Raw genomic sequence first — 72,089 nt, 5'->3', positions numbered from 1 at the left:
ATATATTTTCAGTTATTCTACCAGAAGGTTACAACGCTTATTCTTTTGTAAACAATGTATAAGCATCCTCACCAATTACAGATATTCACATTTTTTTCTGTTCTTTCACACTCTGACAACGGAAAAACATTTGTACCCATTTTAATTTGGCTAAATGGATTCTTAGAATAGAAAAGCCTCAATTTCAAGTCAATAGCTCTTCTTTGTATTACAACTGTTCTTTGAACCTTTCAGTACCATAAGCCAGGTTGCAAAATGCAGGGCTTTCTGAGGGACAAACCTGGATGTAAGGAAGAAGATACCCACTCAAACTCACTGAAACTAAAGGTAGGCTTTATTCTAAGCTTATGCTGTGTGTGTGTGTGTGTGTGTGTGTGTGTGAGGTGGGGAGTGGGCTATGGTTTGGGGGGATCTGATGGGGAGATATCCAGAATCTAGGACTGAAGTTATGACCAAACTTCCTGGAAAACAGTCAGAAACTAAGGCTTCTGCACATCTCTCTCTCTCTCTCCTGCTCTCTCTCTGTCTCTTCAGCATGCTTTCTTTGATTATCTCATGGCATCTTCTTCATTATTTCCACTCCTAAGATCAGCAGCCTTTGCTACTCCATATTCACATAGCTGACCCACAGCTCTCACGTTTCCATCTCATGCATATTGGGGGAGGAAACCCAATATAGAGGTTAATGACACTGGAACACCTGAATTTGGACACTTGATTATTCTATGGCAGTAAGGGAAATGCCTCATTTTTCTAGGCCTTAGTCTACTCAGATGGACAAGAGAGAAACATGCTCTACTCTTCTCCCCTTTTCCCACTGATGTATTAAGATAGGGTGGGGATGTCCTGGTAATGAAGGGCTGGCTGACCACTGTGATGGGTGTAGGTGCTCATAGGTGGAAGTAGATCTAGAACAGGGATGAAGTGCAATAGGTAATAAAGGGGGAGACATTTGAGATTCCATCAAAGGAAACAGGAGGAAGGAACCAGAAGCTAAGTACCAAGTATGTGAAGGATGGAAACTTTTCATTGATGTTAGGGTAGGAAGGAGCCAACTTTAGAGGGAGGACTTACCTGACAGGGAATTTTACATAGTTTGTTGTTAAGTATGATGTAAACACCTTCCTGTTTTTGGTCCATGGAATCCTCAGTAAAATCTACGTGACTCGCTAATTTTTTAGTTTGAAATGACTGCATTCTACATTAACGTTGACTTGTTTGGAAGACAGAAACCATGTGGGGCAACTTTATTTCTGCATTACATCTGTAAAATGAGAATACGACACAGTTTTCACTGAGAGACTGCAGTGAATAGTGTAATGCAGGCAACACCTAATATATGGTAGGTACTAAATAAATGCTTCTTGATTATGTTTCTGCTGGAATGTGAATGCTGTCTCTTTCTGGAACAGTTGAATTTTTCTCTCTGAGCAGCATATAGGTTTTCCTGAGCCTTGGATTTCACCTTTACTTTGACCTGGAGAATGAGCTGGGAATGACCTGTGCATCCTGGAGAGTTCTCAATTACTTCTTGACCTTTTCCCATCCCTACTGCACTATGTAAGGCCTTAAGCTGGTTTTGGCAACCTGGACTTTCACTGCCTGAAAATGCAATTCTCTGGAGCATTTTCTCAAAAGAGAGATGATCAATAAAGCTATTGAATAGAAAGGTCCAGCTTTGAGAGGCTTTTTTTTTTTTTTTTTTTTTTTTTGGAAGGCAGGGAAAAGCTATAACATCCTAATACTGGGATGACTTTTCCCCACTTCTCTCCAGAACTCCTGTGACATCTCTGAATATCTCTTCCCTTCTCTGTGTTGCTCTGAGGCAAAAATTTAAAAAAAGGCAAATAGACTAATTGGTGACCAAAACATTCTTCCCTGTCCTAAGGTACTCTGTGAATGACTTTAATAGAATCATTGGAAGCCCCAACTTCAGTGTCATGAACACAAGACTTCTCTTCAGTAGGCTTTTCTAGTGGGGAGGGTCCAGTGGATAAATCATTCCCAAACTCCACCTCAGCTACTAACTTTCATTTCCTCCACCTGTGATTAAGAGATACTGACTCCTTGGGTCAGGAGAAAGCATAAGTTACCCACAGCTAGGCTGAAGAGCTATCACCTTCTTTCTCCTTCTGGCACTGGTGGAAATGCAGAAAACATTGGCCTCGGATTAATTTGAGAAATCAGATCATGTCTCTTGCTGGGATAATGATAGGCAAGAGTGGGGAAAAGGATGGCTAAGGGTATATTACACATGAGTTAATGTTGATTCACTTCTCTTTTCCAAGAGAGCAGAACTTACTGCTTGGACACCTCCAGTGTTTGCTCTTAACCATGGGCTAATTCTTGGCTGAACATCCTGGATAGCTAAGCTAAGTACATGAAAACCACTTCACATAGCACTCTGAAGTCTAGTTTTTTGGGACAGGGAAACTGATTAGAGAGGGAGAAGCAACCCCAGAAAACTTTTGTCCATACTGGGTACCACCATGAGTTGGGAATGTTGTCTACAAGACACTAGAGAAATCAACTCAGCTGGAAAATCAGTGAAGTAAAGAAAAAATCAGTTAGAAATAATAATTAAAATATTAAGTAACATAATAATAGATAATAGTAATAATAATAACCATTGTCATCAATTGAATTATTAGCATATATCTGGCCTATAAAATTAATAGAAAGAATATACTTAAGATGTTCCAGGAACTCGTCTAAGACCTTTGAGTATGTTAATTCATTTAATCCTCATGTTGACCCCATTTGGGAGGTACAAATAAGGCCTCCAATTTATAGATGGAGAAACTGAGGCACGGAGAAGCTAAAAGGAGATACCTGCAGTATCTGATTGAATCTTCATCATGACCCTTTGAGACAGGTAACGTAATTCCCATTGCATAGCTGGAGAAACTGAGGGTGTACAATTTGCCCAAAATCATACAGCTAAAATGTGGCAGAGCTAGGGTTTGAACTGGAGCCTGGTAGGGCATTCCCAACAGGGCACCAGCTTCCCTCCCTGACTGACCTGGCATCTGTACACACACACAGGTTCATTCTTTTCATTTCTTCCTATTATACTCAACTGATCCTGAGAAGGAGCAGCTGGTGTGTATGGAGGGATTTTGGCATCTTGAGCTTCTGCTTCCTCAAATGACCTCGAATGAGGACTCGTGAAGGAAAAGGGGTTAAGATTTCACCCTCATAGTATTTCACTCTCCCTCCTCCTTCCTCTCCTTCTCTTCTTTCTTTCCTTTCCCCTGAAAATCCCAAAAGAATAGAGTTCAGTGGTGGAGAGATGAGGAAAAGGATGTGATGGAAGCAGTGAAGACATGATGAGAATCTTCTGGGCACCCAGTTGTCCCAACATCCATTTGTGAACATCCCCCTTTCCCTTATGATCTGTGTTACCACTTTTATCACATACTAAATCACTGCATTATAAATTAGGCTATTTCTGAGTTCACTCTTCTGTTCCTTCAAGCACAAGCTGTCAACTTTTCTGCCAATGCATAGTTTGATTATTGTAGCTAGATGGCATTATTACCTGAAAGGCAAATACTTGCCCCTTTAGAAAGAAATTGTTGGCTAATCTCATGCATTTAGTTATCCAAATGAACTTGGAAACTACTCTGGTGCCTTCCGTCCCCCAACTTGCACCTCACAAAAATAATCCCTGGAATTTGTTTTCAGAATTGTATTAAATCTGTAACAATTGCAGGAAATGCCATCTTTATAGTGTTGAACCTCTTTAGTTAATCATATCTCTTTATATGCCCTTAAGGAATGTTTAGTAATTCTCTACATGTCAGTATTCTACATTTTGTATTAAATTTATTTCTAGGGATTCTGTGAAAATTGATGCTGTTGTGATCAGGTCCTTTTTATCTGCTAACAGCTATTTGTTGCTATTTCAGAACACTATTGATTTATGAATGTTTTATTTGGTGTCTGGCAAAATAACTGAACTCTTTATTGGGTTTTGATGTTTTCCAGTGACTTCCTTTGTGTTTTCTAGGTGGAATACCATATCATCTGCAAATGACATTTTTTTCTTCTTTTTTATGTCTATTTATCTATTTATTTATTTCTGTTTTATGAATTCTTACATTGACTAGGCCTTCTGGGAAAAATGTTAAATGCAAATGGTGATAGCGAGCATCATTGTCTTAGTTTGATTAAAATAAAGTTACTTGTAGTGAGATACCATTAGACAGCACTTCATATGTGGTTTGAGAGAGATATTCTTTAGAATGTTTAAAAAAAAAAAAGCAACTTTCTTTCTATTCCAAATTTTCTGAAAGATTTTTCAGTGCACGGATGTTGAGTTTTTTTTTTCAAATGCGTTTTATGAATCTGTTGAATTATTACACATTCTCACTTTGACTATTGATAAGCTATTTTATATCATATTCCTAGCATAAGCCCTCCTTGGACATGACAGATAATTCTTTTAATATACTATTTAAATTGATTTGTGAAGGTTTTTGAATTTACTATTCTAGATGAGATTGGTCTGCAGCTTTCTTTTCTGTGTTGCCTCTGTCATACATCGTGTTAAAGAAAGAGGTAAGAAGAAATCCACTTCGTTTATGTTCTGGAACAAATTACATAGCCTGGAAATTACCTGTGTCTTCTATGTTAAAAAAAAAAAAAAAACCATAAAAAAACTTGACTATTAAAATTGGCCCCTGAATCTTTTTTGGACATAATGTTTTGAATATTGTCTCCTGTGACACTTACTCAATTCTAGACTTCTGTTTCTTAAGTCAATCTGCTATTTCATGCTTCCCAGAAAATTGGTCATTTTATTGAGATTTAAATTATACACACACATGCACACACACACACACACACACACCTGTATATGTACTCTAGCCTTCTAATTTTTTAAAAAAACAGGCCCTATGTCTCCATTTTTACCTTTTTGTCTAATATTATTTATATTTTCTCTATTCTGTTGACTGGATTTATTTTTTAAGATATCAATGTTATTCATTATTGGTGAATATCAATAACAGCTTCCAAGGTGCCAGACATAGTTCTTGACACTTGGCATATATGAATACATTTGAACCTCACAACAACCCTACAAGATGGGTACGATTATTTTCCCATTTTACAAACGAGGAAATGAAGACCTGGAAAGGTTAAACGACTTGCCCAGGGTCATACAACTAGCAAGTGATGAAGCTAGAGTCCAAGCCAAGATTATCTGGCTGCAGAGCCTATATATGTGGTTCTAGACATGTGATGGATTAATGAATATTTAAAAGGCAGAAGAATTGATCTTACTGAACGGGATGGGGGATGAAATAATAAGCAGGACTGCAAAATAGTTCAGTGGTCAGCCTTCTGTGTTCTATAAGAAGGTTGATCCAAGGGACTTGTACGTCATTCACTCATTCATTCAATCCACTATTTGATAGCTATTTATCAAATACTTATTGTCCTCCTAACAGTGATCCAGATACTATTCTAGAAGCTTGGAATGTATCAGGCATACAAATAGGCAGTGGTCCCTGCCCTTGTGGAGCTTACATTTTAGCTAGTGGAATGTTGGGGGTGGGAGGGATGGAAGGGATTACAAAGCTTGCCGCCACAAGACAGAGTGTGTAGCATGGCATTTGGATAAATGATCAGTCCACTCACTTCTATTGTGCATGTGCAGTTATTTTCATCCTGTAGTTGCTTCTATTCCATCAATGTGTACTGAGTAACTATTATGTGCTGGACTATGCATTGGGGATCAGATAAGCATCAGATGAAGAAACTGAGGCTCAAGAGTTTAAAGAAACTGTCTGGGGTGCCATAGTAGAAGCAGTGGAGCCACATGTACACCCTATCTATGTGACTCCCACAGAAGACAAAGAATTGATCTCTGATTTGTGCCTCGAGCCCCCATCCAAGGGCTCTGCATAGGGAAGGAAACAGTGCAAGTTTGTTAAATGAATGAATGATACCATTCCTAGACTTACAATGAAGTGAACACAGGCATATTTTAGAGAACTCCAATCATCAAAAGATAGCTCTGAGAAAAGATGAAATCGACCTCATTGCCCACAGGAAGCAGGGACATTTAGCTGGTACCAGGAGACCTTTAAATAATGACGTGCACACTCCCCACTCAGAGATTGAAAGAGACAGGCCTCCCAATGGCTTTCTCTGGACCTCACCTCCCCCTTCGGCCATCAAGGCAAACACAAACTGCAGACGGGAACCGCTGCCTTCAACACGGGCCTTGCATTAGATGTGTGTCAACAGAGATTAGCTCAGCCCCACGAGCCGCCATTTGCCATTTGTTAGGCCACCTTCACCAACCCCTTAATCTAATCTCAACTGGAGTAATGCCTCTTCCAGGTTAAATGTATTAAAGGAGCCTCAGGAAGTGGGCTGCTCAAGGCGGCTGTGGCCACTCCCTCTCTGACAAGCCTGACCCTGCTCCAAACCCTTTTTCCCCTAGAGACATCAGGGGTTAAAACCTCCTTGGTGTAGAAGGGAGCAAAACACTAACAGAGACAGACGAGAGGATATTGGAAACATATTCTCCAGGCTCCACGCTTTAGAAATCCGAGAAGAACATGAGGCGACAAGTTAAAGCTTTCACTGCTGGAAATCTTTTTCCTTTCCGTGTTTCAACAAGAATTTGATAAAGATATTGGTGAAGCTGGAGAGTAGAGGAGGAAACAGGGAGCCTTTCTCAGCATATGGGACCTAAAGTAAGGGAGGGTCCTTTAGACACCTTTCAAGGGAATTTATTGCAGATGACTTTCCTTAGCACGGGGACATTCTTATTACATGTATATTTTAATCATGTGATCTTTTTTAAGGAAAATAAATGTTTCATCAGCAAGTCTTGCCTTTCCTTTTCCTTTTCCTTTTAGCTCCTTTGAAACCCTAACTCAATGCAGAGATCTCTATCCTTGTGGGTTGCTGCTATGTCCACTTATTTTCTGATGGCGTTGAGGTGAAAGCCTTCTTCCTCTGAACATGCCTAGAACCTTCTTGCCTCTGTGGTTGTCCTCATATCATTTCTTCCAGCCCCAAAGCTCTCCCCTTTTCCTCTCTGCAGATTCAAGTCTTACAGGTTTTATCTCTTATTTAGCATCTCTTGACTCCATTCATTTTCAGCTTGAAAACCAGTGCCCTGGGCCAGCCATAGTCATGTCTAAAATGGTTCCAGAAATTTTAAAAACTTTTCAATACAGTAGAGTATACATCCAGAAAATGGCACAGATGCTAAGTGTCCAGCTCGATGAATTGACGTAAACTAAACACATCCATGTAACCAGCACCCAGAGTAGGGAATGGAGTGCCATCACCCCGTCGTTCCTCTTTCTAGACTCTTTTCCTCCAAAGGCAATTGCTGTCTCGACTTCTTTCTGAATTTCACCTAAATAGAATTTTAAGTTATACACCCTTTTGTATCTGCGTCTTGAACTCAATATTGTCTGTGAGAGTCATCCATGATATCATAAGCAGCTGTCAGATCTTTTTTTTTAATTGTTATATGGGATTCATTGTGTAAATATACCACCATTATTTCTCTATTCGGTTGTTAATGCACATTGGGGTGGTTTCCAGTTCAGGTCTCTTCTAAATACTACTGCTATGAACATTGCAGGTCATATCTTTTGGCGAACATATGTATGCATCACAGAGTTCTGTTTTTAATCACAAAATCCGATTACTTCCCTCTTTCAAAGGCTTCAACAAATCCTCCTTGCCTTTAAGATACAGACCAAACCCCTTTCTTTGGACTACAGGGCCGAGGGAATCTGGTATCTGCTGACTTCTCTACTTCTCTATCCAAGTAACAGATATCAGACACAAATGTGAGCAGAGACCAGGCAGGACAATGGGGTGAAGCAGGACAAGTGTAATACAATGGGGAGGAGCGGGAACTATGGAAAACTGCAGAGAAAAGGAGCAGCAACTACTTAGCCACTGGCTGATGGTTGACATGTGCACATGTGGGCCCAGTGTGGCCAGATTTTCTCCATTAAAAAAAAACTCAGGAGTTTTTATTTTTATGTGAAATCTGCTAATTTTAAAATGCTAACCATTTCCAAAATGGTTTTGTAAGCATCACGTTTAACCAAAAAACATGCATGTTTATGGGGAGCATCTGGCCCCTGAATCAACAGTTTGGAGCCTCTGGCCCTTACTTACCCCTCCAGATTCTTCACTTTTACCACCCCCCCCCCATTCTATCCTGAACTGCTCATGGTTCTGCAAACTCCCCCAAAACTTTACACTCTTTGTTCCTTCTGCCAGGAACACTCATCCTTTGTAGACTCTTTAGTTCCTATTCAGTTACCACTTGCCATCAGGAAGCCCCGTATGAATCCTCAAAATGACTAAAGGACCTTTCTTGTACATTCTCAAGGCATCTTGCCATACCCACCTCATAGCACCTAGAACCTAACCTAAATGTAGAATCCAGTGCAAAACAGGGCCAGGCACTTAGAACATGCTCTACTAATATTTAGTGAATGAAGACATATCACTGACCTACCTGTACTGGGATTGTAGTGACCTGTCTGTCTCTCCTATAAATAACAAAATGGATATTCTTACTTGCCTGCTTAAAACCTGCTCCAAACTCCATAAAGTTTCTGCAATAGATCAGAACCTCAAATGCTCATAGGATTCATGGGAGTAAGGAATAAGGGAGGCAGACTGAAGGCATCCAGAGAGTGGTGGGGATTGCAGTGAGCTGGGCAGTGCTTGGGGAGGATCCTTGGTAGGAGGGAGGGGTCTAGCCTAGTCCCCTCTCTGTCTTCATTGCCTGTCACAGTACCTGGGTCATCGCTGGTCTCATTAAATACATGCTACCCTCTTTTTACTGTAGGGAACATGGTGTTGCTCAGGTTTTTCAAGTGATGCGTGTAACAGTTCATGTTTGGTGCACAGTATGTTTCTACCCCCAGTCCAGCATGGCATATACTAAGTATAGGGCAATAGAAGGGCATTGGTAATACAGCTAAAGGCAAAGGGAAAGAAAGAAAGTCGACAGTTTAGCATAATAACGTCTAGGAGATAGGTTAAGAGAGAGTGGCAGCCATCCTTAGAAGGTGATGTTTCACCTGGAAGATCTGAAACGCTCCCCACCCCCACTCCCATGGGTCCATCCAGAGAAGAAACGGAAGGAACTGAGCTACTGACCACCCAGATCCAAGGCCAAGGAGGTGAGGGAGCAGCCTGGGAATGTGAGCAAAATGATGAAGAGGACTGAGCAAGCCATCAGGGAGGGAGGAGAGAGTCCAAAGATGGTTGCAGGGGACCGGGCATTACTTAGGAATAGAGGTTTCGGGGAGAACTTCCCTGAGGATGTCGGTCTTGAACTGAGTGTTGGGTAGTGAGGGAGAGTCAGCCGTTATCAGGGAAGAGAGTCGCAGGTGGAAGGAACAGCAGGAGCAAGGACCATGAGGTCTCCATTGGCTTGGCATGTTGGAGGTGAGAAACAAAGGTCAGTGGGACTGGGTGTGGAAGCCGGGAGCTTGGTGCTAGATTAGACGAGCTCTGAGCGAGACCCCAGGGCTGGAACCGACCCAGCCTCAGCCCTGGTGAGGAGTTTTGAGTTTGTTCTGAGTTAGGCAGGAACGCACTAATTTTGTGCTCCAGCTCTCTGCCTTGGTGGTGACTCAGCTGCCACCTTGTTTTTTGTCTCTCTGATTCTTGGCTTCTCTTCTCAGTACCATTGTGCACACTCCTTTCCCCATGTCTGGGCCCCACCCCAGACTGACTGAGTCATTCTCTATGGAGGAGGAGCCCAGACTTGTATAAGGTACTAATAACACATTCAATATAGGAACCAATAGATCAAAGACATTTATCTCTATCAATGTCTGTCAATCATCTGTCTCTCTATCCATCCATCCATCACCCATCCATCCATTATCTATCTACCATCCATCTCTGTATCTCATCTATTTTTTTTATTAAATTCAGTTTTATTGAAATACATTCACACACCATACAATCATCCATGATATACAATCCACTGTCCACAGTATGATAACATAGTTATGCGTTCATCACCACAATCTATCTCTGAATATTTTCCTTACATCAGAAAGCACCAGAACAAGAATAAAAAATACAAGTGAAAAAAGAACACCCAAATCATCCCCCCATCCCACCCCATTTGTCCTTTAGCTTTTATCCCCATTCCTCCACTCATCCATACACTAGATAAAGGGGGTGTGATCCACAAGGTCTTCACAATCACACTGTCACCCCTTGTAATCTACATTATTATATAATTGTCTTCAGGAGTCCAGACTGCTGGGTTGGAGTTTGGTAGTTTCAGGTATTTGCTTCTAGCTATTCCAATACATTAAAGCCTAAGAGGTGTTATCTATATAGTGCATAAGAATGTCCACCAGAGTGACCTCTCGACTCCATTTGGAATCTCTCAGCCACTGACACTATTTCGTCTCATTTTGCATCCCCCTTTTGGTCAAGAAGATACTCTCAGTCCCACGATGCCGGGTCCACATTCATCCCCAGGAGTCATACTCTGCGTTGCCAGGGAGATTTACACCCCTGGGAGTCGGGTCCCATGTAGGGGGGAGGGCAGCAAGTTCACCTGTCGAGATGGCTCAGTTAGAGAGAGAGAGGGCCACATCTGAGCAACAAAGAGGTACTCAGGGGGAGACTCTTAGGCACCATTACATACAACTTTAGACTCTCCTTTGTGGTAATGAGCTTCATAAGGGCAAGTCCCATGCTTGAGGGCTCAGCACATCAAACCGCCAGTCCCAATGTTTGTGACAACATCAACACCAGTTCAGGTGAGGATGTCCAACACATTCGCACCTTCCCCCAGATCCTCGGGGCTGGGGAGGGGGAGGCTGTAAATATATTTTTTATTATCTGCCCAAATTACTCTGGGATGTGTCACTATTTCACTCCAGCCTATACTAACCTACCGTATCTCACTTCCTATTCAAAGTTCCATGCAATTGTGGTGTTTGAACAAATCGACTGTAGAGTTGTACCGTTTAGAAAATTTAGATCCTGTACCAAATAGATATCTATTCCCTTGGTCTCATATGAAAGTTGAAGTTTTAAAACACAATCAGTTTCAACCTTTATCCTTTGGCCTGGCTTGCCCTGGTCTTAACCAGACCTGCTTCATTCATATCACTAATTGAAGTCTGGGCTCTTTTTCAGCTTTTTCTTTTTTTTTGACAGTGGCTGTGTGCACTAATACTGACATTCATATCTGCCGAGCTCTAGCTCTGAGTTTCAGGTGTCTCAGAGATATGCATTGTTTCAGAGACAAATCAGGTATACGCTAGGGGATCAGCATCTCAAAGTTTAGAGATAGGCCTTACAATTCAGGGATAGAGTTAACTGCTGTAAGAGCTTACAAACTAGGGACTATTACAATTATTGTGTCCACATTAGGCTATGTTCTAAGATTCAATTCTGAGTTTACACATTGTAGTTAGTCCATATTGGTGAGGCATCATCCCTCTCACCATGTTTTCTCCAACACTTTTACTCCTATATATATATTTTCCTACAATTTTATAGAGTTATATTCACATACCATACATTTATCCACAGTGTGCAATCAGTTGTTCATGGTATCATCATAAAGTTGTACATTTATCACCACAATCAGCACTTGAACATACTGATTACTACAAGAAAAATTGTTTTTTTTTTTTAGCAATAAGAAAAAATGATAAAAAAGAAAAATAACATGTCATACAATACTATATACTACTAAGGACAGCAAATAACACCACCACCGAGAATCCCATATTACTCCCCTATATCCCCCTCTCATATACATTTAGCGTTGGCATATTGCCTTTGTTACATTTAATGGAGGTATATTACAATGTTACTGTTGACCATAGACTCCAGTTTGCTTTGATTATGTTTTTTCCTGAATACCATCCCTTTTTCAAATTTCTACATGGTTGACATTCATTTGCTTTCCCACATGCAAAAACATTTTTATATTTGTGTATTTAGTAACAGTCATTGGCCACTCCAGTTTTTGCCATGTTATACAGTCCCAGTCTTTATCATCTATCTTTACCTCTGGTGTCATACATCCTCCTATCCCACCTCTTTCAGCTTTACTCACAGACATCTTTGTTCAGTGTACTTACAATACCGTGCTACCATCACACAGTATTATGCTATCTATTTCTGGATCTATGCAATCAATCCTAAACATTCTGTAGTCCTTCAGCATCAAATGGCTGATCTCTGCCCTCTTTCTATCTCCTGGTCACCTGTGTTGTCAGTTTTTAACTCCCAAAGTTTGTTCATTAATGTCTGTTCATATTAGTGAGACCATACAGAATCTGTCCTTTTGTTTCTGGCTAACTTCACTCAACATAATGTCCTCAAGGTTCATCCACATTATTACATGATCCATGTCTTTGTTCCATCTTACAGCTGCATAATATTCCATCATGTATATATACCACAGTTTGTTTATCCACTCGTCCTTTGATGGACATTTGGGCTGTTTCCATCTCTTGGCAATTGTGAATAATGCTGCAATAAACATTGGTTTACAAATGTCTGTTTGTGTCTTAAGTTTCAGTTCCTCTGAGTATATACCCAGCAATGGAATAGCTGGGTCATATGTATCTCATCTATTTTTAATTAAGCCAAAAAAAAATCCCCAAATAAAATCTCTTAATGAGAGATAAAAACAAAAACGGCAAAACTTAACACTTTAAAAAGCAGCGAAAATGTAACACAGAGGAAGAAAGAATGGGCAGATCTTACTAAATAAGACAGACAATTTATTTATTTATTTATTTGCGCATTCATGTATGTTTCCTTAGGAAAAACTCCTAGAAGTGGAATTGCTTAGTCAAGGAGTATTAACTTTAATATTTTTAATAATGTTATTTCCACAAAAATTACACCAATTTCAGATCCACTCATCAGCAGTATTTCTTATTTTATGAAAAGGAAAATAAAAGGCAAGGGGCACAATGGAAAGAATTTTTGATACATATATGTTAAAGAAAGGGTTAGTTGCTCTTTTACATACAATAATCATAGAATAAGCAAAGTTCTGAAACCTAAAAGAAAAAAAATTGTAACTAGGACATGGGCTAATGAGAGAAAATAAAAAATCCACTAATAAATATTTTAAAAGTATATATTTACCCTCATTAGTTACCAAAGAAACACAAGTCATAACTGTAAAAATATTTTAATCTCAAATTTACAATTAAAACCTGATTCCTGTTCTTAAGGGAGTCTGATGAAATAATGGACATTCATATGATGTTGATAGGGGTCTGAATTTGTGTGCACTTTATGAGAGCCTTCTCCACTGTTAAGACATAGTTCCTTGGCTGAATAATTCCACTGCTAATATCTTTTTCTAAGGAAATAAATGCAGATGTGCAGAAAGATTTAGCTACCAAATTATTCATTGTGATGTTAAAAAATAATGGCAAAAAAAAAAGTTGGAACCAAACTAAATATTCAACAAAAAGCAATTGGTTAAATACATTATAGAATGAGAATATGGTACAGTCTGTAAAACCTGAGATACAGAAAAATGTTAATAGAATCTGATAAGAAAAAGAGCAGTATGCAAAACTGTGCATACAGAATGAGCTCCATTTGTAACACACAGACACTCCCAGCTTATGCAATACTCTTATTTTGGAAAGTCTTGTGCAATTCAATTTTTGCATGTCAAAAAACTCGTTTATAATCATTGCATATTTTAAGGTTGCAAAACTTTTGATGTATTTTTTGTGTCTGTATATGAACTGTCATGCAAATATTTTCCTTTTTATGGTTGAAGGAGCCAGGTTTCACAGGAAAAGGAACAAACGGGTTTGGAATATTCTCCATGGTACCCCCCTCAGTGTTGTTTGCATAGGAAGTACTTGGTGGATTGATTTATTGGCACTTTGTGGATCGATTTATTAGCAATTTGTGATTGTTTTTGCTGATGCTTACTAAATATTTCCAGCTCTTCACCTTCCTCAAAACCAGAGAAGCCCTTGTGGTTAGGTGGGTTATGTGACTAACTCTGGCCAACGAGTTGGAACAGAAGTAACATATGTCCCGTCCAGACTGGAGCACCTAAGCACTAGTGTGAGACCCACAAGAAATCGTTGCCTCTGCAGTTGTGAACCACAGTATTCCCTGGTGATGGTTCCTCCATCATCCTGGTCCTTAAAGTGAGGATGATCTGGAGTAGAACCCCGGCTAACCAGTGACGCACATGCAGCATGAACAAGAAACAAGCCCTGGTTTTTCAACCAGCTGAGATTTGGAGGCTATTTGTTACTGCAGTACAACTTAGCCCCTTGCCCTTCCAAGAGTGACCTACAGACCAGCTGCACTGGCCTCACCTGAGAGGGAACATGTTAGAAATGCAGACTTGTAGGGCCTTTCTCATACCCACTGAATCAGAATCTTCATTTTCACAAGATCCATCAGGTGATCTGTGTGCACATTCAAGATCATAGAGTGCTGCCCTATCCCATCCTGATGGATCCTCAGGTGAAGGCAGATAGTGTGACTTAGAGATCAAGAATGTAGGCCCGGAAGCTTGGCTTCTGGCAGAGAAGTCACTGGGCCTCTGGTCTCAGCTTCCACATCGAGATTGCTGTGAGAATTAAATGAAATAATGCACAGTCAGTGAATGCTCAATAAACGGTCACTGGCATTATCATTTCAGATAGGGAATAAATTGCCACATGAGTGGGCTGGAGCCTGGGCTCTCTAAGAGACCTTTTCCATTACTTCTGCAGCCAGAGTGACATTTTCTAAAGACTCAGGATGGCATCTAGTACCAGAATTTAGTAAATATTGATCAATTAACCCACTCACAGTGGAGTTCCTGTCAACCGCTTAATCGCATTCAGATGGCATATTTACTCTCTTAATTCCTCTTCTGCTTTGTTTCAGCAGCTTCCTGGCCTAATGCCCTGATCCTCCAACCAGGAGACCTCCCCAGGCCTGCAGAAGCATTTGCAATGGTAAGAACAGCTGTTAGCTTTGGGTTCTTCCTGTAGCATCAGTGTTCCCTCTTCAGCCATCCCTCTCATGCCTACAGAGGGCCACCGCCTCTGAGAACGATGGAGAAGTTCACCAAAAGGAAACACACAGACACACATACACACACAACTTTCCATTTCTGTCCAAGGCAGAGGAAAGGAAATAGCTGAGGGGAAAGTACTTGGGTAAACACAATAATGAGTAGACTCCTTACCACTTTCTTTCCCTCTCTAGAATGTTTGTTCATTCCACCCTAAATCTTCTTGTGAGGAGGAAAATGCCAGGATTATTTGTCTTTCTGAAATATGGGATAAGCAAAGTTACACGGCTCCCCTGAGGACATATAGGGTCAGGCCTAAGAGGGCAGCCTGTGGGATCAGGCCAGCCTGAGTGTGAGGCCAGAGACCACTGAGGATGAGCCCTAGGCCATCCTGAAGGCAACATTTACCCTCTCTCAGCCTCAGTTTCCTCATTCAAACAATGGTATTGCAGCTCCTCCCAGCTGGGAGCACCCCCTGCACTCCAGGAAGTCAAATTTGAATCCTTTTTAAAATCAGGGAGTAGATGTGATTATCTTTATGGACCTTTCCAATAGTAGTAATAAATTAATATAAGAAACCAGACATTGCACACTAACTCATTTGATTGTATTGTACCCATTGATGAGAGGAGGAAACTGAGGCAGAGAAAATCAGGGAGAGGAAAGGGAAGAAACAGAAGAGAGAATAAGAGGAAAGGTGAGAATGAAAGAAAGGAAAGAAAAAGAGAGAAAGAGGAGGAGACAGGAAGCCAAGAAGGAAAGGAGAGAAGACAAGGGAGTATAAAATGTTGCTTCTGACCTTGTTCTCTCTCACCCCCATCCTCACTTCAGGAGGTCCCAGATCAGTAGGTCTTCACCTTTGTTGGGCACTGACCCTTCAGATGGAAGCTTTGAACCTTCTGCTTAGAAAAGAATATATGTGATCTCTCTCTCTATCACACACACACACACACACACACACGCAGTTGCAGATAATTTGAAAAACCACCTAAACCCATCCATAATCCCCAGTAAAACACATCTGCTTTAATATCACTGGACTGGGGCCTGTTACTGTGTATATACACGTGTTTGTTTGTGGATAATGTGGGGGAGGGGGGAGTGGATGGGGAGAGAGATGCTTATGGGGAGCGGTCAGCATTTCAGCCTTCACCAGTAAATAATATTAAGCCAAATTACATCTGGAAAACACACACCCAATGAGACAGAAATGATGGTGAATCTCCAACTTGACCAATCATCCTAGTTTGCCAGGGGCTGGGAGATTTCCCAGGATATCAGGCTTTCCGTGCTAAACCTAAGAGAACCCCAACAAACCCAGGATGAGTTGGCCATCCTCATCTCTGAATGGGCCACAGTAATGATGTAAACTGGCTAGAAAGGAAGGGACTCGGGGGGCTGAGGGAGCAGGTGACTCTGAGGGATTTGGCTGGACTGTTTCAAGAGTGGAGTTGGGAAACTCCCCCAGCAACCAGGCGCCTCTCTGCTTATGCAGAGAATGGCTTGAGCTGGGGCCTTCAAGGAGCAGATTGGTGAAATGGGGGAGATCAATTTTGGAAGGAAAGGGAGCTGGGGAAAACCTGGGAGAAACCATGGCAGAAAACCTTTTTTAGAGTTCAGATGTTAAATAATAAAACTTTAAAATGGTGACTAATAAATGAACAACGATGTTTTTTTAAAGATGAGCATCGTGTAATTAGAGAGTAAAGAAGTCTGGTCTTTCCCTCACATTCCCTTCTGGCGGGGAAAAACCAACAGAGCAACTTCATCACACCAATTCCTTCACGCTCTGGCAGTCAAGTGATAAAATTATCAGACGAGGGTCCCTGATCCTGTGTCCCACAGTCACTTTCACCAAGTGTGCCATGTCTGAAATAATGAGGGTGGCATGATTAAATGTTCGCTGGCTGCAGCCGCTGTGCTAATTTGGAGATGGGCTTATTAGTTTAATGACCACTCCAAATCATCACAACTCATTAGCATTCGCACCACTGCTTCATTCGACATCAGCCCAAGGCTCCAGGCTGCCACCGTCACCATTTCTCTATTTATAGCATTCCTGCTTCTCGGAAGAGGTCACCATGTGTGTGAGTGCAAGTGTGGGTGCATGTGTGTGCACACATGCAAACCGAGACTTCATATTTGTCTTCAGAATGTTGGTAGCTCTTCTCCCCAAAGTGAAAAGCTGCTGTAGCCCCTTTCTGCTTTCAGGACATCCATACATGTACTAAAAGGGTTTCTGAGAGTCTTTTGGTGAAATATTCCTTTTCATTAGATTAAGGAGTATAAAAACCAAATTTTTTAGTACTACCCAAAGATCCATATTGTCATCTGCCTTTCACCTGTCCCCTTCTTTCATCACTCCAGCCATGCAGGCCTCCTTGCTGTTCCTCAGACATACCAGGTATGGTTCCGACTTCAGGGCCTTTGCATGGGCTTTCCCTCTGTCTGGAACACTCTTCCCCAAGACAGCATGGCTCACTCCCTCAACCCACCTGTTTGCTCAAATGTCACCCCCAGGAGGCCTATTCTGACCATCCTACTTTAAAAAATTAATCTCCCCCAAAGCCTCCCCCCCTACTTCACCCAACTTTGTTCATCACTATCAAATATACTACATAATTAACTTATGTATTATGTGTCTGCCTCCTGATTGTGATGTCATTATTGTACATTTTGTCTACTGCTAAATCCCAAGTGCTTAGAACTAGCAGAGAGTAGGGGCTCAATAAATATTCATTGAGTGAATAAATGAGAGGAGAATGATTGAATGGATGAATGGAGTCAGTATTGCAAGGGGATAATGATCAATACGGACTCAGAGAAAGTCGTCTATCAGGGAAGCTCCTTGAGTCCTTAAGCTGAGCTGAGGCAAAGCTGAGACCATAGGAGCCATGGTAGGTTGAACTTGTGAAGAAGATGCTATCAGGAAGAGAGAAGATACGTAGACAAGAAAGTGAGGGAGATACTCCAAAATGAAAAGTGGTTGGGGCAGGGTTACCTCAAGAGAGTGAGGAACCAAAAACTACTGGTCTGGGGTTATTTCCTGCAGTTGCCTTGTGTCCAAAATCACCTTCCCTGAGGTTTCGCCCTACCCTCTTCTTGTTTTGGGGATCTCCCCTATTGTCTCATCCACCTCCACCTTGGGATCATGGAAGAGATTGCTCAGTCTCCAGTAAAAGACTAAGCATTGTGGATTGTATTTGACTGAATTCCTTTTTCTTATCTGTAAAATGGGTCCACTGCAGGTAAAATGCTAGTGTACCTGAGTCATGGCTTAGGTCTTTAAGGCATGAAGCTCTCCTTTATGTGTTCATGCAGGGAATAATAAGAGAAGGGGTAAAAGGCAGATGTTTTCAAGTACAATTACTTTGTTTTTAAAATAATATTTATTGATTTTCTTTCACTTATTACAAAAGTAATATATACACAATATAGAAAACATGGGAAATGCAGAGAAAACCAAAAATATTTTGCTCCTCATTTTTACAAAGATTACCTGCTGTAAGTCTTTTCTTGATTATAAGGTGCACACACACCCTCCTGATTCCTGAAGTCGTGGTGCCTCTTAAAATGAATCGTAGGTACAAGCATTTAGTATTTCACATGATCCATCCCCCACACCCCTCTTAAGAGCTGACATCAACTTGATATTGAATCTTACAATGAAAATCGTCTTAGAATCTAAGTATTACAACGTACAGACATACATGTTTACAGAAATGGCATTATGTTCTTCTCTGGTCTGATTCTTTTACTTACGTTTAACCACATCAGTATTTGGAGATTTGGCCAAAGATCTTGGCTTCTAGAAGACGTGGTAAGGTGGTTTTCACATGATTGTCAGTGAGGTTTCCCTTCTTTTTAACCCTCCAAATTCGTTTCTTTGGGAATTAATTTCACAGTCATTTTTCTGTATATTTAAAAATATTCACATGCAAGACATGATCATGATCAAATCTTGGTTTCACAACTTACTGGTTACGTGACCTTAGGCAAGTGACTTAATCTTTCTGGATCTCAGTTTTTTGATCTGTATAATGGGAGCAGTCATAGGGCCAGCTTTATGAGGCTATTGAAAGGATTACCTGAGATAATAGATGGAAAAAGCCCTTATAGCCCCAGGCACATAGAAAATGTTCCATAAATGGGAGCAAAAACAAATGACTTACAATTTGAGAAAATATATAAACACAAAGAAGAAAATAAAAACTACCTGTAATTTCAATTTTGTTACCTGGAATGAAAAACTGTTTCCCTTTTTATTTATAGCCTCCCAAATATATATGTAATATTTAGTCACATGAGATCAAACTTTATATATTTTGGTAACCTACTTTTCTCCACACAACAATAAAGCACAAACATCTTTCTAGGTCAATTCTCTTAGATCTTTTAAATTACAGGAAAAAAACAACAAAGAGCCTCCATCAAAATAGGCATAGCCACAGCAAACCAAGAGTTCTTTCCACCGTGATGCATGCGTCTGTAGTTCGGTGGTAAAGGTGTGTAGGTACCTAGAGGGACCTTCATTTGTCGTTCTCCAGCTTGAATTGATAGCTGGTGATTGGACTAATGGTCCCAGGGTGTTGTGGTCACTACAGGAACTGCTCCAGAGCAAGGACTCATCAAACTGGAGAAGTGAGAGGATATTTTTTCCTCTTTCTATAAAAAAAAAATTTTTTTAATGATTTTCTCTAGCTTGAAGATACAGCTTCATTCGATGATTTTTCTCTTGACTTTTTGCTCTTCCTTCTTCACTCCTTCTCTAAAGAGCCTGCCTGAGGAATGGCTTCTCAAGCATGAACAAACACAATCATCCTAATTGTTTCATCTGCTCTCTGTTGAATACATGGCACATGGGAGAATGCATCCCTCATTTGATCCTCTATGGTGGAGAAAAGGAGATAAAGTCCAGATTTGAAAACAAAACGCGAAAATCTCCACTCCACTCTGGACCGTTAGGTTTGTTTTGCTTGATTTCCCTAATCTATGAGCTCCCTGAGGGCAGAGACCCTGTCGGACTCATCTCTGTACCCTCAAAACCAAAGACAATTCCATGACATGAGGTAAGGGTCTTGGAATAAATTAATGAATGAAGTTATGAATGATTTGCAAAATTGTTGCCAGCTTTGCTGCCTCTCATTTCGCTCACACGCAATCAGTAAGTGATAACTGCAATTCTATTCATTAGGAGGAAGGGAAGTTTTAGAAGCCTACGTTTACTCTACCAGTTTTCCCCAGAATGACAAGCCAATCAAGATTCTTATAAAGAAATTATAAGAAAGAGGAGGCCAGATACAGCATCGTATAACCCAAATAATACTGCATGATTGCTTTTGGCAGGGGGGTGGTATTTTGGTGTGAGGAAGGTCTTCCCCAAGTTCCTTAAATCCCAGTGCCCTTAGTTCTCATCCTCTGGGAATCCTATGAAAGTCCATACTCATTTGTTCCACATTAAAAATTTATAAAATTCTCGATGACTCAAAAGGGTAGTTGTGGGGGTTTTGTGGTGGTCACAGCCATGTAAATCCAAGACACTCGAATTCCCTAATATGTCACAAAGAGTTTCTCAAATCCTGTGTTGACTAAAGTGAGCCTTATGCCCATGTCTACACTTAAACCTTTTAAAGAATTGTCTCAAAATGTGAAAAACGAAGGTGTGGAAATCATAGGCCATTTCATTCTCTATGGAGCTTGGATCTCAGAATTCCATTCAGGTGGTTCAACGGAGCCATTTCTGAAAGGACTGTTTATAGAGGTGTGAGTAGGGTTAAGAGAACCGGAAATGGTTGCTGAAACACCCAGGGACTGCTAATTAGCAGGATATTGTTACTAATCCTGGGTCCAAAGGGGCAATGGGAGGAAATGGAGTTCCCAGGGCCCAGTGAGAGCTGGAGGCTAGGCAAGGGCCACCTGATAAGAGGTGTAGACTTGGAGGGTCACAGTTACTTTCAGAACCATGATATAGAAGCAGAGAGAGAGCAGAGGTGTTCATATTCCAAACCCTCTCTCTTGCCACCCTCCAAGCTTGTGCTGGTGCATCCTGTTGCTGAAACTCACCTGGAAGCCAGCAACAAAGGAGCTCAGCTCTTGTAGTCTGCAGGGTTCAGCCTCCTGGGACATGGAGAGGGCAGAGCAGGGTGGGGAATGGATTTTGACATGGGTAGCACAAAGTTGGAATAATCAGCATCCTGATCCATAGTAGCCACTTTGTCCATTAAATAGAAATAAATAAGATTGAATTGTTCTAATATGGAGAGGGACAGGATAATGCAACCTGTACATTTTTTGAGGATAATGAGTGGATAGAGCACAGCTTGTTGGGTGATGTTACTGTGCAGAATCAAGATAGAAGCTCCCACTTATCTTTGGGGATAAGTGTCCCCTTGTACCTTACAAATATGTCACATCTGACTCTGGTCTGAATGGTGGATGGAAAGGAAAAAAATAAAACAACACTTGGCCTAGGGTGTGCATCATATCACATGAAAACATTCCAGATTTTCTAGTTACGAGATGCACCCTGTTAGTCAGCCTCCAAGATGACCCCAAGTGGTTCCTGCCTCCTTGTAGCCCCTTTCCACATTGTACCAGACTCAGGCTGTGTGATCAATAGAATAGGATGGTGGGTCACTTCCAGGATTAAGTTTTAAAAGACACTGTGGCTTCCATCTTAGTTGCACTCTCTCTCTCTTTCAGATGACTTGGAGGAAGCTATGTTGGGAACAGCTCTATGGAGAGGCCCATGGGCAAGGGCTTGAGACCTCCTGCCCACAGCCATGTGAGTGAGCGTGGTAAAAGATTCTCCCCAGTTGAGTCTTCAGATAAGTTTGCAGCCCCATATGACAACTTGACTGCAACTTCATGGGAGACCCTGAGCCAACACCACCTGGCTGAACTGTTCCCAGATTCCTGACCCTCAGAAACTCTGAGGTAATAGCTGTTTATAGTTTTAAGCCATTCCATGTTGGGGTCATTTGTAACACAACAGCAGTTAACTAATACAACCCTTGAGGCCAGAAGCATTTACTGCTTTTCAGTAACAGTTGTTAACGTGCAGTGGAACCTTTTATTTTGCGGTTTTCACAATCGGTCACCATGCCTGTGGTCCGCACTCTTAATTGTGTAACAAGTCACATGTCTGGCCTCTTGGAGTCTCAGTGTCTCCAATTTATGATGAAGATGACAAAAATCCCTATCACATGCCTGGCCTCCTTGAGTCTCAGTGTCTCCAATTTATGATGAAGATGACAAAAATCCCTATCAAGCATTGGATGGACTAAAGAATTCTAAACGTATAGGACAGTGCCTAAACTGGAGTAACTACTAAACAAATCTAGCTATTGATATTAATGAGGGAGAGGAGGAGGTTTCAAATGTTATTTATAATTAAGAGGATGATCCCAATGAGGCTTGAGATAAGAGTTCATCATGATTGAATGGTATGTTTCAGCTTTTCTGTTTCTGTTGCCTCAAAGAGGGTTCTGTTCTCCCATAACTGCTGGAATGCACAGTCTCCCAAAACAACAAGCACTTTGCCATCCCCTGGGGCCTGGGGCTTTGAAACATCTCCCTCCTGACCATGGAGAATCGGCTGTCTCCACTCGCAACTCCTTGGCAGAAAGGGGAATCCCTGATTTTCCGGACGTGCCTTGTCACTCCTTGGGTGTCAGCCAAGCTTTGCTCATGATTTCCATTCACTAATGACTTGGGGGTGAGTCATAGGGACTTGGGGTGGGTGGGGGTGGGAGCCTGGTTTTATTCTGAAGTCATATGGGTTTGGGAGCCTCACAGAAAATAGTAACAAGCAGTAGGGAGACAAAAGGAGCAGCTTAACCCAAGCTTTGCTATGTTTCACGCTTGACCTGGGAAAATTTCAACAACTTTCCCATTTGCTTGCTGCAGACTGACGCATTTCTCAGTCAGGAAGAGCATCTTCCCTCATCCTAGGAATGGTGTGGAGAGCATTACATAGTTTCAGTTTTGAAACTCAAATTGGAATTCATGACAATATCCTGCTTTGGCCCCTAAGCAGGTAAAAAGGAAAAACAGCAGTAAAACAAGTAGCCATGATTCCGTGTCAATATTCTTCTTAGATGTAGGAAAGTCTGCTCAGAAAAGGATAGAATAGAATTGTCAAGTGAAAAGAAGGCCAGATCCCAGTAGCTCCACTCCTAGGCTCTCAGCTTTTCAGAAACACACATGTTCAAAAAAGTATTTGTACAAAGATGTTTGAGGTATCACTGTTTGGAATAGTGACAAATAGGGAGCTACATAAATCTTCATCAATAGGGAACTAATTAAATCAATTAAGATACTTTCAGATATAGAATACTCTATAACCATTAGCAAGAATGGGCTTTATTTGTATGTACTGATTAGCACACTACACACAGAGACATGTACATGATCCTATTCAGTGAGCCACGTAATGGTGTAAAAAGAATAACATAGTCCCATTTCTGTTTGGAATTATCATCTCTGTGTATATGTGCATATATGTATTTACATGTCTGAAAAGTTACATACCAAATTCTTAATAGTAATTGGGGGTGGCTTAGATTTGAGAGGGTGTCAGAAGAAAGATAGCTTTCACTTTTTACAACTCTATAAAGTTATGTAGTGCTTGAAATTCTTCCAATAAACATATTTGTGGATGGCTTGTAATTTCTTCAGATAAACAGCTTACCAACTCAGAGGTGTAAGGCAGGGCACCTAGGCTATTCTGAATTCTCTGCAACAGACTAGTTATATACAAATAACTAGTTATGCAGAAAGGCCTACAGCATAGGAGAGAGAAGGAAGAAAATGAAGGGGCATATGGGAGAAAGGACGAAGGAAACCAAGCAATGGGAAGGAGAGAGAACATGGCGATTCTAGAATGACAGGAGCTATGGGGTTAATTCTCAAACTGGAGAATCTCTTGTGGGGGTAATGGTTTTTCAAATGCAGATCCTGGCCTCCATCCCTTGAGATCCTGAGTCAGTAGGTCTAGGGTGGGCAGATGGGAGAAACTACATTTTAATATACCTCCCTGGTGATTCTGATGAGAGACACTGGGTTAAGGTCTAGCCCTACAGCCATTTTCTTTGTGTCCTTTTGTTCCCTCATCTATAAACAAGAGGAAAAGAATCCCTTCCACAGTAGTTCTCAGACTTGAGTGTGCATCAGAATGGTCTGGAGGGCTTGTTAAAACACAGATTGATGTACCCCCCTCCCCACAATTCTCTGAGTCAGAAATCTGAGATAAAGCCTAGAACTTGCATTTCTACCAAGTTCAGGTGCTGTTGATGCTGCAGGTCCCAGAACAACACTTTGAGAGCCACCACCATCTGAGGCTCTCCTCTGTTCAGAGTCACGCTCACCCTCTGGGTCCCAGTTTCCATCCGCCTAAACTCCCAGGTCTTAGCTCAGGGTCTCTGACTTAAGTGGTTCAATCACAAACCTTGATAGCAACATCCTGATCTTCTGCAGGCAAGCCGCTGCTCCACCCCTCGCCTTTCCTGCAAGCCAAGAGTGGTTGGGACAGTTGAGTTAATGCATGAGAGGCACTGCACATAGTAGGTGCTTTCCTAATGAGTCTCTTCTCACCACTCAACCAAGCTTCTGCAGGCCCCATCCTGTCTGGCTCCTCTAACTTGGTTCTCAGTGCTGTCCTGCTAGGGACTCCCACCTGGCTCCTCCAGGCTTATAAAGTGCCCCCCCACAAAGCGTCTCCTTGATCTCCAGCCCACTCTAGCAGTGTTTCTGGAAGCATAGTCCTCCAGCCCCCATATCAGGATCCACCCAAGGGTGTTCCTTAAAACTACAGATCCTTGGGCCCTAACTCAAGCTGACAACAGCAGATTGTCTACATTTTAGCTCCATGGATTCTCATCCATACTAATGTTTGAGAATCACCATTCTACAGTATTTTATTGTCTGTGACTGATAAGCTGGCTCAGAGATATTTTATCTTGTATTACTACAGCTATTTTGGTATATAACAACAACAACAATAACTTCTATTAAGTAGTCACTGTGTATCAGGCATTATCACAAGGTACTGGTGACATTGTAAGGCGGGGGTCAGCAAACCATGGCCCGCAGGCCCCAGCCCCCACCCCACCCCCCACCTGTTTTCGTAAAAGAAGTTTTACGGGAACACAGCCATGCCTGTGGGTACATGTACTGCCTATGGCTGCTTTCAGGCTGCAACAGCAGAGTTGAGCAGTTGCAACAGAGATCAGCAAAGTTGAAAATATTTACTCTCTGGCTCTTTAAGACAAGGTCTGCTGACCGCTGCGGTGGGGATGAGCCCTCAGGTTCACTGTGCTGTGGAATTCTAGACAGCCACTCAAAGTGAGGTCATAGAAAACTAATTTCTGGTCCTGAAAAAATGCTCATATTAGATAAGAATTAAGTGAAAAATACAGAGAGGCTGGATTTCAATCTCCAGCAATTATCTTAGCCTCTCTGTGTGTCGCTTTCCTTGCCCAAAAAACGGGTGCAAAAAGAATACTTCCTTCTGGCTGTTTGTAAAGATTTAAGTGAGATGACCGAAGTAAAAGGCTTGGCTCACCCCATGCCTGGTACATGACAAATGCCCCCAAATCAGAAGCCATTCTTCTTTTATCTGCATGGTAAGATTTTCCTTTTCTCCGTTTCACTGGTCTGCTTCTTTTAAATTTTTTTTTTTTTCACAACATTTTACAAAGTTATGCACCTCTGTGTAACTTCACAGTGTGAGAAGAGGACTGTTCTGTTTTTTTTGCTTACTTGGTGTAAAGATGGAAACTGCCTTAAGTAGAGACTTTCCCCATCACCTTTATGGTCCTGCAGGCTCATGATTCTAACCATAAATCTCTGTGAACTGCTCCCCTACAGTTCCCACTTGTCACCTGTGGTTTTATTTGCCTGCAAATACACTTGCTAACTAATCCCAAGTCCCTCCTCCTCATTGGGCCTCAGTTTCTCTGCCTGCAGAAAGAGAGGGGTAGAAGGAGAGGGTCTCCGAAACCCTTTCTAGCTCTCATGTTGCTCTCCTGGGATTGCAAAGCAGCTTAAACGGTTGGCATTCCTGCCAGGGCCGGCTCCTTCCTCGCAGGGCTCCAGGGAGAGAAAGGCAGGGAAAACAGAGCTTCCTTCTTTCTAGCTGCTGGGTGTGGTGGCCCTTTCAGCAAGCCTGGGATCTGGATTAGGAGTTTGAGCAATGCCCCTAAGCCCTGCACTCTATTTAATTTCCTTGATTTATAGAGAGGATTTCTCACACCTCCAGGGGAGAGAGGAACTGCCATCCCTCTCAACTTCCCAAGCTGAGCCCACAGTTCCTCAGCCTGTTTATCCCTGTGTCACTACAACAGAGCCCATCTCCAGAGGCTGTTGGCATGACTCTTTTGAACGAAGTGGCATCGCCGAGCCCCAGGTCCTCTCCACCCAGAGGTGGAGGTGGCCCCAGTTTCTGATGACACACATTTCCTAGCTGGGAAGACAGCCCCAGGAGGACAGCATGTGAATTCCATCAGCAACACGCAATGGGTCATCTTCTGACCCTCGAGATACACTGATCTGGGGAGGGACCAGCATAGTCTCAAAGGTAAAGCTGGGAGAAGTCTCAGTCATGGGGATGGCTGGAGGATGTGTCCAGGTCAGCCTGCTATAGAGAGAATGAGTGCGTGGGTGGGAGAGTTGGTTCTAGCTTGAGTTGGCAGCCCTTCTGGGCCAAAAAGGAAGTGAGGAGAACCGGGGTCCAACAGGACCAGAGAAGGGGAGAGGGTGGGATATAAATGAAGTTGTTGCTGGGGTACCTGCCCCATTCCTCAGGACCTTCTCCTTTAGCTGGAGCCAGAGCAACTGGTATGACCCAGCTGAGGCGAGGAACCCCACCCCCAGGCATATCCACGCACACTGAGGATGTGAACTTCTAACTCTGTGTACAGCAGGTGGTCCCACAAACACTCTAGGCTCAACTCCCACTGGCCCTTTTCCCAGCTGCCATCACCCACACCTGCCAACCCCTAGGCTATGCGTTTGTTCAAAGCACTTCAGTCTCTCTCTTTTTCTCTTATCTTTTACTCATCTCCCTTGTTTTATTGTCACCCTCTTTTCCTATTTCTCTTCTCCGTTTCAATCTCTCTTTCCTTTTTCTCTCTTTCACCTCCCATTCTCATCTTCCCTTCTCTCCTTCCTTCTCATTTATATTTCTCTCTTTCCTTTGCTCTCTTTTCTCTCTCTCCATTACTTTCTCTTCCCCTACTCTCTTCTGGTTTGCTCTTTTTCTCTTCTTAGAACAGTACTTCTCAGAGTGTGGTCTCCAGACCAGCAGCATGAGCATCACGTAGGAACTTGTTAGAAATGCACATTCTCAGGACCCACCCCAGATCCGCTGCATCAGAAACCCTGGAGGTAGAGCACAGCCACGTCTGTTTCACCAAGCCCTCCAGGTGGTTCTGATGCATGCTGAAGTTTGAGAATCACACTCTAAGAGGAACGGGCAATCATAAAAAAAAAAAATGAGCATCTTTGAGTGCTGATCCAATAAGCTCTCATTGTTAAACATGAAAACCGTCATCTACCCATTAGCTAATTAGGATGTTGGACCACCAGCCTGGCTGAGATGCTTTCAGGAACAACATAAGCAATTACACTCAAGTTCTCTGATTACTATCATGCTGCTAAATCCCTTCAGCCAACCTACGTCTCTCCTGTCCCTGCATTCTGCCTCTCTTCCTCTCCCACTCCGGTTGCTTTAAGGAGTACAAAGATGTGGGTGACATGGGACTTTCTGTCCAGCAGCTTATGGTATGGTTTGGCATTTGGCAAAGTATGATCCTTATATATTGCTAAGAAAAGGAATCAATAGTCCGGTTTGTTTGAGGATTGCTGGGTAAGCAGATTTCTTTGTTGCAGGACTTCTCAGAGCCAAAGTGCATGATGACTATTCACATGGGGGCCAGTGTTAGTACCCCATCCTGCATTTGACCACAGAACTCCATTTGCCACTGGGCATTGTGTAAGGTGAGCACATTTGGGAAATGCTGCTTTAGGAGCCTATGGCCTTTCTCTCTAGGAATCTAGTCTGTCTGTCTGTCTTTGGCAGTATCTTGCATGGAGTGAAGAAACTGTTAGGGTGCTTGGTAGAGTCCATTGACCCTGAGAGGGCCCATGCATGAAGGGTGAGGGCATGCTTGGTGGCTCCTGGGTTTCTGGCACACCTCCCTGCTGGTGTTTCAGTGGGTGATGAGCAACCTCAGACTCCAGACAGCCAACTTCCCTCTGTGATACCAATTGTGGTCCAATTTCAGGATAAAAGTTGTAAACACTGTCTTTATGATCCTGTTTCTTAAATACACCCAGGACTTACCCCTGGGAATTCTGATTCAATAGGTCTGACATGAGATCTTGGAATCTATATATGTTAAAAGCTCCCAAGGAGCTTTGAATGTACAGTTATGTATCCCAGGAAAAAACAACAACAACAAAACAGTGTTCTTAATCTTGATCCATATCTCATTGTAAATAGGATCTTTTGAAGGTATCCTTTTTAGTTAAGGTGTGGCCCAATGGAATGAGGTTGGGCCTTAATCCTGTTACTGAAGGCTTTGTGAAAAGAAAGCCACTTGGAGGAAAAAAGCTGGGAGTCAGTAGAACCCCGAAGAGAAAGGAGAGGACATTGTCATGTGACAGAAAAGCCAAGGATCCAGGAATTGCAGCCTACCAGAATGCTGCCGCCCCTAGGCAGAAGAAAGCGTTCAGCTCTGAGACAATCAGTTCCTGTCGTTAAGCCTCCCCATTGGGTGGTATTTGTCATAGCAGCTGAGAAACTAAGACATTCACCAAGGGTTGAGAGCTACTGGTTTCCCTGAATTCATGCCTGGTGTTTCCCTAATGGTAAATTCAGAGAAAAATGGAAACCAGGGCTCTGCCCATAACTTCTGAAACAGACATAAAGGAAGACAGCCAAGTCCTCTCTGTAACATCACCTTTGGTGCCCACATAACAGGCAAATGGACTATGGTTTTGACCTGGGGGTGGGGACACCAAAATGGGGGCAAAGAGAGAATGTCCTGTTTTCCTATAAGCCTAAAAGGTACAGAACCATAGTTCAGTTCAGTGACAAGTGATCCTCTCCTTTCCTTCACAAGGGATAATTCAGGAAAGACAAAAATGTTTATGGCCTATTTTTTGTTAATTAAAATTTAAAATAGTTTTACTGAGTCCCACCAGGGGAAAGGAAATGTACATTTTTACAATTGAAATGATCTATCTCCATGGTCTTCAACCTGCTTTTAACAGCAGAAATCTTTTCTTAAGGGAAGCCTTAGGTTCAAACTCCAATGTATATAACATATTACAAAAAAGCCCACTGGTTAGAGATTACATGAGGATGCTGCAAGCCTAAACACGTGGGCCATTTTCTCATGGATTTTTGGAGGCAATGAGTGGAAAACCCATGACCTACTTTATGGAAACCTAACCCCCCCCTCCCAAGTCAGTAGAATATTGGAACTGCTTTCTCCCCCCCAGAAAGTTATCTGGGAACATTTAAGAAGGCACAACATGGTAGCAGCTTTCCAATTTTTCATCATGCTATCAAATCTCAGACTATGCTTATTTGAATGAATTGAGGTGACTAGAAATTGCTTTTAAAAATTCCCTTCAATTTTTAAAAATTCCCTTTAATTTGCATCATGTAAGCTTCTACAGAGCACCCTTCTTTTTTTGAAATCTGAGATTTGGTAAACAGTTTCTGCCCCCTTGTCCTACCCCTAAAGGCAACAGCCATCAAAAAATAGGTTTAGGGCATGCTGTTTTTGTTCTTGAAGGAATAAGTTACTAAGGCTGAATCATATGACAAAATCAATGGGCAAAAAAGAAAAATTTGCCACCTGGCATCATTACTAGGAGGATTTTTAGGAGAAATGACAGCCAAAATAACATGGATTGAGTCTTCCTATATCCTTTCTTTGCTCTCTGGTCCTTTGAACTTTATTGATACAGAATTTAGGAGGGAAACAGGAGGAGACCAAGATGTGTGTTTTCACAAGGAGTTTTCTTGGAGGAGTTTGGAGTGGGGATAACCCTGAGTGTATAGGGTGGGAGAGAATTGAGAAAGCCTATAAAGGGTTTCTAGAGAATGATTCTGGATAAATGATAAGTGGGGTGCTCAATAACATCCTTTGAAAGACTTTAGAAGGAAATTCTTTTCCATTTAATTGATTGGCTATTGAACGATACTTCTTGAATCCTGCATCGTTCAAAGTTGTAAATCCAGAGGACATTAGGGTTCATTTCTAAACAAGTGTTTTTATTACATTTCTTTACAAGTACTCCATGATTTGACATTTCGTTGAATCAGACTGGCTGTGCTGTGATTGGGAAATAGAGAGAGAGCAGCATATCTTAATGGTGCTCATTTCGTGAATCCTACAAAGCCCCAAGGGATAGCACAGTGCTTCCCAAAGTGTGGTCCCTGTAACAGGAGCAGCAGCATCACCTGAGAGCTTCTGAGAAATACAAATTCTCAGGTCCCATCCCAGTCCTGCTGAATCAGAAGCTCTGGGGATGGGATCCAGGAATCCATGTTTTAATAAGCCCTCCATCAGATTCTGTTGCTCACTCAAGTTTGAGAACCATTGAACTTTCCCCAGGTTTGTGTGGCTGACCCTCTCCTACAAAGGTTCCCACTTTCCTCAGAATTCCACTTTCTAGACATGGATTCATCATTGGTTATTTGATGGCGGGTGTGATTTCATGGTTCAGAGCTCAGGCTCAGAAGCTGGAGTTCTGGGTTCCAGTTTCAGCTCCACCATTAACCAGCCAGGTCACCGTGACCATGTTACTATTTGCATCTCAGTTTCTTTACATGTCAAATGCAGTTAATAATAATAGTGCCTGTCTTGGGGGGTGATAGCAATGATTAAATGAGTCATCACATGAAAGATGCCCAAATGGTGCCTGGCACATAGTAGGTGCCCCATACCCAGTAGTGATTCTGGGCATTTGTCTCCTGGATGGAGGGCAAGTTCTTTAGGTAGCGATAGCCTGTCTTCTACTTAGCTCATCTGCAGTGCCAAGCAGCAGGCGAACATCCCATTGCATCCCCTGGTTTGCCATTCATGGCTAAAGTTTAGATCTAAGTCCACTGCACCTGTTAGAAAGAGAAGGCACTTACTTTTTCTTCTCTTTAATTGAACATCTTCTGAGTGTCAGGCACTAGTGCAGGTCCTGAAAAAATATTGCCTCACCTAATTGTCATCGCTGGCCTAGGAAGAAAGAAATGCCCTTACGTAACAGCATAGAGGATAGACTCAGAGACGCTTGGTGGCTTCCCCAGTATCAACGGCTGTTAAATGGCAGAGCCACGATTAGATGGCAGGCGTGTCCAAATTCAGCATCTGGGTTTCCTCCAGGGAAGAGGAGATGATGTCTCCAGGATGGACTGTCTTTTCCTTTACTGGAAATACTTTCATAGTCTTTTCTAATTATAAAGTGATCTATATGTGTTCAAGAATTCAAACAGTATAGAAATGTGATAGAGCAAGTGGACATTCTCTAGTAATTCCACCCACCGAGAATAACTGCTTTGGGCAGACTGCTGTGCCTCTGTCCGGTCTTTCTTTAATACTCACACATTCATTTTTTAAAACAAAAATGAAATCATAGTTTGCATTTTGTTTATATCCTGCCATTTTAACTTAACACATTATGGGCACCTTTTCATGCCAATACATATAAATACTTTATCCTTGGTAGACAACACTACAGTAAACATCCTTCACTTTGGTATATATTGTTAGATTATTTCCTTAGGTTGTATTACTAGATACAAGTACTCACATTTTTAAGGTTTTAATACAGATTTCCACATTTCCTTAAAAAAAAAAAAGGGTATACCTGCATTTATATCAACGGTTTCAGTGTGCCTAATTCCATGACATAGATTTGGGGCTCCTTCTCCCTCTTTTGAGATCACTTTATCAAACCATAACCTCCATGGTTTCTCCATGATGAATCTCTCTGTATGTGCATTTGCTAAACAGCACGTGGATTGAAAATAGATCTCATTGCTCCTCTTGGTTTTGCCCCATCCCAGGACCCTTTGCTTTATGCCAGCTACCAGCATTTCCCAGTCAAAAGTTGAGGTTCTTAAGGCAGAGTTTTCTGTTTGACCCTATGCACCTTCACGTCTAAATAGGCTGTTCTCTAATTATAATTCATAATGTTTACATGTAATAGAGGTCATGCCCCAGAAGTGTTAACTTCATTGGATACCAACCACAGGACTTTTTCTTCCAAATCACCATCCCCTCTCAAAAATAGAAAGAGGAAAAGAAATTTCCAAGGCTACAAACAGACCTTTATTTCTAATACATTGCCCAAGTGCTTGTGTTAACTCATGTTTTCTCTGGCGAGAACTGCCCTTGTATTTTTTTTTCCTGTCATTTAGTCTATAAATGAAATGGAGTTACTGCCCCTATTAAAATGGAACACTGTGCCCTTGGTTTGCTCTTAACGGGTGGGAAAACCCCATTAAGTGTTTGTGAAATATGTCTTAAATACAGGAATTTTAATCTAGTGGTCTAATAAATCCCTCTCCTCTACGCAAACGAATCTCTTAGGTTTTCCGGCATCTGTTCAGTTATTTGTTCACCAAAAGTCTCTTGCATAAGCCTGACCCTGAGAACTATGAGTTGAGGTCATTTCTTCCATTAGGATATTTTTTTTTAAACACATCTCTCAAAGAATCGGGAATTTTGACAGGTGTATTCCTTGGTATGATGCTATTTTAGAAATGTGCCTGGAATTTTTGCCCTTCTAGGGTAAAAGCCATGAAATCTTTATGACTGTCATAGGATGTGACAACTCATAATATTCTTAAGACCCAAGACCTCATAATATTCTATGACCATTCCTTTACCGCAAAGTTTGACAGCACCTAAATGAACACTCTTCTTTTGGAGAACCTTCCACGGAAGTTGGAAAATTTCTCTTGAGCACAGCCCAAGCCACAAAAAGCATCAAGCTGGACCCAAAAAGATTAATTCAACTCCCCCACATATTTCTGTTTACTGTTTTTTTTCAGGCCAGAGTTTTAATTTTCCTGGGTCTAGAAACTAAGAATATTTGTGGGAAGTAAATCCTGTCTTCATATTGGGAGCAATAGGGGAAGGTGTAATTTATATTTATGGTCGAGGTATTTTTTAGCCCCAACCCCTTAAAGTGTTTATTTCCTAAACTCAAAAACATTTTCTAGACAACCAAAATACAATCCTCAAACCCAGGAAACTGGCATTGATACATTCCTACCATCTAATTCATTATTCAAGTTTCAGCCTTTGTCCCAGTGATGTCTCCTATAGCTTTTTGTATGATCCAGTTCGGACTCGTGTTTCATTGAGTTTTCGTATCTCTTTCAGTCTCCTTCAGTTTGGAATAATTTGTTGATTTTCCTTGATTTCCATATAAGGTCCAAATATTTCAGTGCACAAAGCAAAATATACTTCAAAATAAACAATTTCGGGGGAGATCCCAGCTATGCTGTGACGTTCAACAGGCGAGGGAAATAGGAAGGGAACATGTCCCAGGAACCATCTGGGATCACTAATGTGCTAAATGTTAACTTGAAATCCACTGCTCTTATGTGATTCATTTCTTCTTGCCGAAGTGGTGGGTCTCATCACGCATGGATTCTTTCACTCACTCACCCATGTTTTTTTTTTCTTTTATTTATCCATTCAGCAAGTATTTAAGTGTCTATTAAGTGTAAGGAGAAAAAAGCCATATATGCACTTTCCCCCTGGGTCTGGACCTCAGAATCCTTCTCAACACAGTGTCCTCAAAAGCCACACATGTCTTTCTGTTGGCACTCTAGAGGAAAACATATGAGAAAGCACAGCCTATGTGGCCAGGGATTCCCACACACCATGCAAAACAGGGCCTTGCATACAGGAAATACTTGTTGAATTCATTTAACTTGGCATTAAAATAGTCTCTCCTTTCAAGGTAGGAGAGAAGTCAAAGAGGAAAAATAAAACAGAAGAAAAAACCACAAACTATAATATTGAGTCAAGTATGTGCTCGTTCCTTTTGTTGCTTATCCTCAAGAGGAAAGATGCCTGGAAAATTTGAATTGCTCAGAGCTGGGATCATCCCAAATACTGTTATGAAGATAAAAGAGGAAATGAGGACTGAGTTTATTAATCATGACTAAGAAAACTCTTAATGATTGTTTCAGTTTGTGTTTTTAGGGATCATTCCCCCAAATCAGTATTGCCCTGTCAATAGCCCCCTTTCAGAGGCTGGTCACTTATCCTAACACTTCCGTCATTTTTGAGAGGATTTTTTGAAGTTCTTTGTTTCTTTTTGTTTGTTTGTTTTTTTGGTAGGGAGGGACAGAAGTGGGGGCAGAGGAAAGGAGTGTAATCTCAGATTCCTGCTGATTTTTTTTTTTTGAACAGTTTATTTATTGGTAGCCAGATCTCCAGACTTTAAGGGTATATTTAATTTGGGGAAAGAGTCAACTATCCCTCAAGGCTAATCATTAGAAATCAAATGGGTAATCTACTTAGTTACACTAATTTTGGGTCAAACAACTAAGATATAACCATAAATTTTTTTTTAAAAAGTATGAATGCGTGAACAGCATAATAATGATGCTTTTCATGAGTTGCTTTTAAATATTCTCCAAAGGCCATTACCGGAGAGGAATTCCAAGAGCTTTTGGGGTGATTGCACCATGTTTATTCTGTGCAAATAATCTTTGAAGGGTCTCTCTTGAAAAGTTGTCATGAGAATGAGCACATTCTGGTAAGGTGGCTAAAAATCTACCTTGTCACTCTATCATTGCTTCATATTTTCCCCTCAGGTATTGGCTGGAAAAACAGGGCCCAAAAGAGTGAGAGAAGAATCTATATTTAGGATAAAATCACTTTGGAGGAAAGAGGAAGGAAAGTGAGCAAAAAGTGGACCCTGGGGGCGTCTCTGGAGCACACTGTCGGTCACGCTATGTCACCCTTCAGCCTTATAGGGACCTGGTCATTTGACTTCAGGATGGCCAAAAGCAGAGTTCTCATATTGCAGATTGGGTTGGGGAAGGTCAAAATCATTAGTCATAGGAGATGATATGGCGAGAAGAAGGAGGAGCATGGGGCAGTGGGCTCAAGAGAAGCAGTTCAGTGTTGGAGACCCAGAGGTCTTTTTTTTCTAAAGCAACTGCTGCAACTGCTCCATCTGCCTCCTTCTCACCTTTGCCCTTGCCACCACTCCCTCCAAACTCCCTGCCACTCTGTCTCTGGCCCTGCTGATTTGCTGTCTCACTTGAGTTAGATGCTCTTACTACCCCCTATTTCTTTTTTCCAAACAACAGAGAGGAGTTTATCTTATTCCAGCAGCATCTGTGGCCATCCCCAGCAAAGCAACGATGTCCACAGGCTGGCCTTTCTCTCTTATTGTCATTGGGTGGGTCGGGGTGGCAAGGCATTCCAAGAAGCAAGGGGGGACTTTTTGAAAGCCTCTTTATTACCCATGCTGCTGCCCAAACCCTCCCCAATCACTCAGCCTACTTTGAAATTAATTAATGTGCAGCACAGAGAATGCAGGCTTTATGTAATAAAACCTCTCCCTCGCCCTGCCCTCCCTCTGAACCTAAGCCTCGAGCGTTTTAGTGAATTTGAGGCTGTTGACGGGGTGGATTGACAGGCCTTTATTCGAGAGGCCTCCCTCTTTGACTGAAGACAGGTAGAGACAGGGGTAGCCGAGGCACCAAAGGCAGCCTGGCTTTCTCTGTCCCTCTCGGGTAACTCCCAAACTTGGAGGTCAGAGCTGAGCTCAGATGCTGCCTTGCCTGGGATGCCTTTTTAGAGTCCTGGGACCAGTGGTTCTCAAACTTGGCTGTACATTAAAGTCATCTGGGGAGCTTTTCAAAATCCTGATGCTCAGGCCACACCCCAGGCCAATTGAAGTAGACTCTCTGGGGCATCAGTAGTTTGCAAGACTCCCCAGGTGCTTCCAGTGTGCAGCTAAGTTTGAAAACCAGTATCCTAGACCAGTGGTTCTCAAATTTTAACATGCCAATGAACCATCTGGGGATGGATGTTGTTAAAATGAAGACTCTGATTCTGTAGGTCTGACTTTCTAATTTGCTCCCCTGTCCAGATGCTGCTGCTGATCCATAGACCACACTTGGAGAATCAAGGCCCTAGAGCACTAATTCTCAAACTCTCCCCTGCATCAGAAACACCCGGAAGGTTTGTTAAAACACAGATGGCTGGGCCTCATCCTCAGGGTTTCTGTTTCAGTAGGTCTGGGTTGACGTCTAAGAATTTGCATTTCTAACAGGTTCCCTAGTAATAGTTTTGCTGCTGCTGGACAGGGACTCCACCTTGAGAACCACTGGCCTGGGCTGCTTTAGTGCCCCTCCACTGGTCTCACAGAGCTCCAGTGCTGACTTCATTGTAGCAGTTACTTATTTAATCAGCCATTATTTATTTAGGACACTTATGCTGGCCAGGGGCTGTGCTAGGCACCCACTAGGAGACAGTGTTGTGTAGCTGTTAGCTGCAAGAACTTGAAATACAGATGTGTTGTGAATGCCAGCATAGGCTTATAGCTTTGTAAAAAGGGCAAATCATATCTCTCTGAGCCTCATTTTTCTGACCTGTAAATTGGAAATAATGCTATTACTTATTTCACAAGTTGGTTGCAAAGATTGAGAGAGATAATACATGTAAAATCTAAAAAGTGCCCATTACATTATAGTACCTATTATTATTGATTGTTATTATTGGCAGAAGATGCTCCTTATAAAAACCTTGTATACGTCAGTTGCCTGTTTTTGCATCAGTCTTCCCAAACTTTGGGTTTGGTTGTCACATCTGTACCCTCAACAGTCAGCAGATACTCAGCACATCATAGGTAATTGATTGAATGAATGGTGGGGAGATATCAGGTTTGAGCATCTGCATCATGGACCATAGTCCACAGGCAGTCTCAGCTGTCAGCCCTCTCTGGGACTTGCCCTTGGGATGGAGAGAGCCATCTAGTTCATGGCCACAGTTCCTTCCCCAGGGCAGCCCACAGCTAATGGCTGGTCAACCTGGGCTACAATGGCCCTACTCTCTTGCCCCAACTTGGGATAGCTCAGAAGGACCAACTCTACTTCAGAACTTCTCCATGGGGACCTCTGAGGTCTTCAGTGAGATTGCATCATTATCTGACTTTTCCTGCTGCCCCCTCTGCCTCCTTCTCTTCCCTTCCATAGATGTCAAGTCCAAGGCCACCCTCTTGAACATTAGTCTCTATCTGAGAGTCAGCTTCTCAGGGAACCCAATCTAAGACCTTCCCTTTTATTCTTATCTCCAAATTCTCTTCAATAGAGAGACTGAACCAATAGTTTGGTTCAATATAGCTAAACTATCATCTCTTGGTTGTACCTCTTGCTACTGTCACAAAATCAGCCCTATGACCTCCGTCCAAATTTTTCTCAAGCCAGCACTCTTATCTATACTTTCTTTCTCTTTTCTTATCCAAATTCCACCTCACTTAGAAGGTCCAGCCCAAGTCTTTCTCTTCTTCTGCATTGAAGGCTAACAGTTATCATCCCATGCCATCATACGGCCTTAGGATATTTTCATAAAATATAATAAAGCTCATTTATTGAGTTTTAGTGTGTTTTCCTTGTGTCTGTAAATAGATTGGAATAAACTTACATTTTGAAGAATAATTTTAAATGACCCACAAGGCCCAGTGCAGTACCTTAAACTTGGTAAAAGTCAGTGTTTAATTAATTTGAATTTTAATTTGTATAATGGGGACTGGTTGCCAGCTAATGAATCAGGGCTGTGTAAACTATGTTGCCTCATCCATGGGAATTTCTTTAAGCTAGATGGGTATCAAGGGGTATTTTTATTTAGAAACCAAAGACCCTTGCAAAATAATCCACCCATTAAGGAGTAGGTTCTTGTATATGTACCTTTAATGGAAGAGGTGCAACAATAATATTTTAACGAACACATCTTGAGCATATACCTTGGGCCAGGTAATGAGGTGGGTGTGAGGATACATGGTGAGCAAGACCAATGTGACCCCTGTCGGCCTCAATCTGGATTAACTCCTCTAACATATTAATCAGGATAGGTTATGCTATACTGCAAGAACAAGTAAATCCTGAAACATCAGTTCCAAAACACAGAAAAGGCTTATTTTTCACTGTATCAGGCTGGACAGCTTTCCAGACCAGCTGACCTCCATGAAGTGACTCAGTGGTCCAGGTTCTTTCCATCCATCCGATGGCTCTACAACTTGATACATGGCTCCCTGAGTTGACACATCAGAGAGATAGGCACGAATAACTCATATCAGCTCTTGTAACTCTCTACCTGGAAGTGATATCCAGCATTTCCTTTCACAGTCCATTGGACACTCTAGTCATAGATCCCACCTTACTGCAAGGAGGTTGGAAAGTTTTGTCCTCCTAGCTGCTCAGCAAGAAGAGGACAATCAGATAGGAGTGAGCCCTAGAAGTCTCTACTACACGTACTCCTGGGTTTAATTCTCTTTATGCCTCTTAATGTTTATTTTTTTCCAAACAAAGCTCAAAGTCTAGTAGAAAAGCTACACACAAAATAACTGTTTAAATGGATGTGTGATCATTGCTATGAAGGGGAAATTTTAGAATTGTATGAAAGTATATACCAGAGCGTAATAATTTAGAATAGGGTGGGATTTTTGTTTTGTTTGGTATAGTAATATCTCCCAAGTCCCTAGAAAGTACCCCCAAATAGTTGTTGACTAAATGTATAAGTGGGTGCTCAAAAGTATTTGTTGAATGAATGAATGAATGGGGTGTTCTTGAAATTCCGTCTTTTTGGTTACAAAGGATCATTGTCTATCCAACAACCATTCCCAAATTTCTTCCTAGCTAACTGTATCAGTCACAATTCTACCAGATATATACCCAATTTATTTCAAGGAATTGGCTAAAGTGGTTATAGGGGCTGGCAAGTCTGAAATCTGTCTGGTAGACTGGCAGGCTGGAAACTCTCAGGCAGGAGCTGACACTGCAGTCCACAGGCAGAATTCCTTTTTCCTCAGAGAAACCTCAGTTTTTCTCTTACGACCTTTTAACTGATTGGATGAGGCCCACCCAAATTATTGAGGGTGATCTCTTTTACTTAAAGACAACTGACCACCATAAATGTTAACCACATCCAAGTACCTTCACCGCAACTGTAGATTAATGTTTAATTGAATAACTGAGTTCTATAGCCTAGCCAAGTGGACACATGTAACTAACCATCACACTAACAGAATTCTGATTTTGTTTGCCCTCCCCACAGCAACGATGTCTTCAGGGGGTAGACTCTGATTAGTTTATGAATCATGCAACTTGGATCCAGCATGGTCATGTGAGGACAAGTCTAGAGGGGAGCTTCTAGGAAATTTTCCCTTGCTCATAAAAGGGAACGCAAGGAAGGAGATGTTCCCTTTGCTGCCCCCACCTATTGACATGAGCAAAGAACCAACATGGGTCCATAATAGAGACCTGAACAGTGCAAAATACATACTGAGAAATGATGACAGAAAAGAACAATGAATAGACTGTTGGAGTCTGGTAATATCATTGAACTGCTGAACCAGCCAACCCTGGGGTTTCCCTTCCCCAGGCATTCTTCTTCTAAGATAATAAATATGCTTTCAGTAGTTCTTATTTGCAGGAGAGGAGACCTCACCTCCATTGATACAATGAGCCATAACCACATAAACGGCTGACTATCTAATAAGACTGGATCACGGTTGGATAGATCCTGCTATCTACTATACTTATAGTTAATATAAATACACATACACACACCTGAACGAAATCAGACAGATCAGTGGACTTTTCCAGCTAACAAGCATCCAGTCTCATAACTTTACACCTTCGTTTCACAAGGAAAGATTGATTAACAAGGAGCTGCCCATATCAGCAAACTCAGTTTCATGTCAGTGTTCTGACTCACATAGTTCATGCAGGAAGCAGCATCTGATTAAGTCCTCCTGGCCCAATCCTTACATCCTAATAATGCAAATTAAATCAATAATTAAATTTTTCAGGCTGTGTTCTAGGCCTGACCCTATCATTAACTGGCAAACTGACCTCGCTAGACCTCAGTTTATGTATCTATCCAATGAGCGATCTGGAATTTATCGGTGATTTCCAAACTCTTTTTAAGCTGAACTTGTTTTTCAAGCAAAATGTTACCTGCAACCCGGATTTGTAAATAGCAAATAAAAGAAGAGCTCCTCTGATGGACATGTAGTTAGAAAGATCTAACATTCTCTCCACATGGAACCTTAATTCTCTATGGATCCACTTTGAAAACCCTCAGCTCCATCCAATAATATTATTTTAAATCCATAAATCTTTCATTCTTTCACTTAAAATACATTTATTGAACACATACTATGTGTCAGTCTCTGTTCTGGGTGCTATTAATAGAGCAATTGACAAACAAACACATTCTAGTGGAGGATATAGAGAGTAAACAAACAAATGAATAGTATATCAGGTGATGATAAGTTCTAAGAAGAAAAGTAAGTACAGTTAAAAGAGTTGAATGGGCTGGGTTGGGGATGGGGATGGCTACTTATAAAATATGATAGGAGAGGCCCCCAATTCTTTGACAATGGACCCTTGCCAGTGAAAGCCAGGGAGCTGCCCATGTGGATATCTAGGAAAGAAGCAATAGATTTCCCTCAAAGGAGAGACAGCCCTGGGACTCAGCCATGTCTGGAAGTATCTGATAAAATGATAGGACCCAAAGCCCACTCGAGTGATTTTTGCATGTCTTGATTAGCATAGGAGAAAGGGAATTTTTAAGAGGAAAGATGAGAGAATGGCAAAGACAGCAGAAAAGCTATTTCTCAGAAAAGCTCCTTGGAATTGATTTCTGCTTCCTTGGGGCAGAGGCAATAAAGGCAATAGCTGCAGGAACTGATATCACAAAGAGTTTTGTGAAATATTAGGCACAGACAGTTGTGATTTGGGTCCTGCGTGACAAGATGTCATACAATGTAGGAATGAGGGATATTCTCTCTTTTTTGGTCTAGAACTCAGCATGGATCCAGCTTGGACAACAGAGCAAGGCACAAAGCACCCATTCTGATACTATGGAGGTGTCAGCTTTGGAAGCTCCAGGAGATAGGTCTTGGCATTAGCATCAGTGGTGAGGCACTAATGTCGTATCAGTCATCTTAGATCAAGTTATCCTGCAGTGACAAATATCCCCAATCCCAAGGCCTTACAACAATGAAGATTTACTTCTTGCTCATGCTGTATGTCCATGTGTGTTGGCTCTATGTCTTCTTTATTTGGGGACCTAGAGTTATGGAATAGATTCTGTCTTGGGCCTTGATGGCTTTATGGTAAAGGAGAACAAAGAATATGGTGAAACTACTCAGATCCTAAAGCAGGTGCTTGGAAGTGGTATGTGTAACTTCTGCTTATATTCCATTGGCCAGAGCAAGTCACATGGCCAATCTGACATCCCTGGGACAGGAATGTATAATTTTCTTATAGGGCGTGGGCCTGAAATGAGGGGAAGCAAAGAATATGAGTGATAATTCAATACAAATATCAACAAGGGGGCTTACATCCAGAAAAGCACTAGAAAACTCTTTTGTAAGTACATGCAAGACATCCCCAGAGACTGCCAGGAATAAGAGCCTTTTAACTAAAGAACTTCTGTTATGTAAATGATGGCACAAGCTATTAAAATTAGACTCATCACTCTGAATATGAACTTCATATTCATATCCTACTTCATTGCAGAGTCCAAGGGAACCTCAGGCCACATATTACAATAAGAGATGATCTTCCAAGGAATTCTGTCAAATAAACACATTGCTAGGAAGGTCACTCCAACCTGTAGGAACTTCCTCCCTGTCAAAGAGCTGGTTCATTCATCACTGAACATAATCATCATGGACTGTGAGCACATGCTTTCTTCTGTGCTCTAACTCCCACCAATGCTCAGGCCTGGGCTCAATCAGCTGCTTGATTTTTTGAAGTGTGGCTGACCCCATGGGACAGAGAAAGCTTGTTTGGACAGAGTGAACACCACATGGAAGCTGTGTATCTGCCAATATACACGGGATCAAGGTGTTGGGTTTGCTAAATGGATTTCAGCTTTACCAGGGAAGGCACTACAAGGATGGGGAAACACAGCCTTTGCTTGTGTGGAGACTCTGCTCTAGGTATGAGCCGAGAGGCAAAGCGAACCATGGACCCCAGATCCCAGATTGGGAAAATGACCTGCTTAAGATAACACAGCAAGTAGGCATCAGAGATGGAACTACAAGCCTGGACTCATGGCTCCTAATGCAGTGTTCTTCCTTTGATGTACTCTGGCTACATTTTTAGGAAAGATAGTTATATCAGGCTCTTTTATGGGGCAAAACCATCTAAATAATAATTAATAGCTATAGTACCTACCATCCTGTCAACACTCATTGTTTGCTAGTCTTAGGCAAGGTAGACCACATCCTACCAAGAATTTATTGAATCCTCCTGTAAGTAAAATATTATTGCTCTATGGGTTTCTGACTCAAGCCTTCAACATCAACTCTGGCCTGCCCTCCAGAATTCAGACTTGTCAGCCCCGACAAATGCTGAAAACAATTCCTTTAAATAAACCTCTTAATATATATCCCATTGGTTCTGTTCCTCTGGAGAACCCTTACCAGTAAAGATACTGAGTTGAATTTTCCAGATTGGCAAGTCGGTCTGCTCCATGGAGTGATTCGAGGATCCTGATTTGTTCCAGTCAAATTATTCCATCATCTCCTTGGGCGTTGCCATAATCTCCATGGTGGAAACTTGGTTGCAAAGGATTCTAGTTGTCGCTAAGTTGAAGAGGGTTTGGAGGAGGCGTGCTCAAGGAAATGAGATCCAGGCCAGGGAGTGGAATTTCGACACTTGGCTGTACTGAACTACAAAGAAGGCTGGACAGCCACGTGCCCAGAAGAATGGAGGACAGATTTTGATGGACAACTGGAAACTCTGTCATTGACTCCTGTTGAATTCTACAAGTTGTGAGAAAGAAGCATTATCTTCTGTTTTAATAACAAAATCTCTCTTCTTGTATTTAAGAACTCTTCGAAGTTCATTCATATCTGTTTTTTTTTCATTTGATCCTCATGAAAATCCAGTGAATTTGAAAGGTCAAGAATATCCACAGCAGTCTTAAAAAAAAGGATTTCTGGCAGTTTGGAAGGCTAAGAAAAGTTATGCTTTAGGTAAGTGGCTCCTAGATTCTCTTTTGTGGAATCATTTTGTGGACAATGTTTGGTAGTCTAGGCCTGGCATTAAAAGAAGCATTCCCTAGCCAAAGAAGGCTGGAAAATGTTGCATACTTTAGTCCTTCCTTGGAGATTTCCTGCAAACATTAGCATATTAAATGATCTGGGATGATTTTAAGAAAAAAAATAATCAATTTAACTTTCTTTAACCCTATGTCTTTGTGCAGTTTGAATGTATTATGTCTCCTCAAATGCCATTCATTATCTTTGATGTAATCTTGTGTGGGCACACCTATCAGTGTTAATTAGACTGTAATTCTTTGAGTGTTTCCATGGAGATGTGCCCCACCCAACTGTGGGTAATGACTCTGATTAGATAATTTCCATGGAGGTGTTGGCCCGCCCATTCGGTGGGTCTGAATTAAATTACTGGTGCACTGTATAAGATCAGACAGAAGGAGCAAGCTTGCTACAGCCAAGAGGGACACTTTGAAGAAAGCACAGGAGCTGCAGATGAGAGACATTTTGAAGATGGCTGTTGGAAGCAGACTCTTGCTCTGGAGAAGCTAAGAGAGGACAAATACCCCAAGTCCAACTAAGGGTGACATTTTTGAGGAACTGCAGCCTAGAGAGGAACACCATGGGAGAAAGCCATTTTGAAGCCGGAACTTTGGAGCAGATGCCAGCCACGTGCCTTCCCAGCTAACAGAGGATTTCTGGACACCATTGGCCATCCTCCAGTGAAGGTACCTGATTGCTGTGTTACCTTGGACACTTTGTGGCCTTGGGACTGTAACTGTGTAACCAAATAAACCCCCTTTTATAAAAGCCAAAAAAAAAAAAATTATTATTATCCCCATATTACAGAAGAGGAGATTTAGGCTCTGGGAGGTGAAGTATCTGACCCAGGATAATTCATCCAGAAGGTGGCAGATTTGAACCCAGATTTGTTTTCAAGCTGATCTCTTCAACTACTAAGCTAGTGATTTTGAGGACTTTTCTAATCCCTTTGTAGCTTTGAATTGTTTGTCTGAACCCAGAGTGACCCAAGGAAAAGTCTCAGCTTCCTCATCCCTGGGGAACATCAGGCCCAACTTTAGTTTCCGAATGGGAAGAGGGAACTGTAGTGATACTGTGCAGAAACAGAGCACTGAGTAGGCACTTAAGAAATGTTTGTTGAGCAAATGAATGATGATGAATGAGTGAAGTTGAGCTCAGCTTTCTGGGCCTTCTACCTAACCATGAGGTCTGTCTTTAATTTTCCCAAGCTGTTTTTGAATAAGAAGAAATATGAGAAAAAATTCCCATGGTAAATAGAAAAGATCTGTTCAGGAATCAGTTTAGTGAAAAGCAAAAATTATCTATTCAATACCATTCATTGACCAGCTCCCAAGTGACAAATCTGTGTCAAATGATTGAGAGAGTTCAGTGACCTGACTCCTGCTCCCCTTTTCAGACTCATCCACCGTTTGAACCATCACTCCCGTCCTCTCCACCCACTCTAGATGCCATGAGTTTCTTTAAACATGTCAGGTTCATTCCCACCTCAGGAATTTGGGCTGTGTTTGACTTGGTTTACCAGGAGATCCTTGCATGAGGGCAACTTCCCGTGCTCATGTCTTAATGTGTCTTCTTCAGCGGGGTCTTCTCTACCCTGTCATCTAATTGCTTTTCCTCCCTCTGCTACTCCATATCATGCCATTCTGCTCACTTCTCCCATGTCATTCCTCACATATCCTATTGATGCTTTTATGGGATGAGAGATTTGGCCATTTTAAAAAACTTGACTGTGATTGTAATTTGGAAATCTTGGCCTCAAATGATAATATTTTAAAAGCAGTGTACAGGGTTTGACTGAAGGTACAAAAGTAATAAAGTTGCAAATTCCTCTGCAAACTTATTTAAGGTGGTGGTGACATGTATGATTGCCATACATAAACATAATGCATATGTAATAAAATCATCTGCTGTGGAAATGATGGGGAAGTTTCTTTTCAGAGTCTACCTTTGGTCAATTGGTGGTGGCTCCCTGAAACTCAGATGAGATGGATCCTGAGACCACATCTGGGCTCAACGAGAAAGGATAAAAGGGTTGATTGGTGATGTCTGCTGTGTGTTGATTAGTGATAAATGGAGAGTTAGTACCTATGAGTCAGACACATACTCTTCTGCATACAGTCCAGTTATCTCATTTTCCTGATGGGCAAGCTGAGTCCCAGATACAGTAGCTTGCCCAAAATTATATAGTGTGCTTAAAGTTAATTCCAGTCCAGTGTCTTTTCCATCACACCCTAAGATTCAGCTCCCATCACTCATGATAGAAAAGCCAGCTGATGAAAGAAAAAGATTGTCTACATATTCACTGTATGAGTTCAGTTGTATGGTTTCAACATCTCACATTTTTGTGACTTAAACAGCATGGTTTGTTTTAACGCTGCCCCCATTTTTTTTCCTTTGCAGATGCTCTCAATGCCTGAATTATTTTAATGGGCCACTTTGTACAGTCTTTTATAAGCCATGGGAACCTCTTGAATTTACATAGTCGGATTAAGGTTATTGTGCAACTGGGTGATGAGGCTCTCACACAGGGACATCCAAGGGGGAGGGGCTGTTGACTTGTTATTTATTGAGTGAAAGGCCTTAAACTCTCCACAATGACATCTTATACCACCCTGATCCATTTTCTTCCCAGGTATCCTCTCCCAGACCTGCTGGCGCAGCTGACAAAGAAAAACTTAATGTCCCCAGCATATGGTCTAAGCAGCAGGAAGACAGGAATTATATTTATTTTTGATTCACCCTGGAGATCTTGACATTAATGTGTTTCTATCTCTCTCTTCAATTCCACGAATTGATGCTTAATATGATCTCTGGTTATTGTGAGGGAGGAGGCCAGTGTGAAGGGGCATCTTGGATCCAACCCAGACAAACAGTGGGAAAGCAAATATCTTGAGAGTTCAGTACAGGAAATTCTCCCTTCTTTAGGAGACAGATCTGTCCTCCTTGTTTAATCCCCAGGACAGCTGCACTGCTTAGGGCATAGACAGACATTAAATGAAAAATGGATTCTGATTTGGGAATTGTAAGGGCAAATCTAATTTCAGATTACTCCTTTTCCACAGTCTCATCCTACTGAGGGTTTGAGCCAAAATACAGAAAGGAGATGTTACCTGAGGCAGAAATCAAATGCCTAACATTGGAGATGCTGGAATTATAGATGCCAACCCCTCCACCACCCAGAGCGGCTACTTTTTATTGAGGGCCTCCTAGTGCCAGGCACCCTGCACACCTTAAATCTTTAGTCTTCGTGGCCACCTTGCGAGGGTAGCCTTCTGTTCTCCCATTCCACAGGTGTGGAAACTAAGGCTCAAAAAAGTGAATGAATTTTCTCAAAGCCATGCCAAATATTAGTCAGAATTCTTTTCATTTATTCCTTCAATCATTAGCTAAGATTAAGGATTTACAGTGTGCCAAGAACTCCAGGTAAAGAGTAGATTAAAGAAAGAATTAAAGAGATGAGTTAAAGAAGTAGCCAGCATTGCAGACAATTGGGAAAGGAATGTTACAGGCAGCGGGAATAGGGCACATGCCCTTGGGCTTGCAAGTAACAGAATCCAGAAGCTACCTTATGGGAAAAAGTAAAGTGCTACATCATTTTCCAAAGGAAAGGATGCAGGTGGGTTTGGGGAAAGGGTAGGAATGAGGAACTAGAAAAAAACATTGCTTAGATTTTCTCTTTTCCACTCTTCTCTACCCCTTAGCCTCATTGCTCTCTTGCCCTGTCTACATGGTGATCAAAGCTGGCCATCACCAGTCTCTCATGTTAGGGATCAAGATGTCAAATGTGAGTGACACTCCCTCTGCACCCCAAATCCAGATTCCTGGGCAAGGAATTCTGTCAGCTTATCTTGACTCAAGTGTTTGATCTTGGTATAACATCAGTGGCTGGGGATTAATGGGCTTCTGGCGGCCTATCACTGTGGGTGAAGGACTCAGTTAGGATGACCATTAGAAAGTAGACAGATAGCTTGAAATATACTGCCCCAGCCAGTAACAGGCAGAGCCAAACATCAGAACCAGGGGTTCCTCACTCAGAACACTCCAGTTGGCAACCACCTTCTCATCTTGTATCATTTCAAAATAACACAGCATTGACCAAGTAAGTCCCCAAACTTGGTACTTTGTGCTTTCCACATAGTCAATTCTATATTGCTGTGCAGCGGCTGAGCAGGAAGGGGGTGACCCATACCCACATGGCTACCACGTTTTGGCCATCTCTGTATAGTAGAGTGGTGAGGACAATGGACCCTGGAGCCTCAGCTTTCCCCATGTGTGACCTTGAGATAAGCAACTACCCCAGTTAAATGTGTCAGTTCTCTCCTCTGTATCATGCAGATAAGATTCGTTTCTAGCACAATTGGCAATTGTGAAGATTAAATAAATTAATTCAGGTTGAGCACTTAGGACAATACTGTATAAATGCAAGTTATGAGGAGCCTCCCAGACTTAATGCCATGGGAGATGATGACTTGAGACTATTTTCCACCAGAAGGGATATGGTGGGATGTTAGGGGGCACGGTATTTGGAAAGCTCAGATGCTATAATGAAATGAGAGGCCTAAACATGGTGTAAACAGTTCCTTTGAATCATGTTCCAAATACCACATTGGACCATGGGCCCAGATGCTAACCAAACCTGCTGGCCCCAGCTTGGCTTCATTAGTCCCCCAAGAACACCCAGACAGATCAAAGAAAGTCCGTCTTTGACCAGCCAGACATTGTTCAACATGCTGGTGACTGTTCCACTAGGGAAGGGAATTCCAGTTAGCTTGTTAGCTTGACAACTCTGGAGACAGAGGAGCTGTAGCTGTATTCTTTCCTCAAACATGGATTGAGGGCATACAGTGTGCCAGAGCTAGGAAAAAGTATCGAGGGTGCAGCAGTAAAGACCCCATCATGGAATTCAAGCAACCTGATGTCCAGTGGGGGAACACATAAAAATCCACAGATAATTATATAGCACTATTAATTTGTATATTGTTCTGCTAATAGGACTATAAATCAGAACAATAAATATAAGAACAATAAAGTGTGACTAAGTGACATGTAAAAGTAAAATACATAAAAGCACAAAGTGGATGAAACAAGAAGAAATAGGGATAAAATGTAACCAGGGGTTAAATTAGTGGTCAGAATTAAGGGACTGGCTTTGGAACCAAGCACTGTGAGCTTGAGAAAGATGTCTGTCTTTCTGTAAATTTGCTTTCTCATCTGTGAAATGGGGGATAGCACAAATCGTATGGAGATTTTGTGAAGAATGAATGAGAGCAGCTCTACAAAGCAGCTTTTATACTTTAGGGGCTTCTTAGAGGTGACAGGTGAAGTTTTCATAGTAGGTTAATGGCACTAAGTCTGGGTCAAGAATGCATTGCCATTGACTAATCCCCAAAAGTTTCCTGACAGAGGGAGCTCTTTGCACAAGGAATAATAGCCAAGTTGGAGACAGGGCACTGCTCTATTAATAACCATGCCAGCACTCAGTGGCACCAAACACTGCACTATTTGGTGGAGCTGGACTGGGAAGCCAGCTTGAGCTTGAGATGTAAATGAAGCTTCCTGCTCCTGCACCCTAAAGGTAGTTCCCTGCCAGCCTTGATTCCCCGTTTCAGAGAAGAAGGAACCAGAACAGGAGGAGAAAAAAAAGCAAAAGAAAACAATAAATCTAGCTAAGACCAGACTGTAGAGGCCTTTCTTTTCTTCACATGGAAACAGGAAGTACAAGGGGGAGCTTACATGGGTATAGTAATGTTGTACGCTAGTAATAGATCACTAAATTGGAAAGCTTTGGGATTAGATCATTTAGATTAGAAACTCATGAGTGGCATAGAGGAGTTCATGAAGGTAGGGAGCGTAGAGAGAAAAGTAGGAGGGATTGCCTCAAGCAGAGTCAAAGAAAGGAACCTTGAACGAGAGGGTGGCCAATCTTTTACGCAGGCTAACTTGGCAAATGTTTAAAGGCTGCTACTTTCCTCCCATGTCTATTCTCTTTTCCTTCTACTCTAATCACCACTTCCCAACACCTTCCCCCATCCAACACACAACCACCATTTTAGTTGTGCACATGGTCACCTTGAATAAAGGCAACATTTCCCAGCCTCCTTTGCTACTAGGTTTGGCCAGTTGGTTATAAGAATCTCCTGAAGAAGACAGCAAGCCCACACCATTGTTTGTTTATGTGCTTGTTTGTTTCTTTGTTTCCCTTTTCTGTCACTTCCTCCCTCCTGCTGACTTGAATATGGATAAAAATGACTGCAATCCTGGCAGCCATCTTGAATCATATGAACAAGGGCCACATCTTGGAAAGGCAGAGCAAACATCTTGAAGGAGCCTGGTTCTCTGGGGACTTTGAGATGCACAAGGATGAGATTAGCTCTGGACTTGTTTCCTTTGGATTTATATGTAAGAGAGAAATATGCTTCTACCTTCTACCCTCTGTGAGCCATTGTTATTTGGGGACTCTCTTTCTCCTAACTGGACTTAATTCTAAATGATACAGAAGATGAGAAACAATTCTTTTTTATTTTTTTAATATTAAGATCTAGAATCATAATTTAAATTCATGGGCTTTTAAACTATGCATAGGTGAGTAAGACATGTCCCTAAAAGGTTTTCATCATGCTTTAAAACTGAAAAGAGTCTTTGAGTCACCTTTGGGAGTCAAGCACTGTGCTGGATGTTACCAAAATCCAGGGGTGAGTGAAACGCCAGAGTCCTCCTTAAAATTTTGGAGATGAGGCAAATGCTTCAGGACTTGTTTCATGTAGGCTTTCTGTTTCATAGTATTTGAGGTGGACTTTGGAGATTGAGGAGAATTTCAGAGACAGAGAGAGAGAGAAAGGGAGGTAGAAGAGAGATGTTGAAAGGGAGTAGGAAATTGTGTTCCTAGGAGAATTAATAGTTGAACCCAAGGAGACGAGTGGGAAACCACTTTTCCCAATTTCATTACTTCAGTTTTAGTCTTACTTCATCTAATAAAAAAGTCTCCTTGGTTGCTTAATCATTGATTCCCAGTTCCCATCATCTGTGTGACCTTGATCAAGTCACTTAAAATCTCTGTACTTCTATTTCCAATCTGTAACATGGGAATAATGAAGCCAGCTGAGCAGAGACTGCTCTCCGTGCTCTCCACTTCCTTCTGGGTGCACAGCCAGACTATTCCCCAGCCTCCCTTGCAGTAAGATGTGTGACTGGATTCTAGCCAGTTGAGTGTGAGCAGAGCTGATGTGAGCTATTTCCAGAACAAGGCTCTTATAAGCCTCTGTGTCTCCTCATACCCTCTCTTTCCCTTTTTGTGGATTCAGGATGTGATGAGGCCCTACAGCATGGCAGAACCACATATGGAAGGAATACCTGGTTGGAGTGTTGTATGAATGGAGAAACAAATTTATATTGTGTGGAGCCATGAAAATGTTGGGAATATTTGCTCTAGCATCTAGCACTTCCATAACTGATGCATTGGCTTTAAATGAGGTGATCTATTTTAAAACCTAACACGGGGCCTGGTACATCGTCACTTCCCAGTAGAGGACGAATGCTGTTCTTGTAGTTGTTGTTAGATATTCACACCAACCCAAGCTACAGAGGAGGAGGCCCTGCCAGGAACACCTTTGATTGTATGTGCAATTTTTCCCTTGACACATTTGGGCTCCGTCTAAGTATAACCCAACACCACCTCCCTCCTTATCCCCCAGGGCTGCAGCTTATGGTCCAACAGGTTAGGTGTTAAACAACTCTGGGGAAGGCCGTTGACACAGACTGCAGCGTGATTTATGCCCTGGGTTGGGTAATGCGCAACTTACACAACCGTCAGCTCACTGCCTCTAATTAGAGAAAAACTAGAATAGGGAAGAGGTGACAAATGCAATTTAATCTTTCATCATTCTTCTGCCCATTCCCCCACCCCACCCCACCCCACTGGAATGTCAGCTCCAAGAGGGCAGAAATGTTTTTTCAGTTTTATTCCCATTGATCACTGTTGTTTTCCTATTGATCAGGAGTAAGGGTTCAATAAATGAAATGAATCACTTGCAGCATTACTTATGGAATCACTTTCCTTCTACCCTTGAAACTCTTTGGAGTTTCCATTTCTGTTGGCACCAGGACCTTAAAGAAACCAAGGAGACTCTTGAAGTGGGGAGAACAAATGCTTCCGCTCCCTAAATCCATTGCTGATATCAAGCTCTGATTTCCCTGCCATTTGTGGCCTCTGTCTCAGAGGCTTGAAGCATTAAATCATCACTTGGGAAGGCTGAAGACAGCCTGTTAGGAGAGAACAAGTACATTGTGCTAACTGACCCTCCATCACCGCAAGGATTGCAGTCTGGCACTGTGAGAACAGCATCTGATTGTGTCTCTGCAGCCTGGGAGGACAGCTCCTTGGCAATGAAAAGTGTGGCCCGAGGCTCTGGATTACTGGGTTGCCTGCAGATTTCATTTTCCCATGTAGTTGTCCCCACCACTGCACCCATACGGATACCCTGAATAATGGATTTGGGGGTGTAGTGTTTTTCCACCCAGGGACAGATTGCTCTCTCCCACTAATTAGCAACTCAGGGATAACCTCTGCCCCTTACAGAAAGCACTGGCAAGTGAAACTTGTATTCATTCACAGGCAAACATAAACCTGACATTGATGGAGCAGCTGCTACGTGTCCCAGGCGCTGTGCTACTCACTGACCATGTGCTGTCCCGTGCCCACCTTGCCACACTCCTGTGAAGCAGGATAATCAGCCCCGTGGTTAGCTGAGAAACACCCAGTGGGGTCCAGAATCTGCATGTTTAACCATTCTCCAAATAATTCTTTTTCAGTCACCTCAGCAGCTAATCATGCCGTTAAAAAATCTCTGTCACACTCTCCAGATAATAGTACAGTGAGAACCTATCACATGCCAGGCTCTTTTCAAAATGCTATAGTGTGCTGACTTCTTTAATTCTCACAAATCATTCAGAGTTAGGATCGGGGTGCCCGTTTTTACAGATTAGGAAACTTGAGGTAGAGAGAGATGAAGTCAACTTGGCCAATTAAGTGATGGAGCCAGAATTTGGAGGCAGGCAGTCAGCCCCGGAGACCACATGCTAAATCCAATCCTGAGGCTGGGGTTTGAATTCAGGCCCTTTCTACTCCCCTTCCAGCCCCAGTGCCTGGAGCACAAACAGGTTTTACAGACTCAAAAACTTTCCAGAGATTTGGCGTTGAAATGAATGACGCAGGCAGAGAGTAAGAATACTTTCTGTTATTCCTGAAACGTGGGACCGTCCCAGGCTTTCTTTAGTTTTTCCTTTTTAGGTAGAGACATGGGTACCAGAAATATCTTACTTTCTTCTTGATTCAGCTCAGAGAAAGCTGGCAAACAAATAAATGTCCACAACACTAAGGCAGAATTTGAATTCAGTGTGCAGCTTGCCTTCAAAACCAGTTTGCCTTTGGAAAATACTCAGCGTCTCCACCAAAATGCTCAGCCTCTCCCCTTGACCTGTGCATCCTAAGGCTATAGACAAGAATGTTAGACATTCTCTTTTAAGTGCTCAAGTTTTTGCCTCTTCCATTCAAGGAAAAAAAAAAAGGAGGGAGGTTTAAGAATATGATAAATATCAGATAGATTAAAAGCTTTTACAAAGTGAGTCTCTCCCGCCAGCAAATGGCATTCAGAGCAGACTGAGGCTGTCCATGGATCTGGCTGGGATTCCTGATCCCGGCTGCTGTTCTGCAACTGGAACTGAGGAACCAGACAACGTGCCCAAGATTTATGGATTCCATTGCTCTTTATGCTGTTTATCCCTTGCATGTGTTCCTGCTGCCTCGCCCAACAGGGAACACCACATCACAGGGTTTGTGGGAGTTGAAGAAAACTCTCACTGGCTCCCAGAAAATGGTCCCAGCAGGACACCCCCATGGGGAGAGGTCGCTTCCGCCAATCCTTCTAGTGTGCTTGGCTGCAGACGTCTGGAGTGAGAGGAGTGGCCTGGCCTCCCAGAGGGTGCTCACTGGGCATATTTCAGCAATTGTCTTCTGTGTAGTAACAGGAATAATGATGTAGACAACTGATTCCCACATGTAGCTGTACTTATTTAGAACAAAGGCTCCTGGACCTACTTCCTGAATTCTCAATTAAGGAGTATCCAGTGGGGTCCAGAATCTGCATGTTTAACGATTTCTCCAAATAATTCTTTTTCAGTCACCTCAGCAGCTAATCACACCATTAAAAAATCACTGCTCTAAAACTTTCAACCTCTGGTAAAATATACAGTGGAATAGTATTCAACCGTAAGAAGTAATGAAATTCTGAGACACACTGCATCATGGAGAGACCTTGAAAGTATCATACTGAGTGAAAGAAGCAAGGCATATAAGGAAAAGTACTGTATGATTTCACTTATTTTGTTTACATGAAACATCTAGAAATAGCAAATTTGTATAGACTGAAAGTCGATTAGAGGTTACCAGAGGATGGGGTGAAGTGGGAAGCAGAAATAAAGGCTGGGTGTATCAAGCATTTGTAAATTTTGGAATTTATTAAATATTTTTTTTATATGTCAACATCCTGATAATGGTGTTTCATGAAGTTTCTTGAAATAATAATTCAAGATTTTCTTTGGTGATGCCCCCTCTAGCAGGGCAAGGGCATTGCAAGCAGATGCAAACATGCATTCATCTAAAACATTCCAGTTATTCATTGAGCATCCACTGTGTGCCAGGCACTGCCCCAAGAAGGTTCCCTGGATTGTTTCATTTAATCCTCTCAAGTCTACGAGGTGACTGGTATGAAAGCACCCATTTCACACATAAAGGAACTGTGCTCAGAGCTAACAAATGGCCACCCTAGGGCACACAGCTAGTGGGTGTCAGAGTTGGCATTCAAATCAATTTGATTGATTTGATTTCATTTGACTGCTTCTATCAACCTTTGATGGAAACAAAGCAGGCATTGTCCTTTCGAGGTGCCCTAGCTAGGAAGTGATAAAGTGGGACTTAGCCAGGAGTTTGTCAATTGTAACAGACAGAAACCCAGATCAGTGGAAGCTTTATGAAGGTCTGGGAGCTGGGGAAAGGGAGGACGTGGGTGATGCATTGTCTTTGTAATTAAAAAGGCCAAAGGTGGCTCTTTCTGGTTTCGGCTTGGTTTACATTTTGTAGGCAGGTCTCAATCCAACTTTTGGACAAGTTTTCTTTTCCCAACAGGTGAAATGACTTCTGACAGCCCAACATATGCATCCTGCTAATTTAGCCAGTGGAAAGCTACTGCCCTTTCCATTAAGTCAGGAAAAAAATCCCTGAGAACACACTGATCAACCCTGACTGAATCACATGACCATCCCTAAACCTATCACTATAGCCAGACAGATCATTTGTTCAATAGCAATAACAAATAAATATTGAGTACATCCTCTGTTTCAGAAACTCTTCTAGGTGTTTGGAAATATGGCAGTCAACGGAAGACAACGCTCTACCCTCATGGAACTTATATTCTAGGGAACAAGACAATTAACACATAAACCTATAAATTTAAAACTGCAATTCAATTTCAGATATAGGTAAGTGCTAAGAAAAAAATAAAATAGAGCAATGTGCTAAGAAATGGCTGGGGCAAGTGAGGCTTCCATTAACCAATATGATCAGCTAAGGCTTCTCTGAAGAGGTGGTGTGTGAGCTAAGGCTCAAATGTTGAGAAGAAAGCAGCCACAATTAGAGTTGTGGAAGAGCCTTCCAAGCAGAAGGAATAGCAGGTGCAAATGCACTAGGGTGGGAATGAGCATAGACAAACAGAAATATGAACAGTATGGCTAGACTGTAGCAAGTGAGCAAGAGAGAGTATGAGAGCAAGAGAGAATGTGTAACATGTAAATGGTGAAGCCAGTATCTCAACCCAAAAAGTTTGGTTCCTAAGCCCTCTGCCCCTTACTTCTTCTCTTTACCCTCTTATTCAGGGGACACATACCTGGTCACCAAGAACAGCTCTTCTGCACACTGTCACTTCCTCCACTTCATGACTAGATTTTCTTTGAGCGATTGGATTATTTAAAATACCATACCATCTACATAAGGGGTAACTTCTACACCTCCACAAATAAAAAGATTCAACTGAGAGGATGAATCAATGGTTAACTGACTCTGTAAGGCCTCCTTGGATCTTCAGCCAAACTCAAACTTAGGCCAAGCAAAAAGCTTTGGCGACGTTTCTTTGGGTGGGTGTAAGGGAGCCGATGAATGATGTTTCCCCTTTTATTTTTCACTTTCATATGCCTCTGGGCTGATGGTTCCTGGCCAAGGCCAGAGGTACCAAAATACCACAAGAAAGGAGACCTTTGATGTGATCATCTGTTCAGACAAGGAGGTGTTGCTTGAAGGCTCACCCAGGAATTTAACCTTCTGGAGCTTTTGACAGAGGCCCCAGAGACATGTGGAAGCCTTGGAGTTGACTTAGGAAAACATGTGAACTTCTGGATGAGGCTCTGAGTCGAGGCTGCATCCCTCTGGGAGCCTTCATTTGCTCTCAGCCAATCAGTGGAAGCTGTCTGTTCAAGGTCTGAGTTCCCTGGACCACCGCCTTCAATTTTGAGAAACTCAGAGACCAGATGTTGAGTTACCCTTTCAGAATGTGTCCTGGAATTCCCTTATTCTCCAGTGCAATGATTTAGACAGACGTATCTGACCATGTGAATGATGGATCTGAAAGCTGGTCCCACTAGAAACTTGATACACAGAGTGTGGTCCATAGACCAATAGGATCAGCCCCGCCTGGAAGCGTCTTAGAAATGTAGAATCTCAGGTCCCACCCAGACCTACCAAAAAGGAGTCTGCATTTTAGGAAGATCCCAGTTAATTGTCACGCACATTAGAATTTGAGAAGAACAGTGCCAAATGAGCTTTGTCAACTATGCAAGGTGTCGCCATTCTTCTCTATTGTGTCTATGGCACGCATCAATTATCAATCACAGAATTGTTTTCTTCTAAACCCAGAATCTTCTTAAGTCTTGGTTCCAAGTAGCACTGGCCAGTTAATGAGTGTTGGCCCAAGATTGAACCTATCTTCCATAGTACTGTCAACACTTGAGGAGTACTCCATGCTCTTTCATCATCCCTGCATAGTGATGGCACACCATAGGTCCCTGAGAAATATTGATAGAATGAATACATCTTCCTGCTGGCTTTTTTTCATGTGGTATTCACCCAATCCCAAAATGCATCACCGGAAAACTAGAGCTTCCATTGGGGCAATCCAGCTTCTGTGGTGGATGTTTGGTTTTGTTCTTGGAAATTACCTGTTGGAAAGTTGAAATGAGGTTGTAAAGATGTTAGAAACTGTGTGAAGACAAATGAGAACCCATCTGGCTGTGCATGGGCCTCAACCCACGCAGGCTTTCTCCAGGATGTGGCCCCTCAAGCCTAGCTCCTAGTGGGCAGCTACATGAACCAGGCTACAAGCAGAGTTGGGGGGGCAGGGGGAAAGAAGGGTGGAGAAGGCAGAAACAGGCAGGAGGAAGGGGCCAACAGACAGGGCTCCAAAGACAGAGCAATAATGATTATAAATAGCATCCTTTTGATGGCCTTTTGATGTGCTGTCCAAGGCCAGGTGGAAAATCTTTCCTCCCCCTCCTTTCCCCACTAATCGCTTTCCCCTTGTTTTTCAATAAAGATTCTGAGTCTGGTCGGTCGCTTGTCTGGAGCATTTGTTTCCCATTAGAATACCTTTTGCAATTTTGGTGTGTTTTGCTAGATAATTGCTTTAATAACAAACTGAGGAAAGACTTTTGAACATTTTAGGAAGTAATTTTTTTTTCTCCAATGAAAATCTAACAGACACTGACAGAGAACTTGAGAATAGTCAAAGAGAAAAAAAGATGGAGCTGGGGCGGGCGAGAGAGGTACCAGAATTTAGCAGCCAACTGTTGCAGGTGGAGATCAGTAACCAAGAGGCCTTCTCCCACCATAAGGAGGATGGCCAAGGAGTGATGACACCCATGAACACATGGAGGGAGCTTAAATATTTGACAAGCTTGGGATACGTGAGCATGAAGCAATGTTATCACTGTGATTAAAGGGAGAGAGCTCCAGAGATCTGTATTGGTTTGGCTTACGGCTAGGAATAGAGTACATTTTGGGGGCCATAACCGCATAGAATTTGCCCATCAAGCCCAGGAGTAGTCAGAATACTCTGTGTGTGGGAAAGTCATTAAAAATTGCCAAATGGCCTGACCAGAGAAAGCAAGCGTTACAGCCATTTGGAAACAAGAGTGCTACATACTATAGTACATGTATTTGTTTTATTTAATTTCCCTCCTGACACCTTGGCAGTTTAAAAAAATAGCAATAATAATGAGTAATATTTATGTAGTGCTTACTACATTTCTCACACTGTTCTAAACTCTTTAAACATATTAATATGTATAAATGTTGCAATGAGCCTATAAGGTAAGGATAATTGTTATCCTTATTTTGCAGGTGATAAATCTGAGGACACAGAGAGGTGAACATCAAGAACACACAATGAGTAAGTGGCAGAGATATATTTGAACGTTGTTAATCTGCATGTTTAGCCTCTCTGTATACTTTGCCTCAGTCATAATCACAGTAGCTGTATGTAGTAACCAGCTATCTTGTGTTGATTCTCTGCTGTAGAAAGAACACTGAGTGGCATTAATGGAATTCCCATGTGCCAGGTGCCATGTCAAGGCCATGGTGTCATGAGGTAGCAGGTGGCTGGAGCGGGGGCAGTTGCAATTGCCAAGGAGTGGCGGTGGTGTTCTGAGCTAGAGCATGGCAATGAGGAGAGGTGACCAGGTTCAAAATATATTCAAGTCACAAACATGAAAAGACTTCGCAATTGATCAGGCACGGTGTGTGGACGGTGAATGATGTGCCCATTGTAGACATTAGAAGAAAAGAAAAAAGCAATGCTGGCAACTCCAGGAAGACCCAACGGCAAACGGGTTTCTTTTCTTCTGCCACCTCCATGAGAATGTAGGTAGCTAGGGGTTAGGGATTTTGTGATTGTCCAATGCTGTATCCCTACTACTTGGAATAATTCCTGGCACACTTTAGGCCCTTGATTCAGTTGAATGGAAGTTCAAAGTGGTTGCAGGAAGGATTGAGGCTGCAGTGGACTCCTGGAGAAAGAGTGTGGGGAATGGTTAACACTGACAGTGGGTGTGGAATGGGGACTTACAGACCACATGCTGCTGACCATCCCAAACCTCAGTTTCCACAACTGCAGAATGGGGAGTGTTAATAGTACTACTTCATGGGTTTGTTGTGAGGAGTGGGGTAATTAATTATCCAAAAACATTCATTGAATAACTTCAATGGACCAGGCACTGTTCTAGGCACCAGAGGCATAACAGTTGTCAATATAGGCAAAAATCTTGTCTTTACTTACATTCTGTTGCATGTGTAAAAAGTGCTTGGCATGACCATCAGAAGGCTTCATTATCCCCATGTCAAAGTCAGGGACGTCAAAGTTCAGGAAGGTTGAATCACTTGCTCATGGCCACACAGCCTGTGAGAGGCTGAATTGATTTGAACTTAGGTCTGTTCATTTCTGAAGCCCCTGAACTTTGGACTGTCTCTCAGTGTGGAGCAGGTTGGCAAACCCAGTTTTGGCATTCAGCAAGAAGGACGGAATTCTCAAATTAGGGGACAAAGGGTAGTTCTTCAAGAGTCTGCTTGAGGATTGGAAACAAGCCAGACAAAGCTGGCTTGGTCCATGGAATTTGTTGATCTATCAAAGCTTCTTGCCTCTTCCTTTCCCTGGGAGACTTGGAGTTAATTAAGAAACCCAAACAGGGTTGACCTAAGATTGAACTAGTCTGGCAAGAAGAAGTATGAGGAAGAAATCAGCCAAGAGCTGAATCCATTCCAGCAACAAACAAGGGTATTTCTTGGGCATTGGCCAGAGTGGCACCAACCCTGAGAGCCTCTAAAGGGTAGTCTAGAGGAGGAAGGGGGGAAGCGGGAAATTATTTTTGATTTTGGAGCTCTCAAAGACAAAGAAACCTGGCTATACTTAGCTGCATCTGGGGCTCAGCGAAAGCTTTCTTGCTGAATTATAGACAACAAGAGCATTTATTAACTCCCTCTCAGTTGCAGCCTGGCTGCTAAGCAGATTCCAGGAGATGTTATCTGGAAGGTACATCACTGTATATAAATATTTCAGAGGTTAGGACCCAACACAGAGTTTGAACTTTTAAAGGCTTGAGTGTGTTTATCAAGGGATGGATGTTTAGGTTTCTTTTCTGGGTGTTGGGTAATCTTGCAGCCACTTTGGATGACTGTTCAGAGCAAATGCTCGTGGCCTCATGAGGCCCTGGATAGGATATAGCATCAAAAGATCTGCTCAAAAAGGGTGGCTTTGCATCTCTAGGACAAATTCAGTCAGGAGTCCTTAAACCAAAAGTTTAGAAAGTCTACATGTTCCATGAGGATCTCCTAGCATAGTGCTTCTCAAAATTTAACAGTGTTATGATGAATATCTACAGATGTGGTTAAAATGCAAATTTTGGTTAGAAGATCTGGGGTGGGACCTGAGAGTCAGCATTTCTAACAAACTCTCAGATGCTGCCAGTGCTTTTGGTTCATGGCCCAAAACTTTCAATAATATAATGTCTAGAGAGCCTGCTGACTGACAATTTATAGCCATATGGCTTATTATGCTATATGGCTAGAAAATTCTTTTCTGTCAGTTAAGAATGTATTCAGCTACAGGTAACAGAACACCCAGCCTCAGTGGCTTGAATAGAGGGGGAATTTTAAAGTTCTCTTATCCAACAGTCCAGGGGAGGGCAACTCCAGCAGCTTACTGCTAGCATCAGTGATCCAGGGTCTTCTGCTTTTCCTCTCCTCCATTCGTCCTCATTCTTATAACCCCATGAATGCAAAATGCCTATTGCACATTTAAGCTCACGTCCACATTGCAAGTATGAAGGAGCATCCAGGAAGGAAGAGCAAATAGAAAGCTTTTTCAGAAGCCCTCAGCTGATGCCCGCTGGTCCACCCTAAATGGCATGGATGTCCCTAGCTCCGTGGAGCATGGAATCACAAATATTTTTAACTGAGCACCTCGCTGTCCTGAGTGATATTGCAGTTCTCTTAAGTTGAGGAAGAAGAGGAGTGGATACAGGTTAGGCAGCTAGTAGTATCTACCACCTTGTTGCTTAAGCCACTAGGTCTAAAACATATACAGCTACCATTAGAAGAAATTGGATACTGAACGTTTTAAAATTTTTTAACCACTGTTATTTAGAAACTGGTATGTGCTAGGCACTGTATTAAACAGTTTATATGTATTATTCTACTGAATCCATAAGACCTGTTGAGATAGAGATTCTTAATTTTCTCATTGACTTATTTGAATTTCTCAAATTTGTCATGTAACTTTCCATGGTGGGGCCTTTTCACAAGCTGTCCTTACTGCTTGGTATGTTCTCCCTCAACTCTCTTTGCCCAGTCATGGGCATGTGTAACAGCTGGCTCTCTGGGGAAAACAAAAGCAAAACAAAAACCTTGTAGTGTTTGCTGATTTCTGCGGTGTAAATCCTCCCACCATGATCAATTTAAAGTCATTAACATGACGTCACTGAAAATGGAGTTGGGTAGTGATGTTTGGGAGCACATCTAATGTAGCATTTCCAACACATAGCTACAAGAGTCATAAATAACCTCAGGATCACAGACACTAATACACTGTAGGAAGACAATTAGGAAGTGACGAGTTTTGAGTATTTATTGCCTTGTCTTTTATATAAGTTATTTAATTCCATGTTTATATAATTTAATTCTTAATAATGGCTGTATACCCAGCTCTCATGAGGCCTGTGGGCCAAGTCCAGGATCCCACTGCTGATGCCCAGTCAGTGCTTCATCTCCCTCCAGATCCCAATTCATTCACTTCATTGGGGGCCCCCACACCTCCTCCATCATTGCTCTCGGAGCACACGGCTCGCCTTCATGGGACTTACTAGAATTATGACTTTGTGCTTATTTGGATGAGTCTTTGAATGATGTTTGTCCTCCCTACTGAACCAAAAGCTTTGTGAGGACAGGGATTCTGTTTTATTTCTGTTTTACCTAACAGTGCCTGGCACAGAGGAGGTCAAAAGAATGAGGGGGAAGAGAGGCTCAGAGTGGTGAAGAAACAGGCCTATCAACAGTCTGAGCTGGGCTATCCAGTCCCAGAGGGCTATGTGTATTTTTGTATGGATTTGCAGTATGTGCCTGGGTAAATGGGTTTACAGATGTTAAGATGTCATGTCTTAACATGACATGATGATGGGGGGCATTCCACATGTGATCTGATTTAATCTTTACAGCAACCAGTGGAAATTTTTAATTTTTCTCTCAAGATAAAATAAAAATCTGGATTAACCCAAGCAGAACACAGCCAAACCTAGTCTTCTTGCCTGTGATTGGCTCATGGACAGCCATGTGACCCTGTTCTGGCCAATGAAACATGAGGGGAAGTCCTTTGGGTGCTCATGTGAATTATTTCTTGCTCTGAAGAAGGAACAAATAAAGAATGACAACAAAGTCATAAAACAACACTCAGAGAAATGATTAGCTCCCTGGAGTGGGTGAGAGGGGAGAGAGACGTGACTGGGTAGATACACAGAGACTTAGTTTAAGTCCTATTTCTTGACCTGATTAATGAGATATAAACATTAATTTTATAATTTTTAAAGCATATTATATACATTAACTATAAATCATATATAATTAAATATATAAAGTTATGTATGTTAATGCATATATATATATAATGTCTACATGTGTATAATTATATATATTTGTTTACATGAAATGCTTTAAAATAAAAATATGAGAAAATTCAAAAATGCAGGAGGAAATGGTCTCCATTTTACTGGACGTTATTAGGCCTGAATGGGCTGCCAAGAACTGTGGCTCTTTCATCCATATGAGAGCCCTAAGCTGGGGTCAGATTGACTCTTTCTTCTCATTCTTTTAATAAAAATCTTTGCTTACTGGCTGTGTGCGGGTATTGTGTTAGGTGCCAAGAATACAATCGGGAGGAACACCTGGGCTTTTTGATGATTTGGTTGAGCCACTGAATGAACAAACACTGGAGTTGCTTTACCCCTGGGTAAGCTGTTATACAGATTTTCTCTCTCTCCCTCTCTCTCCCTCTCTCTCCACACACACGTACATGCACATTCTAACATCTGACATCAGTTTGAGTTGATGTCAACTGGAGCTTGTAACTGGAGCCATCCAAACAGATAATGGCATTTGGAATATAACCTATTTGAGGGGAGGAGTTCTGCCTGCAGAGCTCAGGACTGGACCCACTTTGTGTGCCCCGTACTTTGTCGATCAATGTTGGAGCCATGGCTCAGGCTTCAGGCAGAGCAGGGGGAGGGTCTTGGGAAGGGCCACCTGAACTGACACTGAAGGTTTGGCTACACCTTTCCCCTCATTTGCTTGGCTTTCCTGCTAGGAGGTTTCAACTGAAACTTCACTTGGCCTTTCCATGTCCATGCTACGTGGGGACAGGCTGACAGACCTGACTTCCCAAGATTCATCTTTAACTTCCAGCTTGAGTGGAGCCTGGAGAAAACCCATGCCTAGTTAGAGAAATGTGCTGAAAACGAAGGCAGACAGAAACCTGTGATCAGTTTGGTAGTTTGATCAATCAGCGTTGATTGAGTGCCTCCGATGTGTCAGGGCTTGTTCTCAGTGCTGGGAATACACAGATGAATAAGACACACTCTCCCCTCTGAAAACTGTTGCTAAAATACTTTGACTACTTATACTGCCCAAGTGCTTTACATTTAAACTCCAAGATATAACTCTCTGAGGTAGGTACTTTTATAATCCCCATTTTATAGATGACAAAACTGAGATCCAGAGAGGTAAAATAATCTCCTGAAATCACACAACCAACGCACAGAGTCTGTAAGTAAAACCAATACATCCAAAATGGAACTACTGATTTTTCTCTACCAAGCCTCATTTCCAACCCAACCCTCTAATAGTGCCTTGGTACCCTTGACAATTTAAGTGGGATCATTTTCGTTGGGGGATGGGGTGACCATCCTGGGCATTGCAGGATTTCAGCAGCATCCCTGGCCTCTACCCACAAGATACCAGTTGCACCTCCCCAGTCATGACATTCAAAAATGACTCCAGACCATTTCTCAGTGTCCCCTGAGGGGTAGAATTGTCCCCCATTGAAACTACTGAGCTACAGCCTTCACTCTGTTGATGGTTTCACCTCTCTCCAATTGTTCATCTCATAAGCCTTGGCTTGACTGCCCTCTTTCACTCACATCCCCATACCCAATCTACTAGGAAATCCTGTTCTCTTGACCTTCACACTCTGACAATGGCCCTCCCCTCCACTTCCATCCTCTTGGTCCAAGCCACCATCGCTTCCACTCTGTATCATTTCACCAGCCTCCTGACTGGTTTTCCAGCTTCTCTTCTTTTCTCCTGTATTTTATTTTCAACAGAGCAACCAGACAATACTTTGGAAACATAGGTCAAAGTGTGTCACTCTTCCTCTCAAAACCCTGCCATAGCTCCCCAGTTGCTGCAGAGTAAAGCAAAATCCTTACAGTGCCCCCAAGACCCTACATGATTGGCACTCCTGCCCCGCTTTCTACCTACCCCCCACCCCCAGCCCTGCTTTATATCTCTGACTTCATCATCTACTATATTCCCTTGGCTGAATCTGCCCCTGGTTACACTGGCTTCCCTCCCATTCCTCCACAACACCAGGAATGCTCCCGCTTTCATGCTGTTCTACTGGCTCTTCTTCCCTGCCCCTAGAGGCCCTTCCACCAGGCATCTTCATGGATAACACCCTCACCTCCTGCAAGTTGTTCCTCAAAGTTTCCCTTCTCTACCAGGCCTAGACTGGCCACCTCAATTACATCTCCATTCCTCCCCTTGCACACCTCCCTCCACCCTCTCAGCCCCTCTCACTGTACTCCACATTGTAATTCTTGCACAGCAGTTGCTGCCCTCTAATATAGATGTAGTTTGCTAAATTAGTATGTCCACTGGTATTGTCTGTTTCCCTTCTTTAGAATGTCAGCTCCATGAGGGTGTGGGCCATTGTCTGGATGGAACACAGGTGTATCCTAACTGCCTGGTACAGGGCCTGGCACAGGGTAAATGTGTTTTGTCGGTGAATAAATGGATGAGATGGGGGGTGGGGTCCAGGATTCAATCCCAGAAACTGTGGTTCCAGGATGCACATTCAATATCTACACGATCCTGCCTTGCAGACCAGGGTGTTGAGGAGATAAGTAAATAGATAATTTCAAAACAGTGTGATTAATGAAATAACAAAGGTATATACAAAATGCAAATGGAGCAAAAAGGAGGGTGTGATTGTCTTTGTGTGCCTGGGGTGTGTGTGTGTGTGTGTGTGTATGTGTGTATGTCTTGTGGAAGAGAATGTTATTCAAGAAGAGTTCCCAAAAGAAAACATGTCGACACTTGCTCTTTTAAAACATCGAAAATAACTTTTTATTACTATTACAAAGGAATGCATGTTGCTGTCAAAAAAATCAGAAACCACAGATAAACAAAATGAAAATAAATCACCATATTCCCATCACTTCTTAATATGCTCTTTTATGTATCGTTTCCAGAACTATATTTATATTTTTTTCCATCAAGATGGAATTGTACTGCATATGCTATTTTTAGCCTGCTTTTTCCCCTTCACCGTCTCCTGAGGGATGAGGGGCAGATCACTGGGCTGGTGGGCTGGGGGCAGGTGTTCCCGCAGAGGTAGAGGTATGTGAAGCCTCAGAGGCCTGTGGGACAGCTTGCCACTCAACCTGCTCCAGATGAGCCAGTTGGAGGGTAAGGTGGCAGGAAAGCAGCAGAGGATGGGACTGGAGAGGGAGTGGGGGAGAAATCAAGAAGGACTTTGTGCACTCCAGGTAGGCTTTGTCCAGTGGGCAGGCCAGTGTTCCCCGGGTGTGGAACCCAAGTCACCAGTGAGCAGATTTTAGGAGGTGATAAAATAACACCGAATCACATAAAGCAAAAGTTACTTCTCTTTCTCCTCTCTCAATCCTTCTAAATAAATAGAGCAGAAAGTACTCGTTGGTACCGGTCTTCAATGTCCTGCTAATGCTTGTAATCTCCCTACTTTAAAAAAGAGGAACCTCAGGTTCAGAGCCAGTAACAAATGATAGCTTCTGTTTTAAATATATGAAAATAATTTTGTCTTATTTTACCGAGTTGTCTTATCTTACTTATTTTGCTATCATTTGATCATTTATTCAGCAAATATTCATCACCTCCTATGTGCCAGGCAGTATTCCAGTTGCTTCTTTTATGGCAGCTGAGAACAGTTTTCTATATATATCCAAGGCATGATATTTTCAAAACATAAATCCATTTAAGGTTTAAAACCAAGTACTTTTTTAATATTTTTATTGCAAAATATAACATATATACAGAAAAGTGACACCTTTCAAAATACGATTTAACAAGTAGTTAGCAAATTTCAAAGAATGTTATGGGTTACAGTTCCACAATTTCAGTTATTTCCTTCTAGCTATTCTAATGCCTTAAAGAATAAAAAAAATTTATGTAAAAATTCAGTATTCATAATTCTTTGTTAAATCTATCTTGTCTATTGCTACTCCTCCCTCTTGTTTGATCACTGTCTCAGTCTTCAGGGATATCTGGGCAGTGACCACTCTAACTTGTTCATACTGAAAAGGGGTGTCGACATTATGAGTAAGGGGGATGCATCTAGTTGATGTTCTTGAAGAGGCTGTTGTTTCTGGGTTTTGGGATTTATCTGGCACAGGAACACTCTGGAGGATTTAAGTTTCTGAAAAATAAACTTAGTGAGGGAAACTTTTATAGAATCTCCAATAGGGACCTAGGAATTCTTTACGATTTTTGGGACCACTGTTGGTTTGGGTTTGGCATACTGTGGCCATTTGGAATATATAGCTGAAGCTTGCATAAAAGTAACCTCCAGAATAGCTTCTTGACTCTATTTGAAATGTCTTTGCCACTGAAACCTTATTTTGTTACCTTTCTTTTCCCCTTTTTGATCAAGAAGACACTCTCAATCCCTTGATACCCAGGCCAGGCTCACTCCTGGGAGTCATGTCCCACGTAGGAGGGATGGGTAATGATTTTATTTGCAGAGTAGGGGTTAGAGAGAGAAAGTTCACATCTGAGCGACAAAAGAGGTTCTCTGGAAGTGACTCTTAGGCATAAATATAAGTAGGCTTAGCTTCCCCTTTACAGCCATAAGTTTCACAAGAGCCAGTCTCAAGATCGAGGGCCTGTCTTATTAAATAAGGGGTTCCTAATTTCACATAGCATACATTCTGTCCAAGATAAACAATCAGTGTTTCACACCATCTTTACTTAGTTGTACAATCATCACTCTTAATTTTGAACAATTATCATATCCCAAAACTCCCCAAAGTTATCACCCCCTAATTATTTATCTCTGGTATTAGCGTGGTACTAGTAAGGTTTTCCTATTAATATAGTCCATAGTATGCAGTAGGTAGTTTTTCCCATATACCACTCTGTTGCTAACTCTTTGTACCAGTGTCATACCTTAGAAGTAGATCCTGGAAGCATTTATTTATATTTTTAGTGCCAATCTATAGGATACATGCCTTTAAACAACCCCTTTCAACCATGTTCTCCTTCAATATGGCACTGATACTTATAATCCCATTAACGAGCCATCATCACTCCTGTCCATTCCCATACCCTTGAGTTCAAGCTTCTTAACAAGTCTGTACATATTAGATTATCATTCCCCCTTCTCTAGTTTCTGTCTATCTCTGTGTCCCCTATATTCAACATTTTAAGACACTGATATTACATTGTTCAGGGAATTCACATTATTGATTATTTCACTCATCATTATGTACTCAAGGTTCATTCATGTTGTCAAACGTTTCAGGACCTATTTCCTTCTTAATTGCTGCATAATATTCCATTGCGTGTATATACCACATTTTGTTTTATCTACTCATCTGTTGAAGGACACTTGGATTATTTTCATCTTTTGGCAATTGTGAGTTATGCCTACAATGGCATCTTTGCATTTAAAGTCTATTTTGTCTGTTATTAGTATAGCTATCCCTGCTTTCTTTTGGCTGCAACTTGCATGATATATTTTTTTTCCGTCCTTTCACTTTCAGCCTCTTTGTGTTGCTGGGTCTAAGATGAGTCTCTTTTAAACAGCATATCAATGGATCATGCCTTTTAGTCCATTCTGCCAGTCTGTATCATTTAATTGAGGAGTTTAATTCGTTCATATTCAATGTTATTACTGTAAAGACAGTTCTTGAACCTACCATCTTATCCTTTGGTTTTTATTTGTCAGATCTGTTTTCCTCCTCTCCTTTTTTTCCCTTTAAGTTACCCTTAGTAATACTCTTCAGTTCTATGCCCTTCTCCAGACCTCTCTCTCTATTCTTTTTTTTTCAGCTGGTAGAACTCCCTTTAGTACTTCTTGCAGGGCAGGTCTCTTGTTAACAAATTCTGTAAGCATTTGTTTGTCTGTGAAAATTTTAAACTCTCCCTCACTTTTGAGGGAGAGCTTTGCTAGATAAAGAATTATTGCCTGGCAATTTTTCTCTTTCAGGATCTTAAATAAGTCATACCACTGCTTTTTTGCCTCCATGGTGCCCATTGAGTAGACAGTACTTAGTCTTATGTGGTTTCCTTTGTATGTGGTGAATTGCTTCTCTCTTGTTGTTTTCAAGACTTTCTCCTTTTCTTCAGCATTTGATAATCTGATTAGGGTATATGTCTCAGAGTGGGTCTATTTGTATTTATTCTATTTGGAGTTTGTTGGGCTTCTCTGATTTACATATTTATGTCTTTTTTAAGGGATGAGAAGTTTTCCCTGTTTCCTCGAATACTCTTCCTAGCCTTTTACTCTTCTCTTCTCCTTCAGGGACACCAGTGATTCTTATATTTGTGTGCTTCATGTTGTCCATCAATTCCCTGCAATCCATTTCAAATTTTTTTCACCATTTGTTATTTTGTGCATTCACATTCAATTGCCTTGTCCTCTAGTTTACTTATTCTTTTCTTCTACCTCTTCAAATGTGCTGTTGTGTGTCTCTAGTTTATAAACCAAGTACTCTTAAGGAATAATGTTAAAGTAATCTTATTGAGAGAATGAGAATAAGGCACAACTCATGAAGGTGATGCACAGGAAAATGAGCTAATGATAAAATTCTTAAAGGTCATAATGAACTAATTAAATTTGTGCAACAGGAGGTATGGAGAGCCATAAAAACAAGGGGCCTACTACAGACATTCTAGGGATACTTGACTGCTGATCTTTGCCAGATGTAAGTGAATTGTACTGTAGTTAAGGTCTGTCCCCACCATCCCAGCCTTTGGTCATTGCCTCCCATGACCTGCAGTCACATAGTCCCACATGAGCCCTCTCCCCCAGCCAGACTGGTCCCACTGCTCCCTGATTCTTTGTTACATTCACCAACCTTGCCTTTGCTCTTTCAGGATCTGCTGCCCAGAACTCCACCTGTCCTTAACCGCTCATATTCAATCCCCACTGTGGTAGATTCAAAATTATTAAAATATTTTCTCCTCTCTTTATGACATCTTTCCTAAAGGGATCCTCCCTGTGGGAGAATTATAACTCATTGATGGCATACTTATCCCTGTGCCTTGCCTTGCCTTGGCCAATGAAATATGAGTGGAAGTGTTGTGTTCCACTGTGAGCACAAGCTTTAAGAGCCCCCAAGTTGTCCATAACCACCTCCATTTTCCACATGTCACAAGCCTGCTCCTTCAACCTGGGCCAAGAATAAACATGATGTGCAGCTGAGCCAAAGCTGGGACTTGGTGGCCATAGCATATGTGAGAAATATTGTTACATGCCCTTAGGATGTGGGGATTGTTTGTTACCATGGCATAACATAGCCTAAGCTAGCTACCTTCTCATTCTTAAAGCCCTACCTCCTTGGTCATTGATTCGGTGGGTATGTAATGAATATTTCCTCCATGCCTGGTGCTGAGCTGTTGGCTTCATCTACTTCCTCCCTGATGATAATGACAACATCCCAAGGAGCTAGTTGCCACCCTTATCCTCATTTTATAGACAAATAAAACAAGGGCTAGAGAGCTTGTCTACAATATCTCATGAGTAGTAGAATTTAATTTTAAGCCTATGGGCAGAAACATGCTCTCCTAGCAAAATAAGTCTCACTTAGCAGGAGGTAAGATGGGAAGAGAGGCAGGAAAGGGGTTATGTATCAGCAAGTATCAGAAGGGAAAATGAGGAGATGAACCTATGACGTTATGAAAGATACCCTGGACTGGAAATCCGGAGACCTGGGCTTGCATCCAGCCTCAGCACTTCCCAGTTTAATGGAGCGAATAAGAGGGTCATTCCAAAATCGGACTGCCTAAGTTGGAATCCTGGCTCCATTACTTCCCAGCAAATAACTTACCCTCTCTGTGCCTCAATTTTGTTATCTATAAAATAGGAACGATAGTAATACCTACTACATACAACTCCTGTTATGGATAAACTAACAAATGCCCTTAAAGTTGGTAGAACAGTGCCTGACACATAACCCCTATTATTATTATTATTATCATTATTATCATTATTATAACAACTTGAGTGATCTTAAACAAGCCATTTCACCTTTCTGGGGCTCTGTTTCCTAATCTGTAAAATGGAACTAAAAATTACCCCAACATTCCAGGAATCTGCATGATCTAATGGAAAATGAGCAAGACTAGGCATTAAGAGATGTAGATTCTGATCCACGCCTCACTCTGTGAAAACTAAGGAATCCCTTTCAGTCCTGTGGACCACAGTTGTCCCATCCATCACACAGGCTACTACTCTCATCCTAGTTTATATCACAGAGCCGTGGCGAGAGTAAAATGGGATGGTAGACATGAACACACCAATGAATGAGAATTATCATATATAAATATAAATCATCACTTGTACTTGGGGTCAGAAGTGTTGTTCCATTTTCATTTATTTTCCTCTCTCCGGTCGAGAATCCAGTGAAAAAGGACACACCTACATGGCCTGAGAGAACAATACTACAAAATTGAAATCAGCTCTGAAAAGAAAAAACTCCACCCCCAGCCCCCAGCCCAACCCTGTCCCCTCAGGAATTATATTTTAAGCCTGTCTGATTCCTAAGTGGAAGACCTGGGGGTGGGGAGAGGAGATCGCAGGTGCTGCCTGCTCTGGGAGCCTGGAAAGAGGAGGCTACAGGTGCCTACTTTCAGAAGAGGTGCTTGCAGCAATTTCGTTGTCTAAACTTCACACCGTTGCAAGGCACATGGCCTAATCCCCTGAGATTTCCCACTGTCAGGAAAATAACCAAATGGGATTTGGAAATTAAAGGAGCCCTGTGATAAGACATTTATTTCTTTGGGGGCTTGGAGACATTGAAGAAGAAATATTGCTGCTACAAAGAAAGACAATCACAGAGCTATAGACCTTGAACTCCAGGGCCCCTCACTTACATGGATCCCTTCCAAGGCCCTGTGTCTGCTTTTGTCTTAGCAAATCTGTGTTCTTTTCATTAAATAGCATCCCTCACATACACATACACATCATGTAACCTTCATGTCCCATAAAACCTGAATCCACACCTGCTACCCACAAAACAAGAACAGATGTTTATTAAACACTTAAATTCGCTTTCCATGTGCTAAGAGCTTCATGTGTGCTATTGTACTTAGGCCTCATCATGACTTAGGGGTGGATCTTAATTACTAGAGTTACTTTAAGGAAACTGAGGCTCAGAGTGGTTAAGCAAGTTGCCCAGGATCACACAGCCTATAAGTGAGGAAGCTGGGATTTGAATCCAGGCAACACAACCCTTAAGGCCTATGCTTTTCAGCAAAGAAACAATATAAAAAGGACCCAGATACAGACCTTTAATAGAAGCTGACTGTGGTATGGTTTCTTCAAAGCTTCAGACAGGATCAACTCATTAACTTTCTGTTCAACCTGATCCTTAGGTCCAGAGAGTTTTCCTGATGAGTCAAGGTGGAAGGATCAAGTCAGTCCCTTGAAATCTTGTCCTAAAGAATCCAATTCAAGCTATACAACTCACCTGTTACCAAAAACCATAGTGAACATATCATCACACATCTACCATGTAGGAAACCCTGGCCCTTCACAGATGTGACTCCTTGGTGAGCAGGTGATATGGACAACCATGTGGACTTCTGGGACTGAATGTTCTCGTTGGGAGGTGGTGCCTAGGCTGGCATCACACAGCCCTGGGTTCAAATCCCGACTTTGCTCTTTCTCACTGTATAGCCTTGGCAATCTATTCAAACTTCTGGAGCCTCAGTTTTCTTATCATTAAAGAGGAGAAGGAAATACAAAGACTTATTTCGCAGGGTTGTTGTGAGAATTAAATGAGGATAATGATTGTGATGCACTTAGTACAATGCCTTGCACACTATAAATACTGAGTAAAAAGCAACTATGTGATAAATGAGAAATAGATTGAGAGAAGTTAAATGGCTCAAGGAAACACCTATGACCTTTTCTTATTTATCTTGTTTATTGCTTATCTCTCCGACCAGAGAGTAGGCTTCATGAGAAATGTAATTTGTTAGCTGATTTATTTTCCTACTGGATCCCTCCAATTACAATTGTGCCTGACACATATTAGGTATTCACTAAACGGCTGTGGGTAGAATGGAGGGAGAGAGGGAGAACAGAAGGAAGAAAGG

At 42.0% G+C, this 72,089-nt stretch overlaps 1 long non-coding RNA gene across 1 annotated transcript; it reads left to right on the top strand.

Moving 5' to 3' along the window:
* The first annotated feature begins 14,918 nt into the window (after positions 1-14,918).
* Positions 14,919-57,850, top strand: LOC119519266. Its single transcript, XR_005213999.1, has 3 exons — positions 14,919-14,990; positions 21,752-21,985; positions 57,813-57,850. It is a non-coding gene; the product is annotated as an uncharacterized LOC119519266 (long non-coding RNA).
* The last annotated feature ends 14,239 nt before the right edge of the window (positions 57,851-72,089 follow it).

The sequence above is a fragment of the Choloepus didactylus genome, chromosome 23 (genome assembly GCF_015220235.1).
Source record: "Choloepus didactylus isolate mChoDid1 chromosome 23, mChoDid1.pri, whole genome shotgun sequence".
Lineage (NCBI taxonomy): Eukaryota > Metazoa > Chordata > Mammalia > Pilosa > Megalonychidae > Choloepus > Choloepus didactylus.
Note: the sequence above shows the minus strand (reverse complement) of the source record. Positions and strands in the feature narration are given on the sequence as shown.